Source organism: Perca flavescens, chromosome 3, assembly GCF_004354835.1.
Source record: "Perca flavescens isolate YP-PL-M2 chromosome 3, PFLA_1.0, whole genome shotgun sequence".
Lineage (NCBI taxonomy): Eukaryota > Metazoa > Chordata > Actinopteri > Perciformes > Percidae > Perca > Perca flavescens.
In genome coordinates this window covers 14,219,066-14,291,154 of record NC_041333.1, presented here as the reverse complement: position 1 = coordinate 14,291,154, position 72,089 = coordinate 14,219,066, and the positions used below count along the sequence as shown (strand labels likewise).

The 72,089-nt window shown below is 40.5% G+C and overlaps 2 protein-coding genes across 6 annotated transcripts; one reads left to right on the top strand and one right to left on the bottom strand.

Moving 5' to 3' along the window:
* Nucleotides 1-13,131: 13,131 nt before the first annotated feature.
* Nucleotides 13,132-28,906, bottom strand: igsf10 (immunoglobulin superfamily, member 10). The gene is made up of 9 exons (XM_028572014.1): nucleotides 28,654-28,906; nucleotides 26,729-26,858; nucleotides 24,467-24,857; nucleotides 21,940-22,707; nucleotides 19,910-21,799; nucleotides 18,178-19,797; nucleotides 16,856-17,759; nucleotides 15,645-16,011; nucleotides 13,132-15,564 (listed from the first exon to the last, which is right to left on the bottom strand). Exons 1-9 carry the CDS (start codon nucleotides 28,854-28,856, stop codon nucleotides 14,032-14,034), a joined length of 7,806 nt encoding a protein of 2,601 aa, XP_028427815.1. The 5' UTR covers nucleotides 28,857-28,906; the 3' UTR covers nucleotides 13,132-14,031.
* On the top strand, nucleotides 27,617-60,849 carry aadac (arylacetamide deacetylase). 5 transcript variants are annotated; one of them, XM_028572046.1, is made up of 8 exons: nucleotides 27,617-27,694; nucleotides 28,676-28,826; nucleotides 42,709-42,814; nucleotides 51,032-51,199; nucleotides 54,035-54,263; nucleotides 54,804-54,873; nucleotides 56,483-56,654; nucleotides 59,608-60,849. In XM_028572046.1, exons 4-8 carry the CDS (start codon nucleotides 51,059-51,061, stop codon nucleotides 60,232-60,234), a joined length of 1,239 nt encoding a protein of 412 aa, XP_028427847.1. In that variant the 5' UTR covers nucleotides 27,617-27,694; nucleotides 28,676-28,826; nucleotides 42,709-42,814; nucleotides 51,032-51,058; the 3' UTR covers nucleotides 60,235-60,849. The 5 variants fall into 5 exon arrangements, with proteins under 5 accessions (XP_028427847.1, XP_028427838.1, XP_028427856.1 ...); XM_028572037.1 differs by lacking the exon at nucleotides 27,617-27,694 and adding an exon at nucleotides 27,704-27,932; XM_028572055.1 differs by lacking the exon at nucleotides 27,617-27,694 and adding an exon at nucleotides 28,259-28,347.
* Nucleotides 60,850-72,089: the final 11,240 nt, after the last annotated feature.

Sequence of the window (72,089 nt, the reverse complement as noted above, 5' to 3'; positions counted from 1 at the left end):
TTTCTAGATCTATTTTAACACACTAAGACTTCAGTTCATTAAAGGGGTATTAATTGGCCCCAGAGGGCAATTACTTTGCCGCAGATAAACACTAAATTAAACACACACAGGAGACATCCTATAAACAATATTTTTTATGGTGGACTCTCTAATATTAAGAAGTTGTTTGGAATAAAGTGTTAAGATGCTATGAATATGTGACCCCTCACCGAGTGTGATTCAAGCTTATGTGCTTCCTCTTATTCACTTTTTCAACTTTTGGTAACAATTGTGTAATCTCCACAGCTTCTGCATTATTTTATAGTTTTCTTAAATGACTGATGATGTAGTCCTGTACTCAAAATCACTCTATACATGTTTAAAGAATCATGCTCACATACAATAAATAAAATAATTTGGTTGTCCGTACATTTTTCTTATTATTGGATAATTGCAATCACTGGATGAAGGTATACTGTAAGTCATAGTAACCTTTAATTTGATCAATTTAAACCTGCTTAATTGTAATGTGATGTGCTGTTTTTAGATATCCAAAAACAGGGAACCAACCAAGTCAGGGTTATGCAAGACAAAAAGGATTTGTCACATCATAAGTCATTAAAAACATCCTTTTCTTTTTCTTTTCTATGCCAGCTTCTTCCTCTGCAGTGCAAGTGATCTGCAACCCATCCCAGCATGCACTGGGCACAAAGCAAGAAAACACTTGTTGACAGCCTCATTTGACCAACCCATAGCATAGATAACACTTTATCATATCAAATATCAATATCATGCAATTTCTTTAAAAACAAACAGCTTGGAAGTACATGGTTGTAAAACCTTCTGTTCCAAGGTGGAAAAAATATGAAACTGTTTGGCAGATGCTTTACTGATATCAAACTTTCCCATAGCTCACGATCCCCGTTCAGATTCTTAACCCTCTGCCTTTCCAGGTCATGTTGGGATCTCTAAGGCATGGTCCATGTTGTGAAACAGACATGTGTTCCTATTTTAGCAAGTTTCACCCTCCAACCTTCTGCTCTGGAGACAGAGCATGAAGAATCTTCCCCAAATTGTTGTCTGTTATCACATATGGCAGACACAGTCCTCAAGTCTTCCAGAGAAAGTAATAACACATGTCATGTTGACATCAAAACAAAGCCAAGCTGATTTCATGCAGTAGGTTTCATGCATAGCCTAATCTTGTTTGTAAAGACACACTGGCGCATTGCTGTAGCTAACAAAATGGTTTTGTAAGTCACATCAACCATCCCCTGTGGGTGAATTATTGCTGCAAAATAGTGTCGGGAATTTTTTGGGGCCTCTGTATAACCTGTTCCAGCCTGTTTAAATATATCAAATGCGCAATGGTGTTTTAAGCCTCCCAACGTCTCCTTCCAGGCAGCGCTGCAACCGTTGACTTCAAGGCACCTAACCCTAACCCTAAAAAGTCTGGCACTTTTTACCTTTTAAAGCACATTTAAGCACTTATTACTAATTTTAATGGTATTTGTTTTAACCTCAAGTAATTCAGACAGTATTTTAAACGTTTTCATTCTAATTTTTGAATTTAAATAATATGATTTTAATACTGGGATAGAATTTCTTTTGTATTTGTATTTATTTACATAACTATATATATATATATATATATATATATATATATATATATATATATATATTTTTTATTTTATTTTATTTTTTTAATTTAATTTTAAATTATTTATTTTGTAATGTCTCTAGGAGAGGGACCGGGGCAGTTGGGGAGGTGACCTTTTATTTAAAGGTTTAATCTTCCACTGTCCATCCTGTTCAGTGGTTCTTTTAACCTGCTTTTAATATCTGGTCTTCTTTTAAACAGCTTTTATACAACCAAACCCGGCTTTTTAAGGAGATGTTTAAGTGTTTTATTTACACCAGTGGTCCCCTTGTGCCCGTGCCCCTCGCATCACCCATCCTGGGTGCTGCGTTTTAACCCAAACCTAACCCTAACGCTAACGCTAACGCTAACCCTAACCATTGCCTAATCCTTGTGCCTTCCAGGCAGGAAGAGAGATGTTGGGGGCTTAAAACATCGATAAACATATCAAATATTTCTAAATTTGAAGTATTGTGGGCCACACTGATGTGGGAATCAAGTAGAAGTAAAGCAATGCATGCTTAATTATTCTCTCAAAAATATTAAGCTGCAGGCAACATAAAGCTGATAAATTATTAAAATCAATAATTAACTATGTTGACGCTACGTGTGTATTATTTTTACAGTACATTTACCAGCTCATATGCATGTGGCTTCACAACAGTATCGGAAAAATTAGATGACCTGGAGTTAATACCATTTAAATGAATATGCAAAATAAATATTAACACAGGCACTGATAGTCTAGTCAAATCAACTCACAAAAAAGTATGGAGTATGGGTGTGTCACAGGAATAATAATACACATTGTTATATTGCACTGTGAGCTCGAAATGTTAAAGCAGAAGACAAACTGTGGGATAGAATATGATAGGAAGAAACATTAGTTAATGGAATATCAAAATCAAATTTGAAAGCATTTTGTCATATAATGTATTTAGTCAGAATGTAAATGTAGAATAATAGAGAGATAGAATCATTAGTTTGCACATTTATTGATGGTTTTATGACATTAAACGGCACTGTTAAACACTACTGTGCTGTCAGTGGTGGTTAGTGCTTTGTTGTGCTGTGTTTTTTCAGAATATTATACTACATGGTCAGGTGTGTGGTGTGTTTCCTTATGAAGATATTACCCAGGTTGTGTTTTAGTTCACTTTTTGTAGTGGAGGTTTCACAACCGCGGTTTGTTTTCTAAAGTGTTATTTTAGGAATTGAGGACCAATTTTCTGCACACGTTGGTATCTATTTCTCTCCTCATCACACGACCATGATGGCCTTGTGCCCTTCAGTCTATGGAGTGCCAGCAGTTAACATGGCAATGCTGCAACTTCCCGTGTCTGGGGCAAGATTGGCAAAGTCGGCAGCATTCACTTCCTTCACAGATGCTTATCCAAATGTCTTTGTACATTTGCATCCTGTTGTATTTTTTTTTTTGTCACACGTATAGCTCAGCCTAAATTCAGTCAAATTCACTGTGCCTATGGCCAATTTCCCAATCCTTTAAATTCACATGCAGTCATGTTTCCCGCAGCTGTGATCTCAGCACATCTGGCTCTAATCAAGACTGCGTCAAGCAGACGCTCCTGGAAAGAACTCGACAGCTACACTTGCTGCTTTTCACACTAGTCTATCTGCGTGTTTTTCTGCTCCCCTTTCTACTTTACTCTCTTTCTTTTGCTTCTATTCCTTGTCGAATGTCTGTTCACCTCAGGTCTGACATGAGTCGGTTTTCTTTTGTGTCCTGTGTTTCCTTTGGTAATTAGGCTCTTAAATCACAGAGTTCTCCAGGACAAGGGCCATTGTGTAATCCTACCTCTTGTATTGATGTTTTAAATTTACATGAATCATTTACACAAAGGCATAATCAAATAGTGTGTGAATGCACAGTTGCAGACACAGGCAAAGCTGCACTACGTGCACACACGCAGTAATCCCTCTCAGACAGACAGGAAGAAGGGAATGAGGGGAGGAAATAAAAAGAATGTAACACAAGACTTGACTGAATTTCCATTTGAACTCCTCTGAGCCTCCTCAACACCCCCTGCTACACACACACACATACACACACACACACACACACACACACATGCTTTTCCCTCTCTGTAAGTGCAGTACTTTCCTCACCTCCCATGTCACCCCTTGACCTTTAAGTCACCACTTTTATTTTCTGCTAACCCCAGAAACACAAGCCTGCTTCAAGACAGCTACCGTCTGGCACTTTTCTTTCACCCTGTGGCAAAGATGAAGCTGGAGAGTGAAGGGGGGAACACTTCATTTCCTCTCTGCATGTGGGGTATTGCCTTTATTAGCCCTGCTTTGAGCAAAAATACCCCGTCTTTACATGGCCTTCGGAGGGTCTTTTATCACAACTGAGAGTATGAGGTTAGGAAAAAAGATGATGGAAAGAAAACCCTGGTGTACGAGGGCAAACATCAAGCTAATAACAGACAAAGAGCTGTAACAGCTGTGCTCTGAAAAGCCTGGTTGATGTGGCTGAACTGTGACCCCTGACCCTCACAAACGGTGGATGGTGGATCATGTTGTCATTGTGACAAGTAAGACGTAAGACAGGAACTTCTTACCACATAGAGAGAAAGAGAAAAAATATATATATCCAGGGTGGTCCTTGCTTGTGGTTTGTTTGTGACTGTCTTTGTCTTTATGTATGAATGTTAACGTGTATACATTTCCATTGGCAGGCTTTCAAATTAGCTTCCACTTGCATCATTGAAATGTGCGGGCCACACTTCGTTTTGATAAGTGTAGGGTGTCTTTGGCTACTGCTGCTGGTGTGCTGTTCAGTGTCGGTTCCAGCGGGTCTGCCTCCCATATGGTTATACAAATCTAAAGTGGCTCATATGGAGGGGGAGAGATGGGTATAACTAAAAATAGTGTGAGCTACAGTATTTCTAGCTTTTATTGAGGATGAAACCACATTTGCTGTCATGCACCATAGGCTGTAAAGCATAATTCCACACTGATGATACAATTGTATTGAAATGGTCTATTTGTCCTGCTATAGCTGCTAGTTTTATTTCTTCAGGAGCTTTGTGAGGACTCTACATTGGTAACTGCTGCTTATGTACATTCCCTCATTTCTCATGAGCCCCATGTGTCCAGTATGGGTGTGTTGACCGTCTGCTTCAAAACTGTGTGCACACACACACGCGCACACACACACACACACACACACACACACACACACACACACACACACACACACACACACACACACACACACACACACACACACGGACATCAGTGGGTCCAACTGGCTCCTGGGCTTTAGTTTCTACCGGCGAATGATGTCGTTGGTTCCATCCTGAGCTCCAGTTTGTTGCTCACACTTTTTCCTAGCAACTGCTTTTGTTTGACTATTGCTGCAAATCATTGCTCATCTCTTGGATATGTATAATTCATAGGTGAATGACCTACTACCTGGCTTCCACAAGTGATTTTTTTTTTTTTTTACAAATGTATCCCTTTAGACTTAGACAAGATTTAATGGTCATTTTGTTTACCTTATGCATATAAGTTTAATACAAACTTTTGTCATTTCACAAAAATGTAAAGTTGCACTTTATATTTTTACATTAAAGGGATACGCCACCGTTTGTTGAAATAGGGCTTATCACGGTCTCCCCTAGCTGTAGATAGGTGGGCCAACGCAGTTTTTGTGCATGCATTGTTTTAGTCCGGTGCAACACCGGCAGCGCCGTCGCTAGTTAGCTTAGCGTAGTGAATGGAATCCTATGTTGCCGGTTAGCATGTTGTGAGTAAGACAAAAAAACAACCTAATTACTTGCACTGAGACAAAAAATCCGTTGGCCCACCTATCTACAGACAGGGTAGATCGTGATAAGCCCTATTTCGACAAACGGTGGCGTATTCCTTTAACATTGGATCAAATCACTATATGTAATAAGAAAATTGTTGCACATAGTGACAAACCCACAACTATCACCCAATGTTACAGTTTATTTTGTGTTTTTCCGCATCTTTCTGTTTATTCATTTGGTTTTACAGCCCATAACTTTCCTGTTTTGGTGTACTCTCACTGCTCTCATCAGTGTTAGTTTGGATTGCTGTTTTAAACCCACTGTACGCTACCTAACAGCTATCACAGCTAATGTCAGACAGACAGTTAGCGACATATAGTCGAGCATTTAGCAGCTAAAGCCAAATATTTCTCTCAGGAGTCTGTGGAGACCAAACAGAGCTAAAAGAGTGAATATTGGACTGAATTTAGTCAGATGGATAGAAACCCGACTCCATATGAAAGCCTACGTGTATGTTTCTCTGTGTCTGCTGGGTGTGTAAATAGGCACTTGTTTCCTAACAAATGCACCATAATAACTTTATAACATGAGCATATGTTGTGTTTAAAGCTTTTTGCGCTTCCAAGCGGCGAATAAATCAGTTAACTCATGTTTAAATACATCTGTAACAGTGTGACAATCGTCATAGTAGTTTGTGTGAATACACACTACAATTTTACAGTGGCAAATCAACTCAAAGCACTACTCCATTACACAGTGGTGAGGCAGTAAGACAGTAAGACAAACTCCATCTGCAATTGCAATGAAACCAAAGTGGGAAGACTTTTTAAGTGCCTCTGGCACCTTTCAGCAGTGGCATTCCTGTTTTAAATTCATATCCAAGGTGTTGATGTTTGTCTGATAATAGTAAGCTTTGCTGACTGAGAAAGCAGGATGCAGAGCTGTGGCATGAAAATCAGAAAAAAAGAGGGACAACAGCTCCCTTTGAGAGGCTGGCCAGTCTGAGATACCAGGCATATTTGACAGGGTGTCTCTGTGTGCTCAGCAGAGACCTGTGTGCACACAGAGGGCAGCAGATAGGCCAAGGGACAGGGCAGAAAGTGTCAGCTTCAGCTGTTAACCACAATTGTGGGAAATGTGCAAAAGGGTCAGTGTCATGTCCAGTACAAACTAGGAAAGAAGGCACTACTGTAAAAGAACTAAACCCACTTTCTTCATGTGCAAACTAAGGTTGATTCCCTACTTGAGACATTGCAATGTCTAGCCACATACTGGACACACATGTATGTCTTACTTGAAACAAAGCCATCCCAACCATTTCCTTGACACTGGATATATATATATATATATATATATATATATATATATATATATATATATATATATATATATATATATATATATATAATTGCATTAAAGATCAGCCTCTTCTGAGTCGAGAAGTCGAGAAGCCTTTTGCAATTATGTAAACACATAATGTAATCTGAAAACTGCTGCCCTGATTAAAAAAACAATGCAACTGATCTTAGCTGGTATTCTGTCTGTAATGGAGTGGAATTGGAATTTCTAAGTGACCCCAAACTTTTGACCGGTAGTGTATGTATATATATATATATATATATGTCAGGAAATGCAGAATTAAAACTGCGCGAGGGAATATCTCAAGCAACCTTTATGATCCAAGTAAACAACTCAGAGCTATAATGAGGTTCTGTTTTTCCTGTGATGTCATCGTGGTATCTGAGGTTGCTATGTGTCATAAAGACATTTCTGTTGAGCAGACAAGCTGCAGCAGGTGGTCTAAATGATGTCATGTAAATTGATTTCCCTGCAGCACTAAACCTGTGAGTCTGTTTACAAGTTGACACAATCATCTCTGTTTTACGTACTTGGACACTGTCACATGTCTTTCTCTCAAATATTTACATATTTAAATCCGAAATGTTTTTTTATCATTGGAGGAATTACAGAACATATACCGTATGAATATTAGAGCTGTTGATGCCATCTATTGGTTGCCTGTCAGGATAATACAATCAGGGTACATTGCATGTTTTGGCTTAGTAATATTATTTGGAGTGAAGATGAAGTCTCTGATCTTTGCTTTTTTTCTAGATATATAAAAGCCCAACGTGTGAATGGGTGAATATATGGCTAATATATTGTACTTACAGCACAACAGATAATTCAAATGACAATCACAAGTTACATATGATATCAATCACGGAAAATACATTTGTACAGAAATGTCTGTCTAGAGAACATGCATAGGCATATACACGTATATCTTACATAAACCAGAGAAGGATGTTTTTTTATATAGAAGAGCTTGTCCAAAGCTAAGACTCCTGCAGTAAAAACATAAAAAAAATATGCAGTCAGGAGTCCTGCTCCTGTCTCATTTTTTATTTATAGGTGTTTAGTGTTTTCTCAGCCATGTTACAGCTCCTCCAGATTGCATCTAAATTACACATTGGCTTTACTACAGCGTGGTAAATTAAACTTTATTCCCAGAAGCACAGAGGAAATGCTGACATGCTTCTGAGTGAAGCAATGTAATTTGCAGAATCATGAGTCTCTTTCACAACAGCCCTCCAACTTGTTATCTTGTACTGGAAACAATGAGATTTGAAACAAATTATGGGAAACCAGTCATACAGGAGACATACAGACAAGAGTATACAGAGTCTGAAATTCTTCCCTCATCTAATTAAAAATGGGCAGGCCTCGATGAAATGAAAAGCCTGACCAAAGCTAATGTCGGGGATGTTACAGCTAAATTTCATCTGTGCCAAATACCAAAGAAGTTGTGCCCCCTAAAAGTTTCTTTACCCGTACGATCCTACTGACACCCCGCCCCACTTCTCTTTTCTAATTCATCACTGAAGTTTCCTGGAAAAGCTAAACCTGTCAGACAGAAACATCAGCCTCTGCTGTAAAGTAGCAGTGCCACATTGTTGATGCAGCCTAATTGGGTGAGCTGGCTTGTTTAAAAGCTCCCCCCCTTTGGGACTCAATAATTTAGAAGAGCTTTGATGTTTTTAATTTGCTGTTTGTGTGACTGAAGTGAGGAAGGTTAGGTATACAGCAGTGGGCTCCCCTAGTCCACCTGGTTACTCTCTGGGGACCAAAGGACCACATCTGCACCCGATCAGATCGGAGAACCCCCACTGACGTACTTCCACTGCCCCCAGGACAGAGACTGAGGGATGTGGTCCTTATGATATACATACACAAATCTGTGTGTTGGATCCTTTTTGTTATTATATTTATTAGGCCCCTCTTACATTTAATGGTTGCAGTATCCACTTACTGAAAGCTTTGGCCAATTTATGGCTAATGTCAGTGGATTTATTATTGCACCTTTGCCCCTGTACCTGGCTTTTATGCTGTACCTGGCTTATATGACTTAAAGGCTCACTTTTAACACTCCCAAACGATATCTGAGGAAGAGAAAGGCCTCGCGAGCTTTCAGAGTCCCACTGTAAATCACCTATCGTTTTACATGCAATCGTGGGAGCAAGATAACAGCTACCTGCATACTTTCCTTTCTCTTGCTAATGGCCGACTTATTAGGGCCAGGCAAAACTGAGTCCTTTCCTGAGAAGCAACGGTCCCAGAAACCTGGAACCACCATCACACCATGACAGATCCTACGAGGGAAAGAGGTGCAAAGATGAATCTGTCCAACTTGTGGCTAAGGTGGATGTGTGCATTCTGCAATGCTGGTGTGAAATTCCAGCATTGACATTTACAGAAAAAGACGCCGATCTACCGTACGAGCATCTACTGTGAGTGCATCCACAAGGCTGTGTGTTTTAACGGAGAGACCCACTTTGGTTATTCGAAAAGACTTTCCCACCTATAGGCTTGGATTGCAGCAAAAAAAATGAAGCAAGTGGTCCTCTTAATTCTGCTGAGAGAAGACTTTACTCGTTGCCAAGTTTGCAGCATCAAAGAAAGAAGACAGACTCTCTGAGCTAACAGAGAAGTACTGTCTCAGACTGCTGTTGGTCGGCTCCCAGAGATCTCACTTTCCATGTTCAGGCTGCGAGCGTTCTAGTTTAAGTATGGAATTCATACCACAGACCAAAAATATGTCTCACCCTTCCCTGGTTTACCATGTCTACCGACTTGGTGGACTTTATTCTTCCTTTCCACTTTTTCTCACTCAACTCTAAGTTTCCTCTTTTTTAAGTGTTTGTCATTACTCATTCTGGTATTGCCCACACAGATATATATGACACACATCAGCATACATTGCACATTCACTTTTATGAGTAGGTATGCAATTCTTAAATGAATGGTATACAATGTTCCTATAATGACTGGCTGTATGTTTAAATATTGCAGGTTAAGTGTTTGTTTTGAATACCTTTTCAAATAAAATACTTTTTGACATCATAGCAGGAAAAGCACAGCTGTGATTAATAATTTTAACGTCCCATATCAGTGCATAATGGCTCACTGACAGGACTTCCTGTGGCACTGAGCCATCGTTAGCTTTATTAGTCCCATCTGTGCTTTTCCTGCTATGAGATGTAAAAAAGGTCTTTGAACTAAACATTTACCTAGGGTAATTAGAAGGTGTATTGAATGTTGAAAAAGTTAATTTTGTTACAAATACATTATTAGCAACAGAGTTGGAGTGTTTGTAACTAAGGTAGCGGGAGTGACTATGTACACTTTCTTTAAATTAGCAATAAGTGATTTCCTGGGGACTTGGGGGCAACACTGACATACAGTTTTATCACTGCTTCATATCGATATAGCAACGTGTTAGCAAACAGTTGCTGATTTTCATATGCAGCAGTTATGGAACACTCATTTGGAGACACGTTTCGAGCCACTGGGTGAATCTGAGTCCAAAAGTCACTCTCCTTTCAGATTTATTTTTGTCTAGGCAGATATATCGGCAAATATTAGCTTATTACAGATATATCAGTATCGGTGTATATGTTGGCCAATAAGCAACAAGAACATGCTGTACAGAAATGCTTATTTTACAAAGAGTGTCTAAGGTATCGGTTACAGAATTGTTTGTGCTTTGCGTGTATATTAAACAAAATGACTATGTCCTGATAAATCGGTAGTGAAACTCCTAAATATCGAGATCAGTATCGACATAAAAATCCAGTTTCATTTTGAGAACTAACTCAGTACTCAATGAAAAATAGGGAGCTTTGTTGTATAAAGTCCATATCTAAGATAAAAACCCTACACTAAACACATAAATGCTAGACAGCAAAATATACATTACATAGACTCGTGTCGCTGAGAAGCACGTCTTTAAGTAGAATCACTGACTTATTGATTGAGTGAACAGATCCGTCCTCCCATTGGTTCCTGGAGCGGAGATGGACTGACTTGCTGCTGGATGGAAACATGGAGAAAACCAACGTAGGAATTGCTGGTTAGACAAAGCATCAATTGTTAAATGTTCCCCGCAGTTGGGGGAGTTGGCAGCTGAATCTAGATTAAAAAAAAAGTAGGGGTAATGTAAATAAATGTGAAAAATCAACGATCTGCTTCCAGAAAACATAAAATAACTAGTGTGTAATGGGAGTCCCTTGGAGAAGGTAGACTGTGGGGTAATGAGGACAATCTCCCCATCAAGAAGTCATTTGATTCTGTGCAGATTTGTTCGGTTTTTCCACAATCTTCGAGGTGGCCAAGGACTGGCCATACTTTTACCTACCTCATCTAGTGTAAAAACACGTTTTGTTAATTAATCTTGTGAAATGTTAGTGTTAGTGCAGCTCTTGATGTTGACATGTCTCACTTTAACAGCTGTAACCAGAAATTGGGTTCAGAGGTACGCTATATTTGACCTGGTAAAGACACATGAAAAAAATAAAATCCCACACTACCTTCAGTAGCTTCTTATGAAACCATATTTTAAATGGTATGTGTTAGACTTCAAAGTTTTTCCTTTAAATACCCAAGAGGAAAGGAGCAAATGGGAAAATCACATAAATCTCATAAACATCCAAGTCGGTGGACGGCAAACTCCATGGTTCTCCAAACATGAATCGCAAAACCAGAACTGAACAAATAAACTCTTTACCATCCAGAGAGGGCACATGGTGCGAATGATGAACTCTGACCTTTTCACATTGAAGAGCTATAATTAAAAACAATAAAAATACATGGTGTTTTCACTCTATTAGTTTAATTTGTGCGTGGTTGTCGCCCAGCTCACATATGAAAGCAGTTTTCTCTCATATCATGGAGCAAGTAGCCTACATTCCAAAGTTTATGGAAGACAATTCCCTCATTCCCCATATCTATCTGGGTCGTATCATACTGCTGTAGACTGGCTCTAAACTACAATTTGTGTTTTCTTCTGACATTTAAAAAAAGTGATTTATTGGAACGTACACACTTGAGAAATAACCACTGACCTCTTTTTTTGAGTCTCCGTTAAAATGTAGCTGTCAGGTATTGGAAGCCACTTTAAATTAGTTATGTCCTTTTTACTGATTGTGTTTACAGCTGTCCTTCACACTCCAACATCAGGAGGAGACTGTAGAAAAGACTCTGATATCTCTTCATTAGAAACATTTTGTTATATGGCATATAGCCATATAACAAAAAAAAAGAAATAATATTTCGAGAATTAATTTCTACCCCAACCCCATACAACGTAAAGGATTTAAAAGTGTTACTCTATATTAACCTACAGTTTCATCTCATACGACACAGAATTGATTCCTTTAATTAGAAATAGATTCTGTTATCTCTCTTGTTCTCCTAATTAGTGTAAAGAGTACAACCTCATTGAAAGTCCCAGCATTATTTATGAGGCCTTGCAAAAAGGAAGTTTTAGCGGATTTTAAATGTGCATCATTATAGAGGATTCAAAGTTGGTGCAATTTACTGAGAAATTGGTTCCAGTTGTTGACCTTAAGGCATAGGGGGTATTTGTTTTGATGAATGCCCTTAAAAACAACTTAACCCTTGTGTTGACTTTGGGTCAAATTGACCAGTTTTAATTTTTTTTTATATCAGAAAATATGGGACGAAAAAGCAAAAACAAACTGAAAAAAAGGCGTCAAAAACGTTTTTTTCAAGGTTGACGGGAAGACAACACAAGAGTTAAGTGGTTAGAGAGCAAACATTGTTCTATAGTAGACCACCATAGTCACTCATACCGTATCTCAAGGACATTATTCACCATTATTATTTTAAGTTTTTGTGTTGCATGTAATGTATTTCTTTCTTTTCTTACAGTAAACTATAACTTTGGAAACAGGAATATTTCATCAAATTAATTACATACTGATTGATATTTTAAAAATATATGTCTCTGTTCCCCCTTTCTGTCTCAACATTCTCCCTAATCTCTCGGTTTAATTTGCAGGAGTGCAGTGAAATCAGCACTCAATCCCAAACAAAAATCAAAGGCTCCCCTGTGGGTCCTGCACATTGAAGAGCTGGATAAAGAACTATTTTTACAGCTGGAGAGGTAGAACTATGCATGTCTGGAAGGTTTCTACTGCAGCCAGAGCCATAACCTCCTCCTGCAGGGTGAGGTACAACTAGATAATGCTAATGACTTTCATTACAACAGTATCATAAAAGCCTACTAGTACTAGTTCTGTGTACATTCAACAATGAGGTTTCATTTATTTGGCAAAGGATTTTGTTGTATCTTATAGTACAATAAAAACATTAAAAAGACATGAACCATGTTATATTTTTAATTTCATTTTGTCTCCTATACTTTGATAAAGTAGATACTACAAATAGATATACTGTATTATTACAGATAAGCATAATGTATAACATTACTGTAAATTCTTGTGTACAACACAATAGATTGATAGTGTGTTTTGTATTGTTTTGAATACGAATAGACAAAGTAATCTGCTTTAAACTGTCATCAAAATATAAAAATTATAATAAAGAAATCAGATCTGATAAAAGCTGTACTGTCTATGCAGATATGCATCCAGTGTAAAACAAGCCGTACATATTTTTTTGAACAAATCTATTTTCTTCCACTGTGTGATTCGATAAATTGCTCTTGAAAAGATATTTGACTATATACACTTTTCCTGTTGTCTTTTTCATTTGCTGTTAAACAACAAGGCACGGTTTCATGACAGTAGCAACTTCTTGCCAATGTCTGAAGGGAATCAAAAGCCTCTTGGGAGCCTTTTTTTTTTTTATTTCTTTCAATCTGTTACACCATTTTTTTCTTCCTCTCTGTATGTGCTGTAATAATATACCTACGCCTGGTCAGAGAAATCCCTTTAAGTTTGACTCTATGCACTGGCCCTTTTTCTCCCATGAGAACCACCTCAAATGAAAACCTATGAATTTCCAGACCCCCAGTTCCAAAGTTACAATAACAACTTTCTAGCCCCAAGCTGTTTTCTAGTTAAAGAAAACATGTTTTTCTCCTATAAAATGTCTGTTTCCTTTATCTTCTTGTACTCTGTTTATTTTTTTAATTCACATTTGTCACTTGTTTTTTTTTCCACTAATAATTATTCCACAAGCTGTAACCCTAACAAATCCACATGTGAGAAAACATGCACTGTACCTCCTAGACACTAGTGACTGAGTGTCTGGTAATATTTACATTCGCATATGCCACCGTCCTCCCCCAGTCTTGTCTCTTTCTCACAATATATGTACATATGCGAGCTTTGAGTCTGTACCCAGGTGGTTCTTGGCCAGGCACTTGTATGTGCCAGAGTCAGAGGCTTTGGGCCGCTGAATGATGAGTGTGCCCTGAGGGTGGAGCAGTTCGCTACCCATAGGTCGGCCCTGTTCCGCCGCTGACAGAACTGAACGATCGGGCAACTCCCAGGTGATCTCTGGCTTGGGGATCCCAATGGCAGCGCAGTTGAGCTGGATAGGTGTCCCGGTCACTGCCCTCACACTGGGGGGTGGCCCTGTTGTGATCCGTGGAGGGTAGGCGATGATAATAACAGGGACAGCTAGCACAGCCTCCCCGGCATCGCTCCGAGCCCTGCAGATGTAGTTCCCTCGGTCGTGGAGAGTTGTATCCTGAACAACCAAAGTACCATTCTCTAGCAACTGGTAGCGCCCGAGGACTTGAGGCCGAGTAAGAGTGTGGCCACCAGGAATGGTCCAGTAGATTCTGGGGGTGGGACTTCCATCAGATAGACAATGAAGGAAGAGAGGTTCTCCAGACACACTGCGTATGATGCCCCTAGGCCTTGTCAGGATGTAAGGCTTCTGCCCGACATCAAAAATGATTAGCTTCTCTATGTAGCCCATTAAATTCTTGGCACCACAGCGGTACTTCCCAGCATCTTCATTGCGAGGGTTGTAGATGACTAAAGTCCCATTCTTAACTAGGTGGTGGTCACCAGTAAACCGTGTTCCGTTAGGCAAAGTCCAAGTGATCTCTGGCATTGGGTATCCATCAGCAGAGCAGTTCAGAACTGTGGTTTTCCCCATCCGAGACACAATACGTTCGTTATAGGGGTTCTTGAAGATTGGCCTTCGTAGTATACTGCTCACCTCGAGCTGCACCACCATTACTGCTTCTCCTCCATCATTCCTTGCCATGCAGATGAACTCGGCTGTATCAGTTGGCCGCACGTTACGAATCTCTAATGTCCCATTGTGGTAGACATTAATCCTGCTGCCAAAGTATGGTGCTGTCAGAAAGATGTTATCCGGCATAATCCAAGTGATGCTAGGCTTGGGATTGCCCTCAGCTTTACAGTCTATTAATTTCCTGGAGTATTTAGCAGCTACATCTTTGATTACAGTCCTGTTCTGCCGGTAACCATTGATCACTGGTGGATTCCCTTCTATATCAAGCTTGTAGACTTTTCTATTTTCTCCAGCAGGGTTTCGAGCCATGCAAACATACTCCCCAGCATTGATAAGCTTCACATCCCTGATATCCAGGGAGCCATTGACATGCATTAGGTAGCGTTCATTAGATGCTGCAATGACATCGTTGGTGGGCAGCAACCACAGGATCTTGGGTTTGGGCTCCCCAAGTGCTTCACAGTCAAAGCGGACGTTCCCTCCAGGCTTCACCCTGGCATATGTCTGGCTGGTTGGACGTATCCTGGGGGCAGCGGTCACCACGGTGATATGTAAATGCATCTCATCCTTGCCCACCTGGTTCTCAGCAAAGCAGGTGTAGTCCCCTTCCTCGGACATTCCAACCTGGAGAAGCACAACACAGTGATGTAAATTCTTTTGAAAATATTATGTGCCATTGTGGAGAATGACATGCCATTGCATACCTGGTTTAAGTAGAGAGTTCCATTGTCAAAAAGTGTATAGCGTCGTGCTCGTCCTCCTCCACTGCTGGCATCAGACTGAAAAGCGCTGTTGACAACTCTACCGTCTGGTAGACCCCAGGAGATCTCTGGCTTTGGTGCTCCTGACGCTTTACAGTCAACCTTAAAGTCATTACCGTAGGGTACCTGCTTCTTCCCATAGAGCTTCGGCTCTATCTTGGCTGGCTTCATTGACACACTGACCTTCATGAGTTGGAGATCATCACCAATTTTGTTTCGTGCCACACAGAGATAGTCTCCTGCATCTTTATCACTCACAGTGCTAACAATAAGAGTACCGTTATCCAGAACCTGAATTCTGCTGCCCATCCTGAAAGAAATACATGACAGAAATAAGATAGACTTAGTAATTGGAGAGGAAAGAATAAAGCCTGATCAAATATAAGTGAGCTGAGTTCATACAGTGGGATCTTTCCGTTTCATTGCGTACAATTAAATTCTTCACAGTTCTACAAAACGTCTTATTTTTTACACATCACAGTCATGTCCATAATAACAAATCATTTTTATATTACTACATTAAAATAGAATCCACTGGGAAACCACATAAAAAAAAAACTCAAATGAGAACAGTGTGGTTGCAAAGAAAGTCTTCAAATAGTTGAATAAAAATGAACACGAACAGCGGAAAACTTAATTACTGAATACTTAAACCAAAACATGTACATAAACTCACTAGGGAGGTTAAAGAGACTAAAGATGTTATGAACTGACCAGTAAACTGAGCCAAGGCTTTGGCAATGGATCAAAAAACACTACATTGTAGTAGGCATTGTTGTCATTTTGTAAATATTTCCAGTGTCAGCTGAGAATGTGCAGTATTTATGGAGATGGTTCTGAAGCTGATGTAGCAAGTTGGCAAAGCTTCCACTGAGTAACCATCACATCAAAACACTGACTTGATGGTCAATGCAGGAAACTAAAAATGACCAAACATACTTATTACTAAATCCTGAAGTGCAGAAGTATGACCCCCTGAAAACAACAAAGCTTATTTTTGGAAGTTCTGCATGGCCTTAAAACTGTTAAGAAATGTTGAGTCTGTTTTGTCCAAAATGTTAGTAATGTTCGTTTTAGCTTTTACTCACAAGTTTGCTGTAAATGCTTCTATCTATTCTTCTGTGCATTACTACCACTGATCAAGGGATTTTTACCTGTGCCACTGGTCCACCACAGCTTTAGAGGGCAGCCGCCAGATGATCCTGGGTTTAGGGTCTCCTGTAGCTGAACAGTTTAGTCTCAGCTGGTCCCCAAAGAACAACACTGTCATGCGGTGGGATGTCTCCACTATTTGAGGTGCAGACTCTTGCCTCTCTACTGTTAGAGTCACCACCCTTCTCTCTGAGCCAGTAGAACTGGTAGCAATACATTCATATTTGCCGCTGTCTGCTGGAGTTATATCCTTAATGTGAAGGGTTCCATTCCAATACACCAATATCCTTGAGTCTCTGGCAGGTCTGTAAGGTTGTACCATTGACCCATCATGGAGGACCCAGTGAATACTAGGCTGAGGGCTGCCCTGGCCAGTGCAGGGTAGCCACATGTCTCGGCTTACACCCGCTTTCACCTGTTGCCGTTTCTCCTCCACGATACCTGGGGGAGCTGCCACCACCTGCAGTCGGACTGTAGCAGTATCAGCTCCAGCGGGATTGCTGGCGATGCATTTGTAATGACCTCTGTCATAAACAGAAACCTGCTCAATTACCAGAGTCCCCTCAGCAGATACTGATACCCTTCCCTTCTCTGTGTTTTGACCCCTGACCTGGGTTCGGTTGGCCAGGATCCAGGATATCATGGGTGTGGGCCGACCCTCTGCTTTACATTTCATCTCCACAGTGTTTCCTGCATGAGACTTTATCTCCCGCATTTTTGCCTCCATGATGCGTGAGGGGTAGGCCACCACAGAGAGGGTGACAAGAAGTTTATCTGATCCGTGATCATTCTCAGCTAGACAGATGTACTGGCCACGGTCCTTAATGTTGGCATTCTGGATCGACAGCGTTCCATTGCTCAACACCTCAAACTTGCCCATCCTCCCCTTAACAGTAACGGTGCTTCCTGAAGGAGAGAAAGAAACATTCAACTTAAAAACATCCTAAAACAACATTTATGACATTACTAAGACAAGTACAGATTCAAAATTCTGATTCATACACATCATGAGTTAATAATAAAACAGACATGGATGATACAAAATTGCCCTAATACAATGTCACAACATACAGTATTTCCAAACCCTTTTGTCAAATAAAAAGAACCAACATTATGCTCCCTGCTCTTTGAAATATGAAAAACATTACAGTTGCCTCACTGAATTTAATTTACACTTAGCATTACCATTCCTACATATTGCTTATAGCTGCACCTGAATATAAAGAAGCAGTTTTCACATGGCTTTTAAAAGATGTTTACTCGACACCTGAACCCTTTCTGTTGTTATTCTAAATGATAACAATTGATAAAATATTTTCTTTACCTGTAGTTGAGGAGAATCGTTTCCAGGTTATAGCTGGCTGAGGGTTTCCAACAGCCTCACATGGCAGGAAAGCATCGGAGTTAGATAACACGGTGAAGCTGGCTGCATTGCCCCCAACTATCTTTGGTTTGTTCGTCATGACTTTTGTAGTGGGCTCAAAGCCAGCAATACTGGCACGTGTAGCATCGTTGCCAGAGAGATGATTATAAACACTTGAGATGGCATTGTGTTTGCCTATGTTGTTGTATGGGGCAGGGGTGTTAGTGTATCCCTGCTTAGCTGTAAGAACGGTCTCCGTATCAAGGCCTTTATCTGCACTGTCTCTGGCACCACTGCTCTGCACAGTAGGTCTGCGTCTCCTCATTGGTGGCCTACGAGTGGCGTGACCGGTGTTCCTCTGTGTTGGTGGTCTGATGTTGCTGTGGACTTTGGGTTGCGCTGTTGTGTCAGGCACTTTTGTGGTAATTGGCATAAATGTGGTGGTGGGGGTAAATGTGGTTGAAGGGATCAAAGGTGCCTTGGTTGTAGTATAGGCTTTTAAACTGCTGGATGTGCTCCAGCCAAATTCCTCATATAAGTCAGTCTCCTCTTTTGATGTTTGGGCAGTGGCAACAACTACTGGAGTTCTGTCCTCTTTCCTAGATGGTGTGTAAAGGGGCTTATAAAGTGAAACAGTCCGTTGTGGTAGTGTGGTTGCCTCCATTGTAGTTCCCATAGTTGTAGTTAAAGCCTCAGTTGTAGGGTGAAACTTAGTGATTGCAGGTTTCTTGAAGGGTCTCCTGCCCCTTAACGGCCTTCTTCTCCGCCCTTGCGGTCCTCTTTTCCCACCAGGCCTCTGTCTGATTATTAACCAGTTATCAGCTAGTCCCCCAGACCCAGATAATAAGGCTTCATCAGGATTTTCAATTGAAGGAGGTTTGACAGTAGGTGGGGAAGGCAGAGTATGTGATTCTGGTGGTGTTTCAGCAGTGGTGGCAGACTTGGAGTAATATGATGGACTGGTAGAAGTTAGATAGTGAAAGCTGGGTCGCACTGTTGTGAACTCAAAATCTGCAGAGGACAAGTCTCCATAGTCATCATCTAATGAGCCCTCTTTGCTTCCTGTGTGTCTGGACGGGGACAGGGTCTCAGGTTCAGGAAGGGACTTTGCGGTGGTGGACAGAGCAGCAGGGGTTGTGGTTGGGGTCACTGTTGTAGTTTCAGCTGTAGTTGAGGTTTTTGGGGTGATGGATGGCTTCCTTAGCCTGCTCAGAATATTTCCCCTCTCCTTGCTTCCAAACAGCTTATTCCATGGAATTCTTCCACGGATAATCTTAGAGACGGTTGTAGTAGTGATAGTGGTGGAGATTGACAATTCTTTATTTGTGGTCAAAAATGGATCCATTGTAGGGTCAAACTCAGGGGCATCAGCAGAGGTCATGTAACCACTGGAAACATCTGGCCTAGACTCTGTATGGGTGAAAGGGGCATTTGAAGTAATGTAATAGTCTGTGGTAGAAGCTGCAGTTTTTTGTGTAGAGGCAGGTCGCTCTGTTCTGTGTAAAGATGAACTGGAGGAAGCTGTTGGTGTGACCACCTGCAGATCAGTGGTTGCGGTCTTCTTTTTGTCTTCATCACAGTCTGAGGAAAAAAAAAGGAAAAGGAAACATATACAAAATATCAGGTAAAGAGGCCCACAGTAAACAATGAAGAAAAACTTGGCTCTATTTGCTTACAAAACAAGGCTGCTTACCTGTGGTCAGTTCAATTCTATAAGGTGCTGTGACATTCCCTTCCTTCTTTGATGAAGGCTGTTTAAGTTTATTGATCAAGGACTGTATGTTGGTGATCTTGTTGGGTTTAATTATCCTCCTGCGGCCTTGGAAGGTCCTCCTGCGGCCCTCTCCTCTGCTGTTCTTGTGTGGGATGATTTCGATCTGCTGCCGGGAGATGATAGTGGATCCTGCAGGCAGGTGTGGGGATTTGATTGTCTGGGTCGTGTGGAAGGTTATCTCATCTTGCTGTCTCTCTGTGGCGGCGACGGCTGTGAATGTCGTCTGGCTTTCTGGGTCTGTGGATGTGTGAATGACTAGCTCCACTGGGCCTGGGCCATCCCTCATTGGAGTGACATGAGGGTCTGTGGTAAACGATAGAGCCGCCCCAGTGGACGTCTCGAACTCTGCAGGTTGTTCTCCTGAGAACTGGAGCTGAGTTTCTTCTGAAGTGTCTGTCACAGTAAGTTGGAGAGTGACTGGGAGCTTGCTTAAGCCTGGCTTGGAAACTCTTTCCAGAGCATAAAGTTCAGTGGTCTCATCAAAACTAAAGAGGCCTGCGTTGTGTGATACTGTGTTATATGGTGTAACTGCATCACTTTGACTTTTACTCCTTCCTGTTGGATGGTGTGTGAATGTGAACTCCATCGGTGTAGAATCTGACTGCATATATGACTCTGTTGTTGGTGTGTTTTTATTTTCAGACACTTGACTTACATCAATGTGATTGCTTACTGTGGATTCCATGCCAACTGTTTGATGTGCCCCCATTGTTGCTAAATTACTATCCTGACTGGTCTGTGTGGTTGTAAACGTTTCAGGCTGCCTGTTCTCTTGTCCAAATACTCTACCTTTCTGTGGATTATCTGTAGTTGGTTTAACTATCTTTAGCACAGTGATGATATGATCTTCTTTATGATCCTCACCAGAGCCAATTTCCCCATCACCAGAAAGACCAGGGTTTGAGTCTTCATATTTTACCCCCTCTTTCTCTGTGCCAGTCTTCATTCTTGATCCATCTTGAGCCTTTTTCATTAGTTCAGCAAATTTCTGTGGGTCCACTTTCCTGGAAGCTTTATCAAACACCCTATTACTCCAGATGCGTCTGTTGCCGACTGTCCCCCTCCTTCTCTGTCCCAGTCTACCTCCTCCAGCCTGTGACCTGAGTCTGGGGTAAGGTCGATCTGAGGTGATGGTCCTGGATTCCTGACTAGTTCTGTCAGAGGGACTGGAAGAGGGGATCTCATTGAGTGCGACTGTGTTTTCAGTCAAGCTCAGGTCAACCTTGTCCTCCGTTTTGACCCCTGATCCCTCACTGTCCAAAACTGTCACCTTTTCAGACCTTTCTCCAGTCACTGTCACCTGAGACACAAGCAGATCAACTCCCAGGTGATTAGAAACCAAACACCTATAAAATCCTCTGTTCCTCGCTGTGAGACCCTGAATCAGCAAGGTTCCATTCTCATACACTTTCCTGTTCCCATGAGACTTGTCCAGTACTGAGTGGTCAGGGAGTACCCACTGTGCCAAGGCCTCAGGACTCCCTGAGGAACTACAGTCAAGAACCAGTTTTTCACCCAGTGGCATTGAGAGTTGGACGCCATTGACCTCTGCTTCTTCCACATCGGGGGACAGAACGGTCACTCGAAAGACAAGGATATCTGCATCCAGGTAGTTTGTGGTGATGCACCGGTAGAGGCCAGTGTCTGAAGCATCTGCGCCCCGCAGAGTGAGCTTCCCATCAGCAGAAATGATGATCCTCCTGTCCTCACTGGAGTAAGGAGCTCTGACCTTACTTCCATCTGGTAAAATCCACTCCAACAAGGGCTTTGGCTCACCCCGGATTTGACAGCTCAACTGCACCACACCACCTATGTTACAAATAAAATACATAGTTTATTACAGTTATTATTATCAGTGGATTCTTATGCATCAGTTAAGAGATTATTTATTTCATGTAGACTGAAGTAAAGGTAAAATCAGCAATTAAGCATCGATCCGTAACTCCCACCTGTAAGTACAGTGTGCTCAGTCTTGGTTTGATTATCTCGCTTGATCATGGTCCAGGAATAATGGTCCTTTTTAGGGGATGTGTTTTCCACACGTAGGTTGACCACAGACTGGTACTTAATGTGCAGAGTAGAGAAAGTGGTAGTAGTGCGGTCAAGCTGGAAGCTCACCTCTCCCTGCAGCAACCATGCAGGGGAGGCTTTAATCTCAGCCTCAATGTTTGTGTGAATTCCTTCCTCTGCCTCTTTTGTTTTCATCTGACTATACCTGTATACCATTTCTGGGCTTCTGGCCAGCATTACGCCCCTCTCCATTGTCAAGGGAGAGTCACTGTAGGTAGCCAGGATTTGCCAAAGCTGCTGTATGTGTTCATAGTCAATGTTACACACCAAATATGCAGTGATGCCAGCTGTAAGCAGAGTGACGTTCTTTCCCTCCTCCTCCTCCAAGGTTTGCGTCAAGTTCTCAAAAGCAGAGGGCCTCTGGACAGTGCAGGACAGACTGGCATCATTGTGAAACTGGTCTGTCAGCTTCATTTGTATGGAGCCTAATGGGGCAACGAAGTCCTTGGGGGAAACTGGAGTAAAGTCCCCCTCATTCAGGCTGATGTTTTTCTGCTTTAGATGGGGTTGGATCCAGGGTTTGGTACAAGTGAAGGCAACACCGGGGAGAAAGGATAGAGGTCTGTTGTGGTAAGGGGCAGGATTTTCACAAACAGGACACAGCTGGCCTCTTGGATATGTCCTGTCTCGCTTGCATTTCAGCACACCTGGAAACATTTAAATCAAGTGTGTAATACTGTTCAGTTGGTTGCGTGTCAAAAAAAAAAAAAAAAAAAAAACATTTACAATTTCCACATTATGGGCCAGCCAAACCAAAACTGATCAGTAAAATTTATGACCCAGAAAAGATCATCATCATACAGCATTGTAATTTATGAGTTGACTTTTACATTAGCCAAGTCATGAATGAATGGTATAACTTTTGTTCCTCCGTGTCTTTAGTGTTTTCTGTAGCCCTAGAAGAAGAAATGATCTCTGCCTCCAGTGATGTCTCTGCAAAGATTTATACGTTTCCTTTGGATAAGCCTTTCTCGCTTTGGTTACGATTCCATGCAGTATTAATAAAAAAATAAAAAAAACATTTTAAAAGTAGAGATGCACCGGCCGGTGACCGGAATTGGCCAGTTTTCATGTGCTCGGCCATGACCGGCGACCGGCAGGCCAGTCTGACATATGCCGATTTCATGCCGGTCAATGCTACAATTAACTGACAACATAAGTTATACGAGTTACAGTTCTCAAGGACACACGCACACACGGACGCGACAGCACAGTCTCTTTTTACTTTCTCTTAACTTTTCCGGCGTGTCCGCGCTATTCTCGCACATGTAGGGAACCTCGTGAATTAACCTGCAACATGTCAGCTGTTTGGAAATTCTTCAGCGTGTGTGCAGAAGATAACAAGTTTGCAATATGCAACACCTGCAAGGAAAAAGTAGGGCGTGGAGGGACGACACCAAAAACCACAATCACATTTTTTTTTTAGGATATTGGATGTGAAAATGTTCTAACATTGCACTTTGGATGTGTGTGAATTTCCCACACCAAGAGTAATTTATATAGTTCTATTTTATAGTGATCCATTATCTGTTAAAAAAAATTTCTATGTTCTGTGCAAAATGTTCTATTAAAGAAAAGATAGATGTGTGCTGTAAAGTGTCTAATATTGGTATTGGCTGGCCTAACTCAATGAAAATCTGAATCGGCCTAGAAAGTTGTAATGGGTGCATCTCTATTTAAAAGTCTAAAGTAGAATAACCTAGTAGTTAGCAACATTTTGCATTTTGTGAATTTGCAGGAACCACCCAGCCAAATTTGAATTAAGAAATCTAGAATGCTAGAGTAAAGGTATCAGTATCATATTAAACTAGATGACCTAAGGATCCCATTGGCACCAACCGTGTTAATGCTAGCTTTTTGGAAAGGGGGCTAAATAAATAGGCAAACTGTTATCCAGTTTGTCACAGACAGACACTCAGCGGCAATGTTTAGATGGTGAGTTTCAGTTAGAGTGATTGATTATCGCGTTTTATTGATAGCATCAGCTTACACAGCATCACCCTCCAATTGTGCATTATGCACTATATTTAATAGTGGTCGTAACATAATAGTTTGGGAAATGTATCCAGACATATACAGTATAGTGGTTGCGATTGCAGACGTGTATATCATATATAACTGGACTATTGGCTTTTGGCAGAGGTCTGCCAAACTAGCCATGATTTCTGGCCGCCTAAAAGATCCTGGACACAGACATGGCAAAAAACTGTTTAACGGTCTAACTCCACAATTCAGTACTACACAGTTTACAGACTTTTCACGTTTTCAAGAAGTATTTTCTAACATGTATACTGTGTTTAGAAAGAAATCAATGCCTTAAGAAAGAATCCCTCATTACTTGTAGACAAGCATGTAAATCTGTCTGATTGCTTTCAGACTATTCCAAAGCAAACACACACTCCTCACCTGTGTTCCTCTGTGCCCACACTGAGAACCACGTCATACGACAATCACATGTCCATGGGTTGCCATGAAGGAAGAGGTTCTCTAGCTGGCTGCAGCCTGAGAAGATATTTTCAGGCAGCGTGGTGAGGAGGTTGTCTGACAGGTGGATGTTTCTTACTGAGGACAGCTTGAACACCTGGCTGTGTCTCAGTGTGATGAATGTGTCTGGGTGGAGCTGCTGGAGGTGGTTACCCTCCAGTTGGACCAACTGTAGTTTGGTTAGGCCATAGAAAGCCTCTGGGCTGATGAACTCAATGTGGTTGTGGTCCATGTGGAGTCTCAGCAGACTGTCCATGCCCTTGAACGTCTCTTTTTTGATTTCCTTTACTTTATTAAAGGACATCTTCAAGACCTGTGACAAGATGATCGAGAAGTTGGAGATGTTTGTCAAAAGAATGTTGATTAAAGAGTATTAACACACAACAGCACATTATTGAGGGATACCATGAAATGAAGTCAAGACAGCAGAATAATTATTTAGTCTGGAAAAGTGCAAGCAATCAGTTATTGGAGAGTATCCTTTATACAAAATAAATTAAAGTGGAATATAATGCAATCCACTATGAAAGCCCCATAATAATGCTCTCCTTGTGAAGTGGTTCAATTTTTGTTAGGAATGAGCTCTTAAACGTACAATATGTAACTTTCTGCCGCTAGGTGTCTCTGAACCAAAACAATGGATTGTAAACACAGACGTTTGATGACGTTGGGAAGTTGCGTGATATTATAGGAGTTTTTATTGCTAAACACTATCATCGATTAGAATGCATCTATTCACGGACGAGTTTACCCATTGAAGTTTATTCAAGTTACGTTTAGTAATGTTTATTCATGTCATGATAATAAAATAGCTGCAGTTTCCCCAACATAATTAAGTTTTTCTTGATTAAATCTGTATTGGTAGCTAGCTGACCAGTTAGCTAGTGAGCCAGCAAGCTAACATTAGCAGCTAACGTTAGCAGGTTTTAGCTGCTGACTAATGATTAGCCAGCAGCTAAAACCACACTATTACAGTATATTTCACATGCCAATGTCACCTTTTGGATTTTACTGGGCGGACGGGGTTTGTTGTAACGCTAGCTAGCTACTCAACGAGGCTAAGAGACGGGTGTGGGTGGGGATTGCAGGGGGAATCTCCAGGTCGGCTAGGATGTTCGATTGCCGTTGTCAGCAGCAGGAGAACATCTCCCAACTGCCCGATCTCCCCCTTCACTTTTATGTAATCTTAAAGGAATACGCCACCGTTTGTTGAAATAGCGCTTATCGTTTATCAGTGCAAGTAATTAGGTTGTTTTTTTGTTGGCTCACTTTTACTCACAACATGCTAACCGGCAACATAGGATTCCATTCACTATGCTAAGCTAACTAGCGGCGGCGCTGGCGGTGTTGCACCGGACTAAAACAACGCATGCACAAAAAATGCGTTGGCCCACCTATCTACAGCTAGGGGATACCGTGATACGCCCTATTTCAACAAACGGTGGTGTATTCCTTTAAATATTCGTTTTGGTGCTTAACCCACCTTTTGTCGGGTTAATTTAGCTAGCTAACTGTAAAGACAGCTAAACGCGAAGGGGGGAGAAATTTGGCAGGGAAGAGATTTTCGGTACAAACACCGGTAGCGTTTACAGAGAAGTAGCTAGCTAACATTATGGCTGGCCGATGTTGTGACTATGATGCCTGGGTCTGATATTCTCCGTTTCCTGACGCTTCATTAAACTGCCCTTAGCGTCGTAAGCACCCGGCACCGACTGGGGCTATTGCTACATGTCCCGGCTGTGTTGTCAGCTATCATCCCGAATGAAGTCTCTTTGTGCCGGGGGAGTGAGGCAGGCAGACTGCAGTGTGCTAGCTGGCTAAATTAGCATTAGATTAATCGTCTATCTATACAGCTAACGTTAATGTTACTAGTGAACTTATTTGTGGGTTAGTGCAGTGCTGCTTTTATCCATGGTCAAAACAATCATACTACTAATAACTTTATGAGCGTGTTGAACGATGTTGTAACCCTATAATGTTATCCACCAAGCACTAGCTAGCATTAACGTTAGCTACTTGTCAACCAGCACATACAAGCTGGATTAATATTGATATGTAGCAATAAATAAGGTTTCTGCTGTATTACTGTGTTGAAAAGTGCACAGTGAACTTGTTTTCCAATATTAGAGTTTAAGAGATGACCTGTAATCTGTTCACAAGAGACTGACAAAATTATGATTTTACCTGTAAAGACCTGAGGTCTTGGAAGGCTCGGGCGTCAATACTGTGGATAGTGTTGCTATGCAGCATCAACAACTCTAAGTTCTCAAGTCCTGAAAGATCATTTTCTCTCAAGACAGTTATACTGTTGTACCTAAAAGCAGAGAAACAAAAAACAGACTTCAGCTTATTGGCTCAAATGTACCACATACTATTTTATGGAACTTAAGGAACAGTGTCATTTACAAGCACTGCACAAGTGTTTTCAATTACTCTTCCAGATTAGATCTCTGCTCAGGTTGAAGAACAGAGAGCTATGCTGGTACATTGATGATGTTACCTTTAATATTGACATATTGGGTATCAGTGCTGGGCTTTATACTTATATAATACTATATTTATATTTACTGTTCTAGCTAAGAAATGTGTTACTTTAATCATTGCTTCCTTTCACACTCAGAAAAAAAACCCAGAAGATATTAACTTATTTAGTTATTTTTGTGCCAAAGGATTAGTATATATATATATATATATATATATATATATATATATATATATATATATATATATATATATATATATATATACACACACACACACACACACACACACACACACACACACACACACTAAACATTTAGTATTTTCCAAAAGGATTTGTTTTGAAGTATGGAGGTTCAGTTAAAGGTCCTGCACTCCCACACAGATGTTTTGAGTTGAACTGGCTTATTAGACCTCTCCTCAAGTTTAACTTGGGCAGGGTTACATTGGGAATTATGCGAGGTCACCACAGTAGAAATAGTGTAGATATAAAAATGGTAAAGGTCTAAGTTTTAAGAGGTCAAAACCTCAGCAACACTTATACAACTTTATTGTAAGACCAACGCATTTCGGCTTGTGGCCTGAGGGTGGCACTGATGAAGGCCACAAGCCAAAAGGTGTCATACTACAAGTGTTGCTGAGTTGTGACCTTCTCCATGCACATTGGAAGTAGGTAAACTTGTGACAGAAACCCCAACTCTACTTCTTATGGTCTAGGTTTTCCCTCCCTGACAGGTAACAATAGACGGGAATCGGGCACAAACATGCCCACACAGCGATGAAGGTTGGAATTTCTTGCCGTGACAAGTCAATCTGTGTGAAAAGGATCTAAGGGATCTAATCAGGGGAATCAAGTGAAAACACCTGTGGGAGGTGTAACAAACCTGTGTACAATATCTTGGAAAAGGTGAAGACAAAAGCTTTTAGAATCTGTTACAAACTTAATGGCACTATCCGTTATCACCATCAGGTAGGCTACAGCAATTTAATAACCTGTTTACCTGGAGTACCATGTTTCATATTTCTGGGAGGCTAGTAATAGCACAGAAACTAGCTAGTGTCTACAGGACAGGTCGGGACTTTGGCTCTTCATTGGCGAGGGGAAACCGACCAGAAAGGCTAGCTAGCTGTGGCAGTTTCGCGGAGCTGAGAATCCAGTCGCGAGGAGCTAGCTGGTAGCTATTGTTGTTGTAAAATTTGCAATATAGCTAAAAATTGAATAGGTTAGCTAACGTTAGTTAACTAACTTGCTAAAGCTGACCTTAGCTAACCTTCACAGATTTTGAGTTAATGTTGGCTTGTTAACCTCTCTTAAATTTGAGGTAGGTTAAAGTTATGCTAACGTTAGTTGGTCAATAGACGAAACATTACACTTCTGTATTTTTTGACAGTTACTTCCTTTTATTAGCTACCAGTGATGGTAAATGGCTTTGTTAGTTTAGCTAAACTCTGAAAAGCCAGTAGCTAACATTAGTTTTTTGTAATGTTATTCCTGCTTATAAACATTTTGCAGTTGACAGTCTGTGGTTTAGCTAGCTAAGTCAATCAATAATAAAAAAAAGTCTTCCCCAAGAGTATCTGCAAGTTCTCCAATCATCTGAGCTGGAAAAAAAAAAGGGAAGGCTCACCCGAGGTTAATTCTTTCCACAGCTGGCTGGATGTGGTCAGGTATTGCGGTCAAGTATCTGAAGGTACAGTGCAGTTCAGTGGGGACGTTGCAGGCGCATGATTTGGGGCAGTCACCGCTCGACGGCAGCACAGCAGCCAAGAACAACAGAGCCTTCAGCAGCCATCTCCACAGGTATGAGGCGCTGCAGCCACACACACTCATTGTGCACGGGCAAGGAGGGCTAGACGTTGTAGGCTACTGGACCATTAATGAAACCCACCTGGAGAGGGAAGCACGGCGTGTAGAAGCGTTACTCCAATCATGTGATATATAGCTAAATATATGATGGATTGGCAGATAGATGGGTATGTGAAACATCAAACTACATAGAGCGCTAATTCATCTGCAAATTCCATTAACCGACGCGGGTAAAGGCTAGATTAGTACAACGTTTTCCCCTGTAAATTTGCATCACGTCACTCAACTTTTATAGGCATTAAGGACATATTTTGATAGGGCAAACGCGAGGATGGTAATCAATTCAAACTGAGAAAACGTCACATGCAAAATCTTATGCAAAGATACTACATGTTATGTCTATATACAATTGTTATACTATGCATATAATGTATTATATTGATAAGGCAGGGAACAAATATTTAAAAACAATCTAAATTACCTGCGGTTTTCTTCAACGCACTTGAACAGCTGTAGAAAACTGAATGTAAAAACCCCAATGAAAAGTAGTAGAAGGTCCACATACAGTTTCAGTAGTTCTCCAGTTTGATTCCTCAGACGAGTCCACTGTGTCTGAGACGCAGAGGGACGGGAGTCATTTCTGTATGAGCGCCTGCAGTGAGCGCACACTTTGGTCTCCTCCGCCCCCCTGTAATCTGCTGTAATGTAATCCTAGAGTTACTGCAACCATGAAATACTCAGGAAAGTGGTCTGCTGCAGATACCACGCTCCATAACACTCCATCTAAAACTTGTCTGCCAAGACAATAATATTTGATTTATGTTAAGTTTTTCACAGAAGCACCTATACCTCCTAGACGAATAATCTAAATGCTTAATGTGATTTATTAGCAATAGATTGTGAATTAATTTAAGCTTAATCTTGACTCTCTCATAAGTAGTACGATTTTTAAATTTGGACATGGTAAGTGGCCCAATCTTGTCTGCATCACAAACTCTTTGTTAAACTCTTTGTCAGATGAAAGCACCATGGGGAAGGACAAACGTCTTAGAGATTAGCCCAATAAGCATTTTATTTTATTCTTTCTCTCCAGATTTTTTTTTGTGGTCTGCTTATTTTTAATAAAAAGAATTATTCCCGGCATGTAGGGGTCAGTTTCTCTTTTTTTTTTTTTTTTTTTTTTTTTTTTTTCCTCTTATTCCAAAATCCAATTCTTTTGACTACTTTGTTGAATTCCAGGAGTCCCTCTGTGCTCACAAATCAGCATATTTGGAGGCAAAGACTTTCCCTCCACATTCTGTTAGTGGATATGTTAGATGACTGACTCTTACATCAAAGTAGAAATAATGGTGAATTTGCAGTAGGTGTACAAGGGTATTGGTACTCTTTTGATATAGCGTAACACCCCCCAAATGCCTACATTTTTAGATCTTCGTCTTAAAATCAGCATGTTGTTTATTTGTGGCCGATTCACTGTGGCTGTCATCAACATTTCTTCCTCTCACGAAGCTGCTCGTTCACCACATCTTTCATCCATGCCATTTACCCTCAACACACACACACACACGCGTGCACGCACACAGGCACATTTGCAGAGGGGAGAATTTTGGAATGTGCACTATCTTTAGTAACACAGAAGACTGTTAATGACTACAGTATAACCTTTCAGTCTTATTCAAACCACAGAGGAACAAGCAAAAGGATCTGAACTTCATTTTAAATGTGTTGGTGGACTAATAATTTGCATGGAATGAGGGTTTATGGGGATCCCATAAGTTACTTCAGGTCACAGGCTTGTTTACTTGAACATCTGGACAACACACAAACACTTGTGGACATGGACAACAGCAACACCTCTTATCTTCTCTTCCTCACTGAAGCCTAAATCAGATGTCTTGCTTCTATAGAGTGTCATGCTTCTCACCCAGCAACCAAGAAGTATAATTGGTTTGCTCTAGCTGTTATTCTCGTAAAGGTGTTACCATTGATTTACCAGAGGACTATTACTGTAATCCTATATTATTAGAGGCTTGTTGACAGCCATTTGATTCACTTACCAACTTCCATAACAGTTGGTGGTTTTTTTATTTTTTTTATTTTTTTAATACTCTATTCTCCTCTCCCCAACATAATCTTGTATAATTATGTAGGATTTCATGCCTATTTCTAAATCCCATCTAAGTGGATTTGTTCTGCTAAATGGAGTAGAATTATTTTATTTTATTTTTTTATTTTTTTTTCTAGTAAGGCACATAGTAGAATTAATTATGTCTTGATCCAAGTCGTCATAACTGAAGAGTTGAACCTCTTCTTAGAGATGGCAAATCGACAGTGACAACAGGGTCGAGGAGAAGGGATGATGGGATGAGGATAGCGTGCGTGTGTGTGTGTGTGTGTGCCCAGTAAAAATGATTTGTTTGTTTGTGATTCTGCTGATCACAAAGTTGAATGTGGTCCATCTTTTTTCTTGCCAAGGAAACGGTTTCACATTGTCTTTAATTTACTCCAGATGATGGAGTACTACAAGGGCAGCTGTATTATTCTCCAAGCTGTAATACTTAGGCTAAAAGCTTCTGGAGGTGAAATTGGGATTCCTTGTGGTTTTTAAAGAACTTTTTGATTCTGCAGCATGTTGTTTGATTTAAATTATGTTTGCATACACAGTTCATCCCCTCGCTGACTGGCTGACAGTAGGAAATGATAAACTGATATCACTTTCTTCTCTCTACTCTCAGTGTGGGCTAAAGGGCGTGTGGAGGAATGGGCCGGCTGTTAAAAGTCACAGCTAGCTGGTAGGCTCTGAGGAATCTGTAGACACATACAGCATTGGCCTCAGCTCCTCACACTCACTGTTGGGTTATGACTGGGGGCCCACCTCCGTGGGAGGTGAATGACAGGAATAGTATGGTTTGGAAAAAATATCATCTTACATGAGACTCTCTTTCAACATCCTTGACATGTTTTTCCTCATGTGTGGAATTCTCTCTTTATAATTCAGCACATTTAATGTTCCATTTCTTTCCTTCACGTGTAGTACTATTATTATTATTTCTGATTAGACACATACTGTAGGCATTTATCCATAGTAGAAACTAATTTCCCTATATGTAAGCTAGCACGTGGTTAAAGTTTCATTTTATGAGCTTCTGTGGATCTTGTGATTTAAAGTCTACAGTATATAAACTGTAAAAAGTCTATCATTCAACATAAATATCTATCGATCTATCGATCGTGCTCGCAAGTCTTATTCATCTTGCCCATTCTGCTTAAACAAAACAATGTATTGCTATGTGCAGCATCATCCAGTCCAGAAAAACTATTCCAATTTGGAACTGGGTTTTGGTTCCCAACCCTACCTATAATGCAGTAGGACCAATTTGCTACATAAATTAGCAAGGTCAACTGTTTTTGATGGATGTCACTAGCTAGGTTTCATTCACACGTTTTTATCCAAATTAAGTGATATTGAATGAAAAATGCCTTATGGAAACCGTAAAGTTCATGAATATCGACTCAAAGGAAATGCGTTCGGTCTCATCGGAGTTTATCTTGATCGATATACGGCTCATGCGAAAAACGCTGATGGAAACGTTATTTGCCGAATAAATAATAAATTGCGATTAAGTTTTAGGTTATTTTATGGTTGCAACACCCAACAAAATGAAGAAGTTTTAGTTCATTTCCACTCTGTTTGCACACATGGCAGGTATCAACAAAGATGGATGTAAGCGGACAAACGAGGAGACAAGAGACTTTTTGAATTTAATTTACAAGCAAAATCTAACATTTTAGATGGCAAAAATCTAAAATTCCATAATTTATCAAGAACTCGTAAAGGAAATGGCGAAAATGCTTCAACCAAAGGGTTTCCGTGAAGTGTCTCTGAACCACGATCTCCCAGAACAGTTTGGAGCGCTGTCGTTCCCACACCACAGGCCGCATCTGCATCATCATAGCAATGTGTTGATAGCGTCGTTGTTTTCTTATTATAGCTTGGTATGTCCAATTCGTATGCCATTTTGGCATGTTATCAAGATGCAAAATTGCTTTTTAGCATGTTTATTAATGCAATTTGCCCGCCATTGACCTACATTATGAGTGAATTTTCGCTGTAGTGAGTAGTATAAAGGGACGTAGGTCCACAGAAGGGGGTTGGCTGGGATGGTGGATGGGTAAAACACAGGAGTTTCACCCAGGAGAGCTGGCGATTTTCAGCTTTTTTTTCTTTTTTTTTTTAAGCCTTCCCCAATGTTTCTTTTCTAAACCGAGCAGTTTATTGTTTTCCTAAACTTGTTTTTGTCGCTTTTTTGTGTTACTAAAACCTTTCTGTGTTCTTTTCCTAAACCCAACCTTTGTTTTATTTTTTACACGCGTGTGACGTTGTTCTTGCGATAGTACGTCACGTTCTCGCAATAACACTCAACGTGGCAACGCCACGTGGTGGGTATGTTTACATCTGCTGTATACAGCGTAGACCTACACGTGGATAGCTCAAAATGCGTACAGATAACACGCCATTTGGCTTTAGGAAAGTGGAGTGTATGTTTACGCAAAGTCATGATGCCATGTTGGTTGGTAGATGCACGATCCATTTTGTCTAGCAAAACTTTGCTCGCAAATGTGCGATTCAGTGCAAAAATTAATGGAAAATGTCTCAAATCAATTCGCTATATCAATTTGGCCGCAAAACAGCATGTGACGTGAAGTGGATGGGAATGTAGCTAATATCTGTTTTGGTGGAGTAGTCAGTGCAGGGCATGAAGTTAACTTTTTTGACCACCAGTCACTTTGGCAGGTGGATTTTTAAATCCACCTGCCAAATTGACTTTTTACCAGCCATTTTTTTTCTTGTTTTGCCTCCATAAAAGGTGAAAAACAGGACTTGCTGTGTCTCTATGATCCTATCCTGTCGTATTCATCAGCCTACTCATGGACATTGCGCTGTCATCACGTGCTGTAGTAGGGGGGCCAGCATTGATAATACTGCATAGGGTTCTAGTGTTGGTTTGTTATGCCACTGCATATAAGCGATGAGAGGACTGGCAAAATCAGGAGTAGCCTACACGCACCACAACAACAAAAGAACACTGGTGAATGTGGACCATAACACATGAGTTGTTGCAAAAAAGTTTTAACTTTTTTTTTTTTTTTTTATAGTTCTTAATAAATAAAAAGGAAACTTTTTTTTGGGGAGAATAATAATTAGTATTATTAATTACTCTGGGCTGAGATTTTCTAGGAACCTTACCAAAAAGGCTCAAGATGATGATGTTGGTATAATATGAAAACGGCTGGTGGATTTAAGACACAAAATAATAATTTATTGAATGAATCAAATATGAACATATGTCAGTGGCTTGTTGATATTTACATTGTTAATTTCCTAACCTGGGCTTGGACTCTCATTCCTACGGTTTCATATTGGACTTTAACTTATCATTGCACTTACTAATAAAGTAGCTGTCCTCAATTTAGGTCATCCTGTAGGTCTCCTCTGCGTTTTTTTTCCTGCATCCACCGTGTGCGATTGTGTTTGTTTGTGTGCGTGCGTCAGTTGCGGGGGAAACGGAGCAACAGGCCCGCCCGCTGCAGACAGCTGACAAGATGAAACCGCAACAACTTTCAGAGACTTAGGAGTGAAAAATCGTTACAGCGTACATTGATGTCAATGTCTATAGGTTGGCAAGACGGTCTGAAAAGTGTTGCACGGTCTTTCTCTGTACGTTTTGTTGGTCAATGTGAGATGTTCCACTCACACACACGTCTTGTCTTCATAACCTAAACAAGGAAATTCATTTGAACCGTTCTCCCTCCCGTTTGGTCAGTGGCTGCGCGATAGGAAGCCCCGGCTGTCAATCAATGGCTTCCAGGGATGCGGGTCCCTGATTGGACCAGGCCCATGAGCAACTGTGTACCCTGCTTACCGATAGTTATGCATCTGAATCACTCAATTCTCATTGGCTACCTGCCAAAGTGGCAGGTAAATTGACAGTGTTACTAAAGAATTTCTAATATAGGAAGAATTTCCCTCCCTCGTTACTTCCGGCTTCTGAACTGGTTGCAGTTCCACCAGAAATCCATATAGGGGGCGCTCACAGGCCAGTGCAGAATGAATGGGGCTCTATGGAGCTATACCCCTCAAAATCCACTTTTCTCAGGATATAATTATTTTTTTTTGTCTAGTAATTTGAATGTTTCATTCGAAAGGGGAGGCTAAGAACATACACACTGCTTGCTTCAGATGCCGTCAAGTGGGATCTCCGATCGTAATCGGTCCTTCACTGACCAGTCAGCATTCATTAGCAGAATGCTAGCGTGTTATGGGAAACAACGACTCACCCTGTAAGAAATCAAAAGGACATAAGTAGTCGTTCATTCAACTTTCGACCTATAATCCATGTTGATTTTGCCAAAACTACACTCAAATCTGAGGTTTCTCAACGACAATCAGGCGAAAGAGGTCCCATTCATTTTGCACTGGACCGCGATCACCCCCAGTGGAACTCTAGTGGAACTGCAACCAAATTCGGTAAAATGGGGATGAATAGGGAGTGGAACGGCTTTCGGTAGACCGGCTTTGGTGTTACCCACATTTGGCGGGTGTTAATTTCATGCCCTGGTCATACATGTTAACAGTCTGTCTGGAGTCTGAATTGGCCTTTTAGGGTCATGACATGGCATTGCGACTACTGTGAGACAGGGAGGCTACACAACTCAGAATATATCCGGCTTGGTCAAATAAATGTATACTTTTTTATTTATTTTTTATTTTTGCCTTATCTTGCCTTATTTTGATTTGGTAAAACTTATTTTCATATTACAATAACACTATTAATGCAGTTTATGCTGCTATGTGCCAAGATTTAGGATAATATGTTCAGTTCTGCCACATTAAACAAGGTTGCTGGAATTTGGTTTCTGGAGCCATTTAAGTTCAGTGGTAAAGGTACCACAACAGTAGCATTGGGTGTGTTATGAAGAAAGGATACTCATTATTACCCATTACTCATTTTGAAAACCTATGCCCCATATTTCTTGATCAGATTTATTTTCCATTACATATCCCAACTTTGATTGCATCCTTGTATTAGATAATTATTAACAATTTATTTCACAGCAAACGACTGTGTTCTGTGTAAATATTCACAGTACAGTAGTTGAAATACTTCCAAACAGAGAAAGTGAACTTAAGTTGGGTATAAAAATGCTTTGATATGTAAGTGCAATATCTCTATACTGTACAAATTTGCCTAGCACTACTTGCATCCCCAGTTGCCGGTGAGCTGGTTAGGTGGGAATCAAAGTAACAACTGTCTGGTTATTTTAGAGCATCTCTAAGTCCTGGGGCCTGTTTCACAAAAGCAGAATATATAAATCCAGGATAACTGATAAAGCGTGGCTTGACCTAGTCTAATCTGTGCATCCTGGCTTGGTGCGTTTCACGAAGGCCAAGCCAGGCTGAGGAGGAGAGACTAGGTTGAACTAGGCTGAACTAATTCAGATAGATGCGCATCCACGGATTTCCTCAAAAGACCGCGAGGTCGAGCACAGATTTACTGATGCCAAAATGGAGAATACGCATTGTACATAGGCTACTTTATACAGAGTGAGCAGCAGCTTCTTGTGGAAGTATGATGACGTGAAACACATTATTTGAATAAAAAGAAAATAACACGGCCGCTGTACTGAAACAGCGAGAGAAAGCTTAGCAGACGATCACGGACCGACTGAATGCGTAAGCAGCCTAAACCTATACATTAACTGACCACTGCTCTGAATGGAAACCGTCATAATCCTACCATTCAATGATTAGGCTACTAATCATTTGCACAAATTAACAATTGTACACTTTGCCTTAAAAGTAAGCAGAAGATAATGTTACTCAGGAAATTTACCATGAAGATCCATTTTCTAGAACGCTAGAATATGAAGCGTAAATATCTCTTTCACTCTGTTCCTCCCTCTCTTTCACTGGCTAAAATATTAATTTCCTAAGTCATATTAACTTCCACTACTCTCTTTTAATGCAAAGTGTACAGGTGTTCGTTTTTGCAAATGACAAGTGACACATTGAATGGTTTCATTTAAGAGCAGTAGTTCATAAATGTATATTTTTAGACTATCATTTAGTCTGTCCGCTATTATCTGTCACGCTTTTTCTCGGGTTTTATTTTTTCTAGAGGACGAGTTTCCTTCTCTACATATTATATGCCTTGCTTCCTGGTATATATGGACATAGAAAATAAAGACACTGAAGAAATTGGACTGTAAAATCTAAAAACTATAAAGATAATAAAGTGATAAATTCCATGCACACTATAAACACGAATGGAACGGAGTATATTCATCAGTTATTTCCCCCCAGGAAAAATATAAGGTCAAAAACCATTAAGGTGTCCTCTCCCTGTTGTTACATGAACGTACAGTAGCCTACATCACTAGATAGTTACTGATCCAGTGAACTAAGACTATCATTTGGGAGGATTGTACAGTTAGGATATGTTCTTAAAATTGTACAATCCTCCCAAATTATAGTCCCAGTTTACTGGACAACACAAATTGTGTGCTAAGAATGCCAAATACAATGCACATGGAAGCAGAACAAACATGATCCTTATTGTTAAAGAAAAAAAAAAGAAATTATAAACTAAAATAATTTAAGGTGCATTGGGGAACTATAGAAATGTACAGCATTGTATGTATTGCCCTTAGTAACAGTCTTCATTTAAAACTCATTTGAAATTTTATCAGCCTTTTCTAATTATCTCAACAACTGCCGTAATATATTCATCAAACTTCTTACAACAATATGAACAGCAGTCTTCATACAGCAATATAACAGTAACAATGACAAATTTATAATTATAAAAAAAATAATGGTCACAACTTTAAATAATAACAGTACTTAAATGAACAGCAATATGCACCTGTTGTATTTTAATCCAGGCTGATAACAAAAGGGTAAAACCACTGCTGAGTGAACAGAAAAGGTTCCAGGATTAAATAAATCCTGGCTGTTAGCCTGGTCAGGATCAGGCTAGCTGCACAGAATAAATCTTCATGGTGATTTATGTGCCTCTGCTTTCGTGAAACCGAGTCAAGGCTAAATTCATCCAGGATAACCAGGAAATCCCGGCTTAATCCCTTATCTTGGTTTTGTGAAACAGGCCCCTGGACAGTCTGCCTCGCGGACCTATATCTGTAGGACGCAGACCTTTTGTGAGAGAGCTTAAACCTTTGCTCTGTTGGCTTCAGATGCCTGTGTGATGATTTTTGTGGACAAGGACTTTTGCTAGTGTGTGTGAGTGGGTCTATTTAATGCCTTACTTGTTTTTGCTTGAGTAAGTTCCACTACTACATCAAATTGAGATATGCACAGTAGTATTATGTGTTTATTGATACGCGATTACAGGTATAGCAGCATAACGTGCATTGCACTGCAATATGTCATGCAGTTTATGGTTACAGCTTATGTCGAACTCAGGACTTTCTACTGAGCCATAGTTGGAGTTTGGAATTTGTTGATATTTTTACTCAGAAATGTTATTGGAGCCCTCAAAATCCACATGGCTATTTGGCATTGACCTAGTCATTGATGATTTACAAACATGTCACTGACTGTCATCTGTGTCAGTGAGCATGTAAATCACAGAGATGGTGAAAAGAGTTTTGGCTCCACAGAGGATGCTCATGAGATTCTGTGCAGGCTGCTCGATAAATTTATGCTGGATCTTTGTTTTCCAGTTCTGAGATTAGCAGGACATTCTCATTGTAATGACTTTGATGTTTGAGGGCCAGTGAGTATTTTAGTCTTCAAGTTTTAAGATAAAACAAAACCAGATGGTTTCAGACTTTCAGAGAGTAAAAGAAAACCAGTGGAGAGAGAGGTTAAGTATTTGCGAAGCCAAATAATTGAGGCACGTTTTTTTGACTCCTTAAATAACCCATGAACCTGTCAATGACGAGAAGATTAAAGATCTGTTGCACATTATTAGTGATGGGAGTGTGTGTGATTTGTTATTTATTTATTTTTCCTGTGTAATGAGGAAACAATACATCTTTTCTCAGATGAATCTTTGTGGTGTGTCCTGTATGTGGAAATAGCCTGTAAGTCTTGATAAACATGGGAGTTTATAATTTATGCTTACAATATGGTTTAACATATGCAGTCACTTGAGCATTCAGCTGTAATGAACACACTGCTCTGTCTGTGTTTTTGGTGCATTCATGCTGATCTGTGCACATCGTCTTTAGATCTAGCTCATAAATAATGCTCCAGCTTAACATGGTCAACCTACTCTCTTTACGGGACACATTCAGCAAAACAGTGGCACAAAATGAAGGAGTTCAAGGTCTCTCACGTAGTAACTATTTGTTCTTTTCCCCCACTTTTCTTTTTTTTCATGCATCCCTCCTTTACTGCTGCCTGGAACTTGTGAGTCAGTTTCTGATCAACAGTCGTTTTTACTGCAGTGCAGGGAGAACAAAACGGATCTTTCTTATCATTGTTTTAGCCCTTGGTGAAAATGTCGGTCAGCTTATCATTTTGATGTTGTAGTGTGAGACTTCTGAAACAGGCATGCTATATTTGTGTCTGTGTGGCGTGTGTATGAGGCCGTGGGTTAATGTGCAGTTGTATGCACAAGCGTGTCCGTGCATGTGAATCTGACTTCATTCTTGGTATGTATAAACATGCCAGGAAAACGTAATGTCATTCCAGAGAGTTGTAAACTCATGTGTTAACTGCCTTGTTTATCCCTCTGATTGCAATAATCGCGTTACCATGGTAACTGTTGATTGGTCTCAACCGCTCTGCTAGTATTATCTCGAAGCAAGACAGAATATTCAGTAAATTGCCCCAATGTTCCCCTGCATTCAAAAACATAGGTTTAATACACAGTAGTAATTTCTGTCACTTGTTTAGATGAAAATACTTTCAGTGCAACTATCTTCATTCTGATACTTTTCTAACTTTCTGCAGCCAGGGTGCTCTTAAAAAGGTCATGTATTTGGAAAGTAGAGCAAGTAATACACAGGACGGAGGGACTGAGGATGTCACAAGCTTGTGAGCTGGCTAGTGTAGCGGGACTCAGCGGTGCACATCACCTACCTCTTTTTGTTAGGGCTGAGTGATTCTGACATACAGAAGCACTGGGCCCACCGCTGTGCTCTGAGCTTCCTGTCATGTTTAGCTGCTGTAACTCCCAGAGGTTACAGCCATAGGCCTCGTTGACTGAACACAAAGAAAACATGACAACGTATGTTTCTGATCTGGGTGACCCTGGACCGTGAAAATGAGAGTCCTGCTACCTTTTTTATGCCATTTTATTTCTGTGCCTAGTGGTCCTTTGGGCCCTAATGGCCCCAATAAAAACTGTGCATTCCATCAGAGCCATTAGAGGATATCAAGGTCCTGCTGGTAATCCTGTATGTCCAGCTCTCGGTTTATCATCATTCTTTCATCTGCACATGCATAAAATCACCACATTGAACACACATGGAGAATGCCATTAATGAAGAACAGCTCTCACTTTCTCAGTTGCATAAAATATAAGACCATGATTGTGTGAGAATTTTACAAACATGGATAATTTAAGAGCCTCATTACAAGTTGATCATCCCAAGAATGCAACAGGATGCATATTAAGTTGGAAAAAATATTTGGGAACAATTATATTGCTGTAATTTTATTGCTAATGAAAGAACCACAAAGATGTGCACTTCCTGACCAGCATAAATTGTAGGCTTTACTGACAGAAGTTATGCGACTGATCTCTCTCATTGCACTAAACACAGAATGGATTCCAGGAATAAAATCAAATCCATTGAAAGGTGAAATTAGGTAAAAAGTAACACGGTATTTTGATGAGTGGTATTTTGAAGATTTGATGGCCGGGCTTAATAAAATGTGGGATGGATGGATGGATGGATGCAGGCAGTAAACGTACAAGACATTGATGTAGTTTACGTAACCGCATGCTTGCAAAGCATGTCATTAAACATCAACAAGTTGTGATGTACTGTACATGTCCTTCCTCCAGTGTCACAATTTAGATTTGAGTACCTTGAGAAAACCCTTATATCAGCAATTCCATGATTGCATGACAAAACACCATAACAATGAATACATAAGCTAACCGGAAATTGTAATCGAAACATTGGGCAAGTATTTCTATCAAGCAGCGGAAATATTTGTTATTTTATTTAACATTTTATAAGGTCTTTTCAGTGGCTGGCCTCTTGAATGAACTCATTAGACCTCCCATTTGCTGAAATACCAGTTCTATATGGCTGTAAAAAGAAACTAAATCATTTAAACTACAATGGAAAAGGCAAAAAAGATTTCAAGGACATTTACAGTGTATCTCACAATATTGGGAGGTATAAATGACTGACCAAAGTTCCCACAAGCATGATTATAGCTTTTTTTTTTTTTTTTTTTTTTTGTATACAATTCATTGCTACTACAAAATTAAACTGTAATGTTGATTTAGTGCTGATTCTTTGGAAAATTCTCAACTTTTACTGCTAAAATATTGTCTGTGTATTAGGGACCAAGTAATTAAATCATCCTTCCACAGTCAAAGGACCGTCAAAATCTAACATGTGGCTCACTGATCTCAGTCAGAGCCAGAAACTCTTCCAGTTTCTCGGTGTCCTCAGTGCTGGCCAAGTTTTCTGTCACAGGAACACATCTGAGTGCTTTACAAGTCTTACTATCACCCGTCCAGAAACCTCCTGAATTTAAAAGGCACAGAAGTCTAAAGCAGCAAGAGATGAATCAGCCGGTTATCCTCTATGACCTTATTTCTTACTGGACAAAAACAGTATCTGTCTCTTCACATTGTTCAACTGTGTGAATACTGTGTGCTACAAAAGACAGAAAGACCTCCACTTTGACTTATTAGTTTGGGGGCAATTTAGATTATGGAAACTGACAATATTATACAGCTTTTGACCTACCTCAAGACTTGCGTAGTAGATTAAAGTGAAAAATAACCGAAACAAGAAAAGAAAAACAACACTCAAGTTTGAGAGCAGCCAGGAACCAGTAGTCTCGTCAGAGCAGTCTCGGTGGTATCTGTTAAACCTGCATGGAGGTTGCATTATGTTTTGGCTTGAAATATTGGCGATCCTTAAACTTAAGGGATCCACTGCTGTGGAGATGAAAGATTACAAGCAACCACACAATATAAATACTGTTAATAATAATACTTTTATTTATGAAGTGCTTTTCAAATCAAGTTAGAAAGTTCTATACATAAAATGAAAAACCCAATAAGTAAACCGTTAATACAATATTATATAACAAAAGACAATAAAAAATGGCCAGAAATAACCTCCCAGAGGATCCCAGGTTGCATTCAGGCTCATAGGGAGTCAGGAGGGAGGTCAAGCTATATATTCTAGAGCTAACCCCCAAAATCCACTCAAAGGTGGACTGGGAGCCAATGAAGTGTTGTTGTTTTTTTTTTTAATACCGTTGTGATGTAGTTCCTCCTCTTGGACCCGTTATGAGTCTGGCTGTGTGTTTTGAATCAGATGAGGTTTATTGAGATTTGGTTGTGTGAGGCATGAGAAGAGTGCGTTGCAGTAATCTAACTGGGATTAAATTAATGCAAATTTCGAAGTTCTTGGCATATAAACATGACCTGAGTTTTGAAGTAGGAGAAAAAGTGCAAATCCTATTGGATTCACAAGAATTTAAGAAATTATCTATCATTCATGAAATGGAGAGCTACCATATAGCAAACAGTGAACTAAAGATTCTTCATTTTGTCTCGATGTGATTCGTTGTTGGAAAGGATGGAAAGCGTGTTATGGGGTTGAATATGTCAAGTTTTCCACTCACTGATCTGTGACCTCTTCTTTTAAGGCTTATATGAGCTAGCCAACTCAACAAGCCGTTGGAGAGTCTGGGGCGGTGCTAGGTGTACTATTCTGGCTGGAAAACCTGGACCTATATGTAGTGATTGAAACAGGTAAGTGTCCAGAACAAACCAGGATGAGAGGCCAATTACAAAATATGAATTGAGTTTATTCACAAAGTTGGCATAGATAAAAAACACTAATAGGAAAAGGCCAATAAGGCCAGCATAAAAGTACACAGTAACGACTTTAACGGGGAAAGTGCAATGGCATCGACACAATGACTTGTATAGCAAATAATGCACAGGAATAATAGAGGCTATTGATATGCTTCAGGGCCCAATATACACAATAAAAGAGCAAAAGAACAAATTAGCACTACACACTTTAAAACATTAATTCCATGCAAGGAATAATAGAAAACAACACCTCAAACCACACTAATAGGCAATAAGGGGCCTCCAAAGCTATATCTGAGCCTATAACCAGCTTTAGAATTGCACAGCGCCGGTCAGTGATATTGCACTTTACATAATAATAATAATAATAATAATAATAATAATAATAATAATAATAATAATAATAATAATAATAATAATAATAATAATAATAATAATAATAATATAATTAAAAAATAAAACGAACAAACCCAACTAAGAAAGAAAACAAATTGTACTAATAAATGCCCGTTACTATAAAGGGTGGGGGAAAAAACAATGACCGACAATATTGCATTTGAAAACAGACCTATAACAAATCAAGACTTAGTCCATTTTTCAGCATATTTTAAGACACAATATAAATTCCTAAAATCGTCGGACAGTCTGCCGTACCTTTAAGTCATTTACGTTTCATTCAGACCAGCAGTATGTTTTAATGTCGTTATGACCGGTACTGGAAAGGAAAAACAAAAACACACTGAACATCTCAGTTATATTCTACTATATTTAATAGATTTCACGGTTCATAACTTACAATCACTATCTCCGCTCCAAGTTTGAGCTCATCTGAACAGCTGACTGGATTTGTTTTACAGCGCACCTATAGCTTACGGCAACCTGTATTCTGTCACTGCAGTCTTCTGCACTCTATGAAAACAAATGCATTTCCTAATTAAACAACTTTTCTTACACTTCTTATGCTGTAGAGGTTTAAATGAAAACGGCACCTACCACAAGGCAAAATGTTTGGCCGTCGCACATGTACACCCCGTTGCACTTCCTGACTTTGCGGGTTGATAGACAGAGTGCAAATTACCGGTGTCCCTAAATAACCTCCGCCCTCACCAGGGCCATGACCTCACACCCATTACATATACAATTACACTAGGCTTGTTTTTGTATAGTGTATATACTGTAAACGGCACTCTGCTTATATTATGGTCAATTTTGTAAAATGTTTTATTGAAAGAAAATAAATGACCTGACAATGGGAGCAAAATTAATAAGCTTAGGAGTGACTGCGCCATCAATACCGTTGTTTTACACATGTAGGTGTGTCTGATTCCATTAGTCTCAGCTCCAGTATCATGACTCTGGTTTTTCCATCTGCTCATCTCAGACAGAGAACCCGACTGCGTCCACCTACTGAGTAGGAAGCACGATTTTTAAACTAAACATTTAAAGGTGAATCAGAAGTGTCAAGAGGGAAATGTATATGCTACATGGTACGGTATAGTCATTACCGGTGACCAGTCTGTGTGTCACTGCATCTTTCCTGCACATCTCCTCATCGCTCACGCCATGCTTCATGTGTTTTTTCAGGATTCATTTGGAACCAATTCATGTTGTACTTTTTAGCTTCTGTATTTTTTTTCAAATGTGTGGGATTTTTCATTTTAAATCTGTCAAAGAAGATTACTAACATGTTATCTAAATTTGGTCATCTCTGGGACAACAATGCAATGCATGTTATACATTGAACACCTGGGAGTTAAAAACAAGAGTTAAATTGCAAAAAGAGATGAAGACCATTCGAAAAATGAATAAACCAACACAAGTGCACAATATAAAAACATGATTCAATCAATTAAAAATGGAGATTAGCAACAGTTATATGGGAGATCTTCAGATTGTTTAATGCTTCAGTAAAGCTGAGCACATGAGCCGTGTGTGTCACACACAGTTGTACTGCTCAAAGTATATTTTGTTGGTGTGCGGATGTGTGTCGCATAGGCCACAGTATTTTACACACCTTTTGACCTTTCACCTCTAGGTGTCAGCAAAGCAAAACATCCTGCAACCTTAGGGACCTTTGTTAAGCTCCTTGTTACAGAGGGAAACTACAGACCAGGACGTCTGGATGACTTGGTGTGTGTATCAAATAGAAAACTATCCAAACTCACCCTCATGCTGTCTGACTCTGCTGAAAATTGCCATGATGGATATTACAGTGGCTACATTATTTTTCCCTGTTGGGGTATAAGTTTGTGAGTCTCATTGAGCCTAACATTTTATGTCGATTATATAATTCTGGGAATTAGATACTGGAGACACAGTAATCGGGTATAGAGAGATTATATGATATGACTGGTCCGGCCACTGGGTGGCCTTGTTTGCCCAGCATGCATCTCTATTGGGGGCTCTCTAGCAGCGAAGGGAGGAAAGCAACGGTTTTAAATCTATTGAGTTATTTTAAACCAATGTGCAGCCTTGAGGCTAGATACTGTATGCAGTTTTTGGACAGATTTCATGCAAAAATGGTGGGTTAAAAATGTTAAATAATGCACTCTATAGGCAAAAACAGTGAACATGCCCCATTCAGTGTGCATGGCTTAAGTGCCAACTAGTTATTCCTCTTCTGACCCGTTGAGTAGTACGAAGACGCAGATAAAAGCATTACAAATGAGTCTGCATATATATCGTCACTCATTTGGTGGTTTGCATGCGTCATGTTTCTCTGTGTTGAGACATTTTTCATCATTTTAGGCTTATATTCCCCCTGTGGAGAATAAAAAAAAAATGAATTATCATTCATCTTAAGCATGGTTATTGTTGTCAGGTCCTAACATTTTGGAGAATCCGGCTTATGGCCTGACAACTGCAATATGTTGTAAAGTAGACTCATGGAAGTCTTGTAGCAGTTGATCTAGGTCATACCACCATCTGCTGGAAAGAAAAGCTCAACAACTATAGATGGACTGATTGAATCGACATGTACTTGAAGGGAACATACTTTATACTTAAACGTTGGTAGCAATGCTCCAACAGTTGGTATTTGTATTTTCCTATTAGGTAACAAATGGTGTTTCAGAAACCGAGCATATAGTTTTTTTAGTACGCCCTACTGTTCCTATAAAATGGTGTACTGTGTTGGATTTTATAAGATTTAATTCTCTTGAATCTATTTTGTATAAAAAACACACACAAAGAATATTGTGACATGCAATAGTCTTTATATTTATAAAATTAGTGTGTAGGTGTGGTAATAGTTTCTCCCAATTACAATCCCAGTTACATAATGCACTAATCTACCAAGTAGTATACATAGTATTTTAAACGGTCTCCACATAGATGAACTAAATTAGTTAAAACAGAATTATATAAAACTGTTTTAGAGCTGAGGTGCTAGTAAAACTATAAAATAAATGCAACCAAAAGGAAAACATTTAATGAATTTTGCACAATTGCAAGATAACCTTTTAGGCAGGTGGACAAGGCTTTACGGGGATCAAGACATGATGACATAGAATTATGTATAAATCTCTCACCGTTACCAAAAGACAAAATGAACGTGGATTTCAGCCACGCTAGTAGCTCAGATCTATGGATGACTATGTTGGTCGGCCCACCACTTCCAGACTGAAATAAGCCTACTGACGGACTTTGAGTTGAATGTCTCTGCAACTACTGGGTAAATGTTCATGTGCTTTGGTTCACATATCCACTGTCATTAGCATGCTGATGCTAGCCTTTACCATAAAAGCACTGCTGTGTTTAATTAAATTAATTGTGATTAAACATCCCAAATCATTTTCGGTTTCTCAATAAGCCATAATCAAATATAGCCCTATACCAGGTTTATTTTACCATTACTGTAAATGTGTTTTCAATGTTACCAAGTCCAAATGCCTTCTTTTTGTCTGGTGATTACATAAGAAATTCACGATTATTACATAAGACATTCACGTGGAATGGGGTGAGAGGCCAACATTCCTTATAACAAAAGTGTCACATAGGCGACTACTGATAAAGAGCTTATCCACTGCTGTGTCCTACACTCAGTCCCATGATCACGATGACGCACTGTGTGGAAATAATAAACCTCAAGATCCTTAATGCTGCTTTGGTTACTAGTCACGTAGGGAAGATCTGCTGAAGAAGTATGATGAAAACATTAAAAGTTAAACATTTCGACTGATTAGCATACTAAAATTCTACATGAAAATACAAAGCAGGTGTTTAATCTTCCAGACGACATGTTTTGATTAACATAAGGATTGTTTAGCAGAGAAGGATACTTCCAAGTCAAAGGGAAGTGAAAATTGCAAGTGATTGTGTCTACTCTAGTTGGGCCACAAGTTCAAAAGTTCTTTAATAATGCAAATCTTTATTTTTTCCTGCACTCTAACTGTTCAACTACTGATGCGAAAAAAAAACATTATTAGGCCTTTTTGTGCATTGTCTGTGAAGGTTTCCTCTAAGCGATTTAATGTGTTAGCTTAGACATTCAAGAATTGTTTGTTATGGCATGCAATAATTACCTTTTACGTTGAATCCATTACTTTAGATATTTTGTTTATATATTAATAATTTATATAAATCTGTTATGCCAAATGGCATTCGTGGTGATTTTTATCTGTTGGCAATTTAAAGGATAGTGCTGATTCTATATTTGTGTTGCTTATTATTAGCAAATCTCATGAAAAGGCCAACACCAAGAATGTTTGTCACATACTGGCACTTAGCCCCAAGTGAATTTATTCCCTCTGAGGATGTACATCCTTTGTGACCAATGGGTCACAAATCTATAGGTTCATTTTCCTAATACAACTGGGCCCTGTAGTTTTTAGCAGCATCTCAAACAACATTCATTAACTATTTTCAGCCATGAAAATAGACTTTTGGGAGCCCTAAGCAGGATTTCGTTTGGACCCACCCCCCTCATTGTAATGTGTTGCCACTTCAAATAGCACTGAACCAACTTGTGTATTGTACATAAATATTAGTTTAAGCACACCTAATGTACAAATAAGCATGTAAAGACTAAAGTGAGACTGATTAGCAGCAACGGTCTTTAAATACACTACAGTAAATACTGTATTTGACTTTTAACCCCTAACCCTATAAATGGTCCTTCTCAGGGCACTCTGCTTGATCTGGTTAAAGTTTGATGCATATTTTAGTGTTATGTTCTAATTGGAGAGGCCTAAGGTTCACCTGTCTTCATGTGTACGGTAAGATGTCCGAATGTAGAAAGGATATGACACAACCAAAAAGAGATGATGCACAGCCTGAACTGAGAATTGAGTGCCTTCAAATGCCTCTCATCACACAGCCAGTCTACTTTGCCTCAGCAAGGGCTCTACAAATTAAAAAGTAACAAGTTTGCTCTCATACTCATTATTGGCTGTGGAGGTCTGGTTTGAGTTCCTTAATTATAAGAATTTGATGTGCCTCTGTAGATGTGTTCAACCCAAGAATGTGCACACACAAAGGAATGAAACATGGCCAAGCACTCACAACTTAACGCATGAACACACATTCACACACATTCAAACACATTCACATGCAGTCACACACATTACACAGTACTAAAACTCCTTGTTTGAGTCTTCAGAAATTTTCACATCTGCTTGAGCTACCCCCACACACCACAGGGTGCTGGGCGGCCATGTGGCATAGCACTGCACAGCATGCCTCTACCCAGATAAAGACATCTTCACCCACGCACCCTCTGACACCCGTTCTCCCTAACTGACAAAAGGCAAAGCGTGAACAGGGCTCCATGAAACATTTACTACCCCACTGAGATGGTCTCCCTTAGAAGCTGAGTGGAGGCCCATCTTTGGAGGCGAGAAAGTAGGGAGGGAATTCCAGGGAGAACCCCAGAGTGTCTGAAGTGAATTTTGTATTCAGAGAAGATATTTAGTATGCTACCGTTCAGCAGTGATCAGTCTCACAAAGGCTTTCACCATGCCTACGTCACACACTGGATCCTGCAGATTGCATCTCAATAGTTTGATGGTTGATGAAAGGAGACACTTGCCTGCTCCTAAATACCAACCAATTACCAATTCCAACTTGACTGAGAGAAAGTTTGAAAGGATCGTGACACAAAGGTTCACACAAAGTCACGTGGAGGCATTTGGTTCAGGTTTCTGAGAAGTCTGAAGACAAATCAAACTAATGTCCAGCACAGCCTATTAATCGAACTGATTTTCAAACCAGGGAATGTCAAATGGCACTAAAAGAGACTTTATCTTGAGCTTAACCCATGCCTCATCACAAGGAGTCTCTTTTCCCTTTAGTCAATCAAATGTTAAGGGTAGGCCTATAATTCCTTAATTTCATTTAAAATAAGGCGATCAGGATTAAAGGAGGGATGTATGTTGCTGGTGCTACAATCCGCTTTTTGCAGTATAGTGCAATGACGAGAAGGCGCTGCTATAATAAGGCTTTCACAATGATCACTGAGGCAAATTAGTATGGAAATGGTCTATAAGGTTGTTATATAATGCACTGGTTGAACATCTGATCTGACAGTAAAGTTGTTTTTTTTGTTAGGTTACCACAGATTAGTGATAGGCAAATACTATACAAACAGTATATTTCATATAGGTTTTATTGTATTCTAGTGTCCAGGCCTGCTGCTTTCCCATCATGCTGATATTGGATTTGCTTGCATGTAGTTAGGTTACTATTGTATTGAGGTGTGAGAAAGGTGAATATACTGTTGCAGATATTTATAAAGTGTGGCATTTCTATTGCATAATTCCCTGCATGGAACAGTCAGCTACTTGCAATATTTATTTATGTACATCTATTTAGAAAAATACATTAAGAATGTACACTATGCTGACTTATCATAGACGGCTATCATATTTAATATGCCAAATGTGGCTTTACTTTAATGTATAATATATAGAAGAGTAATACACACCGAGGGCTGTCGTGAGGTGCTCACTGAAAGTAGACTTGAAAGTAAGAAAAAGTGTTGCACACTCTGGCTCCATATGCATTTCTCTATTTATTTTGACGACAAACCCTTTTAATGTAACATTAATCCTGTATCCTACTTCATGCTTCTAGATGGGTCTGTTCTTGCATCAGAGAAACCAGCTGGAATAGAGGCAGACTGCCAATGTAAAGGGCCTGACTCAAAGACACACCTGTGTGGACTGGTTTCCCACACAAATGTGATTTCTTTTATTTCATGCATGTTGTGGCCTACCTCTGCATGAAGACGTGGGCATAAAACTGACAAACAACATGAAAATATTGTGCTATATAACCTACTGTAATATTCTGTTCATTTCTTGAGGGTCCTTTTTAGAAACGGGAGCTCATGAGAGTCATATTGCTCTGGCAGTCAGTCCTGCCAGGAAACGCGACATCTTATCTGCCTCTGTCACCAATAATATAATTAGCTAAAGCTGCCTTGCGTTCCATTGCCGTTCAGCTGCACTGCAGTCACTTTTATACGCTGCGGCCCCAAGGTTGTGTGCCACACCGCTACTGTGACCGGATGTACTGAATTTATACGCTACCCAAGTACCCGCGATTTAGCCATTGGCTGTAATATTAACAGTGTATGGGTTTAGCACAAGCTTGGGTGTCTCGTGGAGCGCACAGCTGACACTTTGGTGCATCAACTGCATGGATCTGGAGTGACTTCCCGTTAAGAAAATCACGACAAACCTAATATTTATTTTTTTAAATGTATTTTACGTTTACACGTTGGTTCATACAAAGGGCCACCGCGGTTTCAGAATCTATGATTTTTATTTTTATTTTTTTTTTTGAGAATCCGTTGAACGTTGGCACGAAGTTCACTCGGGCGTTCTGTGTAAGCTGTGCACGCTGAGGAGGCACCTGAAGAATTTGCAGTGTGGGCCAAGGTGGGACGGTCCTACACAGGGTGCGCGCTCCTGTCTCCATATCACTGACACTAAAAGTAATTCTCCGGCTCCGCGAGACGAACATGCATTGCGTGCGCACGAGCAGGGAAGAAAAGCTCCGAACATGCACGCCGATAACCATCAAATGACACCCAACACGTGCTGTCATATTTAGCTGGTCTGGATCCAAAATTAATTCCGAGCGTAAGCTTTCTCGCCCACCGGAGTGACTTGCTACAGCTAACAGCCTGTTTGTTTTTGTGCCCTGCAGTCAGTTGCTGGGGACGCTCGTTGGAAAATGAGGTTTGGAAGCATCATTTTATTCGTCGCTCTCTGCTCTTTTACCGCTTATTATATTTATGAGCCAATTCCTGAGGAGATAGACGAGAGATGGAAACTCATGCTGACCAACTCTTTCTTCAGAAGTCTCAGCAACCTGGTAAGGACATTTTTTTTTTTTTTATTATTGTAGGCTACCTTGACATTAGGTCTGCTGGTACTGATGATTCCTTTAAAAATAAATCCCTTTTTAGAATAGGCTATCTAGCGCTTTGGGTGAATGAACACGTACTTATTTCAGTTTAATACATGATTGATTAATTAATGTAGCCATATATCAAATAACAAAACATGCTAAGTTGTTTTAGGGAAAGAGGCAGGTTAAACGTGTATTATATTTTGCTGATGTGGATATACATGCTTGTTATATCAGATTATGTCAGATGCTAATCCACTGTTGTATAGTCCTGCTCACCTGTTCTAATATTAGATCCTATTAAGGAAACTCCAATCTATTTATGACCATCAGGCATCTGCTAGCCCATTGTGGTGTGACTAATATGACCCTTAATTGGTTTGAACACCAGGGGTCTCATTTATAAAACTGCGCGTAGGATCCTTACTATAAGTGTACGTACGCCCAAAAACCCAAATTGGCGTACGGCGAAAAAAAGTCAGATTTATAAAACCGTGCGTACGCACACCTGTAAGCAATGTTCCCTTTATAAATCACAGATTGACTACAAGTGTGCGTACGTGGATCAGCCTCTTATCCCGCCCTGTACACGCCCATTTTTAACCATAAATAGTCAATGTAAAGCACCTCGTGGAAGCTGATCAGTATGTCAATGACCCTGGCAGTTGTTCTTCGTTACACCGAAACATGCCGAATTATGACGACTGGCGGAGAAAACAAACGAACCTCTAAAAATCCTCTCAGACGCTCGGGAATTGCTTCCAATTGAATTATAATTTTGGCCTGTTGTCGCACAGTTTATGGAAACCGGATCTATAGACAACCTTTTATTAATAAAATCTTCCAAATCAGCAGGCATTACGGCACTCGGGGACAGCTTTGATATACCAGACGTATATAATAAGATTTAACAGAACTATATATTATATCCAAACAAGCCTTAGTGATGAAGTTGAAGATTTATATATAATATTTATTTAAAAAAACACTTAGCTGTCAGCCATTTCCCTCTGAAAACAGCCGGTTTCACCCAGAGTGGCGAGGACCTGTATTTGGACCGGGATGGCACGGTTCCGGCACGTTGCCCTCTCTACTGGACCCAATTCAGTACATAGATCCAAGAGCGCAGCTATATTACTATTACAGCTACATGAGGGAATTTAAATCGGCATATGAGCCAGTCATCGTCATGGTCCCTGAAGTCTCTTTCTCTCCTGATTCTTCCATTCCGGTCCTCCTGCAGGGCCAGCAGTGCCATCATGCAGCATTACGCACGGGTTCACCGCAGTATTTATATGTTTAGTCTACAACAATTTGTGATTAACACCTTGCTAAAATCGCAGCAACAACTAGTGGTATCCCCCACCCCGAGATACAATTTGAAATCGAAATGTAATAGGCAAACACACTTTTCTTCATGCAGGGTTTGTTATAAACCGTATTAGATTTTAGACCGATAACAAGGACAGAGCGTAACGATTGCGCGAGAGCTTAATGGCTGTATTTCCAGACTTTGACATTTGAGGATATATGCACAGTATCAAAGATAGATATTTAGTCATTTACACTGTGTTCTGCAGTTATCTAATGGTAGGGTATTTGATGATATCCTGTATTCCATGTAGTCGGGCCATCTCCTACTCCTGCGCTCCGTAGCGGACAATGTGACAGCAAGACAGCGGCGATGAGTACTCGCCTGAGTACAGTCTCACTGAGTACAAGCGCAAATAACACTGCTGGATTGCATCTTCATGGTAACGTGGATGATATGGAGTGAAAAAATGTGCGAGGCATCAATATTTTTATTTTTTCTACTCTTATAGTTATTCCCATTTACTTTTTGCTGTCTGACTTCAGTTCACCACCTCACCATCTGCGTCGCCAATTCCTATTTTGTCTCCATAATGTGCGTACGCATGGGTCAGAGTTTGCGTGGAGGACCGCACATTCTCCCGTCAAGTTTGTTTTTTTATAAATCACAACCTTTGCGTGGGATGTGGCGTACGTACGTTTTCAGCCCCGTTTTGTGCGTACGCCACGTTTATAAATGAGACCCCAGGTAATGTATACATGGCTGTAACATTAGTATAAACATTAGTGGCTTTGTTTTGCCACTACACCTTGGGCACTATTACAAGATCAATATACTTAGTCAATTCAACACCTAGAAAGGTGTTGCAGTAGTATGAGTATAACGTATTTGTCACGAAATGCAAGTGCAGGCTACTGCCTTTAACACGACAGGACATATTTGTGATAGGAAGAATAGTGTTCGGACTCATTATTTCTGATGGATTCAATATCATTTCAGCATGAAACAAAGTATTGTATTAAGTAAGATATTTAAATTCTGTATTGTTGATTTGTATGCATGTAGAGCTTTGAGTGGATGACTCTGATTTTGTTGTGGCGACAGAAGAGCATCAGCTGATTAGCCTCATGCCAGCCACTGACTGCCTGCCTCATCATCAAACATAATAGAGTGCGAGTCATGCTTTTATAACTTATCATTTAATTATGACTTCCTAAAATAAATAACTAGGGGGCTGTTGACATTACCAGGCAACATTCAGTGTCCCTCTCTCCCTCTGTAATACTGCATAGCCACATAGTTTAGCATCTTAACCCTTTCTGTTTAGAATATTATAAGCTTTGGTCAAGGTGTTTGTTTACATAGGATAAGCAGCCTGCAATAGCTTAACTGAACAGTATGTACAGTATGAGACGTAATACTCATGGCTCAATTCTCTAGTGTGTGTCTCTCTCTCGCTCATTCTGTCGCTTTGCTTCCCTTTCCAGGCAGACCTCAGTGAATTACTGGGGCTGAAGGACTACATGGGGGTGATGTACTTCATCACTCTGGCTGAAAAGGTAGTGCCTGTTTCTGACGAGCATGTCAAGGTGACCGAAGAGAAATTTGATGGCGTGGAGGTGGTGCTGTACCAGCCTAAGCAGAGGGGCGGTGAAACTGAGCTCAGGAGAGCTGTCATATACCTGCACGGTGGAGGGTGGTGTCTGGGTAGTTCCCGTAAGTTGATAGGCTGGCCTGTGTTCTTCTTTACCGCACAGAATTATGACTTTTAAGAATGGATAGAAAGATGGATGGATGTATGGGTGTTCTTCACACAGTAATTCTATTTTTATTGAGAAAAGTACTCTGAAATGGATGTGACAAATTACAGCTTTGTATAGACTCCCTGTGTCAGTTATGACAGGATCATAAATTATTATATATAATTAAACTACCAAATACAAGCCACAAAGCTTTCACAGTTTCCTGAGTAAGGATCACACCGTCTGCTGGAGTGGGGGGAACCTCAGAGGGTGGTTACACTTGCTAATCCAAAATGTAAATTTACACACAACATGCTGTTTGACACATCTCATGCTGTTGTTGCAATCTGTTGAACGGCTATAACAATTACAGTAACCCAGATCAGGAAGTACCGCTATATTAGACGGCAGGTTCATCTGTTACTGCAGTGTTACCTTGGATGTCAATACTTATGGTGGTTTGTGTTGCTTTAGAATCTCTGTTCTGATCTGTCTGTCTTCTCCGTCTATGCAGGGATGAGTCCATATGATCTACTGGCCAGAACAATTGTCACTAAGCTAGATGCAGTTGTTCTTTCTGTAGAGTAAGTATTTCATATTCCATTGCCAGTTATATGCAGCTATTGTAATATACTGCACAAACTGCGGTTTCATTTGTATTATTCATAGTTAAGTCCTTCTATTCCCCCAACTCTTTCTCTCAGCCACTCACACAATTTTCTGTTGTCATACGTGCCTGTCCTCCCTCCATTAGTCACAGGCTAGATGGAAGTGAGGATGCAGTAGAGTGAAGCTAACAGGTTTTCATTTGGGTCTCACCAGGCTTTTCCCTGTCACAGCTACACTCACTGTTGTTCTTTGCCACTTCCGGCCCTAACTCTGTCTCTCAGTACTGTACCTTTCTTTTGCCAATACCCTCTCGCTATCATCAAATTCACAATACTCAGTTTTTCAGCTTTGTCAATCAATAGTTATGTGAAATACCAGTACTCCATCACCAAGTCATACTTTCATTTTAGTGTGTATTATGAGGTTGTGCTTGATGACATACTGTGCATGATTTGACAGTGGGAGGTAGAGTGGATCTATGTAATGGAGGCTGGTGTGTGGGGGTACTACCTTATCTGCCTCATCTGAATTCCTGTGTACAATTTTTAAGGGTTCAATGAGTAATTCCAATTCCACATTCTCAAAGTCAGTCATGTGCAACATTTGGTTCATAGATTAAAACAAAAACAGTTTAGACCATGCAATTTATTTCAATAATATCTATATTATATTATTCACCTATAGGTGCAGTTTGCAGTTGTTTTGAGGCATTTATTTGACATTTATAACCGTTAAGATGCCTGTGGTTTACTATAGCCCATTGTGGTGCGGTGAAAATTACTTCTTAAAACACAATTAGGTACAGTAATGCATACCTGGTTGTAATGTTAGTGTAAACATTAGTAGTGGCTCAAGACAGTCCATACATTAAAAAGGTTTTGCAATTTCATCATCAATTGTTTTGTTGATTGAATATTACAAAACATTGCTTACATGAAACTGAAACTTATTTTGTTAGCCATTTATCAGTGTAGTTTGATTACAAGTTTACATTTTCAGAGAATATTTTTTAGAGAAAGTTGTCTTTTTTTTTTTTTTTTTTTTTACCACCTTTTTGATTTTAAATATAGTATCTTTTATATCCTATAGAAGATACATACATACATACATACATACATACATACATACATACATACATACATACATTTGTATCAAAAGATTATTTTTAATACAACTGCAAATACATAATTAGTCATTTGGCTAGATCTGGTAGATTTACACAAATAACAGATTTATATCAATGAATCTGTATTATGATAAATTGTCAATTTGTACATTTTCTCTAATAAATTTAGTAATTTACCCTGTGCAGAGGTTGCTAAATAAGTAAATTGCAAATGTAGTGTGATAACACTGACCATTAATTTTATAATTTACAGCCTAGATGAGCATCTTTCTGTTGCTTAAACTTTTATACACCTATTTTCTTCTCCCAAACATGCAAATGCATTAAACTAATTTAAGAAAAAAAACATGGGCAATTTCCCTTAATCTGATGATCTGGTTATCCCCTTAAAAATGTTTTAATTTGTATTTACCGTGGCTCAAAATGTAGCTTTAATCTGCACCTTTCTGCTTCTTCAGGTACCGACTTGCCCCGGCTCACCACTTCCCTGTCCCATATGAGGATGTATACCATGTGGTCAAACACTTCCTCCAGAAGGGGGTGCTGGCCCGGTACTCTGTGGACCCAGGACGCATTGCTGTGTCTGGGGATAGTGCTGGGGGCAACCTGGCAGCTGCAGTCTCCCAGCAGGTAGTGAATCTGTTTTTTTCTTTCTAGTGTTGGCTTTATTATTTTTGGTTTACATGTGGAAAAAGAACAGTATGAAGAGCTGACATGAGGCAAGGTTAATCAGCCAGTTTATGATAAATAGTATTGTATTACCCTGAACCAAAAGAACATGTTCTCTGTGTTGGGTCTGAGGTGACCAATAGTGACCAACTATATCATAGCCTATCGTGGAGGACTTTGTTTTAACATTGAGGCCACTCTTCATAACATCAATGAACATGGGGAGCTGGGTATTTCAAATTACAGAAGGAGAAAAATAAAGAAACTCAATGAGGATGGGGGTCTTACAGGAGGGAGTTTTCAAGTTAAAAACAATAAATATTTGTATCACCAGGGTGACCTTGCTTCTTTGGGAGAGCAGTGCTTGGCAGCCAACTGGGGCGCCACCGTAATAAGTTGCTTCAGTTTAGTCTTGTGAAGGTTTTGTTATCCTAACCTAATTTTGGCCAAGAAAAAGCAAAGGCTGAGTTTACTTGATATCACAAATTTGTTATTTTTGCTTCTAAGTTTCATACTATGTGGAATATGTTTAGATAATGGACTCACCTGCTCGTCAAGTTTAAAGCCAGAAGGAATGGTTGTATAACCTATGCTAGCTGAAACACTGAAGATGTTTACGTGTATCTTTGCAGAAGCATAATTCAAGCTATATTCTACCTAGATTACCTCAATCTGATGGCTCATTCAAGGTCATGGGCCTTGTCGCACACAGTCCAGTTGACACAGCACCTACACTACACAGTAACACTGTAGGGGGGTTGAAACCAGATGCACTACCTCTTTGACCCTAAAGATCACTGTTTTAGGCCATGGGGAACATCTGGTGTTGCACCATTGAGCGTAGCTGACATTACTTGCTTCACTTTCCAGGCGTACACAATACTGGAGCAGACATGATGTCTCTGGGCACTCTTGGTAGACATTTGGTGACAACACTGACCTCATGAGTCAGATGTCAGGCTGGTAGATAGGATTTGTTTGCTTCAAAGCAAAAACCTAGTGCACTCACTGGCTCACACTGCCTTTAGGGTGACCCCATGATCCACTCTCATGGGACATGGCTATCGCCCAGAAAAGTTTGTGTACGCCTTTCCTCCTCTTTGTCATATTTCCCAAAAAGGGATTTTTTTTTTTTTTTTTTTTTTTTTTTTTTTGGCAGTACCTTCTTGCCTAAACACAGGTCATGTTCTTCCCTTTTACATTTTGTTTTATTTTTGACCAATCAGGAAAAATGCTTATATAAGCATTTTACCACTGGAATAATAAATAAAAAGCTGGTCTGTCAATGCAGTAGAATAGCGTAAATATTTTTTTTGAATTGGTGCTTCATGGCCAGAGAAAACACAGAAAATGGGCTGTGGTATTCCCTTTTGCTGAAAAGATAGAAAACCTACAACTACCCGAATGCACTACGCCACACCGGCCTTTAAAAACAGTAGGCTCATTCGAGATGAGCCAGATCTGCGCAGAATCGATCACCGGCGATCGCCGCCCAATGCATGCCGGTTAGATTTGTGTCTGACTTGATCCCAACTTTCTCTGACGTCATGCACACGTGGGCAACGATAATCTCACCAGAGCAAGGCGGCCGCAGTTTTTAGAGCCAGGCGCCGCAGTTGCTCTCCACTGACTGCAAGAGCCAGGCGGACCCAGGTCATGCTGGGAAACGCCGGCCTCTCAGCTGATCTAACAGCTGATTGGCTCAGAATTGACTGAACATGATGACGTTTTATATAAATTTTGTATTGATTTTGAATCCGTTCAGATTATGGATCATCTACAGTGTGTTTATTAAAATCAGTAACCGATCGCATCTAGAGCATTTGGACAGCTACTGTGTCATAATAAAAACAACTGGAGACTGTGTACAAGCTGATATATGGGTCTGATAACATGTTATTAAATCGGAATCGGACCACAGTGTTTGTCACTTCCTGTTCAGCCTGAAGGCTGTTGGACTCGGCTGGAAACTGTCCGACCTGAGAGCAGATTATTGTCACCGCCCACGACTGCTCCCACCTGCTCTCGTCCGCAGTTCATCTCAAACGAGCCTAATAAAGTTTATAAAAAAAGTCTTAATGTTGAGTCGATTCTGAACCAATCGGCTGAGAGGCAGGATTCTGCGCAGGCCTGGCTCATCTCAAACAAGCCTATTGCAAGCAGATCACAGAATCAATATGGCAGCTGGCTAGTAATAAACAATATTGTCTTACAGTTAAACGGTTAAAGGCTAGAAATAGGCAATACAGTAATATCATCTTGGAATATATTTGATCAGTGTTGCCTAGTTTTACATTTCATCAGTTTTTTCATCCTCTGTTTTCGCAATAAAGGAAACAGTATGGCGCCCTCTTCCGCCAAACGCTGCACTATAATACATTTCTGAAAACATTTTATAGTTTGAAGTAGGCAATACAATAACAGTCTTGGGTTATATTTGATCAGTACTGTCTAGTTAATCTGAGTTTGTTCTGAGATTGAGAAAGAAACGTTGGTGGCTGTCTCTTGATCGGCTTCTATACTCTGTGTCCGTATGCAAAAGTACAATCTGTAGTTCGAGCAACAGCCCTAGTGAGTAGGGAGATCTGGGTAAGATGTGGGGAAGTATCCATTAAAGATGTTTTTTGGCTTGGTTGAGCAAGTTATGTTTTAGAGGACAGGTGTACTGTTGCACCAATCTAGTTCTCTTACTACATCCATGAGTTATGTTTTCAACAGCTTAGTGAAGAGATAAACACAGAAGTGGGAGTGATGCAATTCTTCCTGTAACTAACCATGACTAATACATGTGATTAGATAATGTTGTTTTTATTTCTCAATATTTTCAGCGCATATTTCATCGGATTGAGAAATACTCAGTTGGAATTGAATTGTTTTTGAATACATGCCAATCTTTTTCTGTCTCTCTTCACAGTTGCAAAGAGAGCCTGGACAGCAGGCTCAGTTAAAGGCCCAAGCACTCATCTACCCTGTACTGCAGGCTTTGGATCTTAACACGCCTTCCTATCAGCAGAATCAGGACATGCCCATTCTGCCCCGCACCCTCATGGTGCGTTTCTGGAGTGAGTACTTCACCAGCGACAAGGCCCTCTTCAAAGCCATGATGGCCAACACCCACAACAACGCTGAGTCTTCCCGCCTGCTGAAGTTTGTCAACTGGAGCGCATTTCTGCCAGAAACCTATCATAGAAAATACAACTATAGTGCTCCTGCTGTTGTGCAGGGAGTCGGAGGGGAGGCAATTGGGATGGACGTACCATGTCGATCTATTGCTGACCCGAGGGCATCCCCACTGCTGGTTCCAGACTCTGCCTTGCACTCTCTGCCCAAGGCCTACGTTCTGACATGTGAGTATGATGTTCTCCGAGATGATGGGATCATGTATGTTACACGGCTCCGTGCTGCTGGTGTTGAGGTGACACATGAACACTATGACACAGGATTTCATGGAGGACTGATGTTCACTGTGTGGCCAACGGACTTCCTGATTGCACGTCGCATGACCGACAACTATATCAAATGGCTTGATGAAAACTTGTAAAAACCTCTTGACTATCAATATTCATTCCAGCTTTTCCACACAGTGCACCAGTGTTTGGTTAGGTGCAACTTGTTCCCATCTGGTGTTCAAGTTTTTGTTTATTTCTTTTTCTTTCATCATGCTATTTCTCTGTAAATATATTGAGTAATATCAACTTCTTCTGTTTTTTAGATACCAATAAGAAACAGGATTTTGAAAGAATAGTTAAATAAAAGTAGGTGGCTAGCTGACCTTTGGTGGTGCTGTTCATTGTATCCCATCACAGGACCTTCTACCTGATCTTATATCCATTGCATGAGAATCAATACTTTAAATTAGCAATGCATTCCACCAAAGAAATCCGAGCTATCCCATCTGGGATTTTAAGAAGTATTGGCAAAGGAGGAAAGGATTTTCACAACAGCAAAACTTTAAGAACTTCAAAACTTATGTTCAGTTTGGCCAAAGTTCCAAGAATGCAGCTAATACTGAAACCTAAGATTGTTTAGATGTGTTTGCAAAACTATAACTGCTGCATAATGGTTGCTGACATTGCATTAAAGATTTGTTGATGTAACGCTGTTTTCCCGAGAACTAGCCCTTAGTTGTGTAATCCATTAAAAATGTGGTACACAGGCAGAGGCTTCTTGGTATGGTAAATTATTTAAATTGCAGAGTGAATGGTATCTTCATCAGCACAACATCTAAGTTCAATTTCCACATACTTTACGGAGTATAACAAAAATATTATCTGGAGTCTTATTTGTGTTATAAAGGCTACAGACAATGGAATTTGATGAGTCACATTCCACACAGAATATTGGTATTTATCAGTAAAGTTCATGCTGTAACAATGTACATAAAGGATCTCACAAAAGTGAGTACACCCCTCACATTTTAGTAAATATTTCATTATATCTTTTAAAATGCAATATTTACTAAAATGTGAGGGGTGTACTCACTTTTTTGAGATACTGTACCTCCAAACATTCTTCACACCTTGCGTACACACATGATTGTGATTGAGCTGAGCAGGGTGTGTTGTAGCAATACGGCAAAAAGAGGGATAATGTCCAAGAGGGAATTTGGTCAAAGTTGTATTTGGAACCTTAATATTTACAACGCATCACAAGTCTTAAGTGATTTCTCTATAATAAAATGTATAAAGGTGCATGTGTGTACCGTTAGTACCTGGCTTAAACCTTGGTTAAAATGCTTAAAGCTAAACTGTCTAAAATGGGGCCGTATTTCACTCGAAAGGATTCCAACACACGGATGTTCAACTGTCTGCAGCTAAAAACAGTGTATTCCAGCTGCACTTTGAGACACCATGTCCACTTCCGCATTCGGAGATGTCGACACCAACGGGATTTAATGGTGCATTTATTGTCGCCGACTGTTGTTTTGTGCTCTTTATTTTTATTATTTTTTTAAAAGTATCGGTTTAGGCACTGGAACCATTTTAAAAGTGTGTGTGTGTGTGTGTGTGTGTGTGTGTGTGTGTGTGTGTGTGTGTGTGTGTGTGTGTGTGTGTGTGTGTGTGTGTGTGTGTGTGTGTGTGTGTGTGTGTGTGTGTGTGTGTGTGTGTGTGTGTGTGTGTGTGTGTGTGTGTGTGTGTGTGTGTGTGTGTGTGTGTGTGTGTGTGTGTGTGTGTGTGTGAGTGAGTGAGAGTGTGATTGTAGTTTGAGTAAACCGCTTTGCATGTGGTGATTTTGATATTCTACATGGTAACAACAAATAAGGTACTGTAGCTTCCAATTATAGACTTGCCTTTGTGTAATGATACATTAAAGGCTTTGTTGGAGGAAGTTGCCAGTGCAAGACCAAGTGCCAGTTTCATGATGTCATTTGTAACATTTAACCATGTGTAGACAAGATTATATGGCTGGCGCTATGACTGTATGCCTATTTCGTTTTTTTCTTTTCTTCCAGTATTTTCACAAAAGAAAATACAGTATCTCATAAAGTATGTATCTTTTTAATCAAGTGTTTGTCAGAGAAACCCAGTTCATTTGCATTAGCCCTGCTACATTCTCAATTGTAAATATGACTATTTTCGGTTTTGATTCCCTCTTGGAGAACCTATGAGTTGCATCATTTTTAATTTCAATGTTATCTGTCAATAAATTGACTGGACCTCTAACTGGTGTGTGTGTGTGTGTGTGTCATACTGTGTCTCTACACAGTATGAGAGAAAGACATACTGTACTAGAATAGAGGCAAATGAGGAACAGAAGTGTCTTGTCATGTAACAAGATGTTGACAAATACATTACACATAGTTAAAGTGAACAGGATGATATGCTGTAAGGATATTCTGTATAGACTGACCCAGCCACAAACCAATCCAATTGGAGCCAAGAAGCATTTCAGATTGGATCTATTGAGGCTTAATATCTGAAAGAGACAGTACAGTTGATCTGCTAACATACTGCAGAATATGTCCACTAATCTGTTCTATTCAACATTTTTTTTTTTTTTTTTTTTTTTGGATCCCAGGTAAAAAAGTAGTATACTTTAGTGTATTAGAAATATGAATGCAGTATGAAACAAGTATGGTTCTACTTGTTGTGCTTTATTTAAAGAGTATTTAATATGTACTTTTTAAAAGTATACTTCAAAATAGATGTAATTAAGTTCAACTTCAGAGTCCAAAAAGTAAGTATACTAATTTACCAGTAATCAAATTATTTTTTAAATGTACTTTTTGAAAGTGTACTTTGTTGTTAATGCATTTTAAATTTTATAGAAGTTTTCTTTTTTTTTGTGTATTAAATTTGACATACTTTTTTTGGAAATTGTTCGTAAGTGTACATAAGTGTACTATGATCTCACTTCATTAGAAGTGTGACTTCTGTACACTTTATACAGTACACTCTAAAATAAATGTATTTTTAGTGGCATATCAGAGTACTTTCATAAAATATGTTAAAATACAAAAATGTATAGTGGTAACTTAGTGTACTTATAGTAAGTACACTTATTTTTAATACAGAGTTAGTATAATTTTTACACTAATTTCACTTCATCAGTAGTGTAATCTTATTACACTGTAAACAAAGTGCACTAAATATAAGTGTACTTTTATTAGCATATCAAAGTACACTGAAAAAATGGGAAATAGCAGGTCTTTGAATTTACAAAAATGAATTTAGAATATGCTACGCAATTCATTTATATTCCTTTAAAAAACATGGTTCAAACATGTAGACTTCAGTTGTTTTTGTATAGATTCCTTTTGCGTTGATTGAAATTGATTGAATTGAACATTTTAAATCAGGGGTCGGCAACCTTAGGCACGCGTGCCACCATGGGCACGCGGGACCTTAACCAATGGCACGCTGGCAATATGTGTGCAAGAGAGTTATTGATGTGTTGAAATCTAATGAGAACCCACGTATGCCAGACTGCCAGTTCATTTTTACATTCATTTAATATTAAACATTGCAGCGGTGCTTAGTGGAGCGTCTGTCATAGTGTGATTGGTCATGACGGTGGCATTGATTTATAATTTCCCACGAAGCTGATTAAACTTCTCATCCCCAATCCTATCTGTATCTGTGAGAAGTGGCGCTGTCCTGAGTTGAAAGATAGCCTACTTTACGGCTTTAGTATGGTGTGTTTGTTCGTGTCGGCCGCTGTCCATTTCCTAAGGTTCTGAAATGCAAATTTTTTTTTTTTAAAGGGTTTGCACTTGTGAGCACCCACGGAGGAAAACAATAAACGTCTTTACTTATCAGTGCACTCACCTGTGTAGACCGACATAAACATGTAGGAGGCGATATTTCAATCTGCTCTGTCTGGTCAGTCCACTCTTGTCCACTGCACTGTTTTACGCAAACACAGCTCTACTCTGCAAATAGCACATTTTTACAAAACAAGCTAAAACGAAAGCTGTTGGTTTGTAGTCTGTTTATCTTAGTTTGCAGGGAATCTTGAAATTTGGACAAATTCTTATAAACTTAAGCTGGCTGAAGAAACCATCCTCTCCGCTGGAGCGGTAAATATGAACGCATTATAAGACCAAAACAAATACATGTGGCTACTTAATATGCACGTGAATGACGCAATCATTATGTTTGTGTTCTTCCTTCTTGATAATGATGCTGGTTGTGTTATTATTTTGCCACAGCATCGTTTCATTGAAAATGAGGCATATAGGACCTGCTTACCAGTCCATTCATCATTAAAGCTGGGCTTTTCCACGTCAGCTTTTCCTTCAGGCTCTTTGACAGTGATATTTTTGTCAGCCCATTTTCCACCAATCAGAACACACCGACTTATTACCCTTCTCATCTCCGTGCGTGCTGTAACGCTGTCTGACGGCTCCAGCGGCATCAGGCCAGCACAGAACATGCAGGTGAATGGTTCCAGTAATCCTACTGCTCCGAATAAGTGACAAAATAACGCCAACATGTTTCAACAAGTAAACAAACTGGGAACTATATTCTCAGACAGGCTTGCTACGAGCATATCACTCCGCCCAAGTACTATATTCTTCCGCCTGAGAATATAGTTCCCACTTTGTTTACTGTTAGAAGATGGCTGTGTCTCATGTTACGTTGTTTTTTTGTACACGCTGTGACTCTACAAATCACAACATGTAAATAGGAACATGTTGGTGTTATTTTGTCACTTTTGTCACAATTTGGAGCAGTAGGCTAGTTGGAACCAGTTACCTGCAGGATCTGAGCTGGGCTAAGCTAATGCTGGAGCCGTCAGACAGTGTTACAGCACGCACGGAGATGAGAAGGGTATGTATGGACTTGTCTAACTCTGGGGGTTACAGTGAATAAGCTAAATTCCCAATAAGTCGGCGTGTTCCTTTAAATGATCGAATTAAGTTTGGTCACTACCGGAAATGGTATATTTGAATCAAATGGCGCCAGGAAGTGTAGGTGGCACTTCCCGGGCACTGACACCAACCGTTTATATACTGTCTATGCTGCCAACACAGGCAAACTGTTACAACAAGGACATCGGCAAAACAAGAATGTGAAGAAGAATATTGATCATGTGTTGACTGCGTGCCGGATTAATTCTACAGCAGCGATGTGTTGTCTCCTTCACGAAAAAGTAAGTTAACATCAATCAAAATGATTTTGTTCATGTTCATAATGTTTTTGTACTGCATGTAACAGTTACAAAAGTCCGTTCACTTGTTTGTGCATTCTATAAATATATCGGTTTTCTTGTAACTAAGTTAGCTAATACCATCACTAACTAGTAACTACTTAGTTTAGCATTAATAATTGTGTTTCTCCCCCTGACGGTCCTGCTCCTAACAACGGTATTTCAATGTAGCTAACGTAATGTTAATGGCAGGCGGTGAAGAGGAGCCAGTCAGCCTCATAAGAATGAGTGTTAAGTGGTCGGGTTTAGTTCGCAACATTTAGATTACATTGAGGCTGTTGTAACGTTACTTTATGTAACAAAAAAAAAAAAAGGTCCGTCGAGTTGTTTGGGCATAACGTTATAAGTTGGTTTGCTAATAGCTAAGGTTAGTTAGCTAAGACCACAGGCTTACAAGTTCAATGTAACGTCGGGTAAGAACAAACGAGTGTTGTAGCTAAAGCTGTCGGTTATTTAGGTACAGAGTGTGTGTGTGTGTGTGTGTGTGTGTGTGTGTGTCTGTCGGTTATATGCGGGAGGGTGCTGCTTACATGAAAATGTATCGGGGCAACTAACGTTAGCACAGTGTATGGGAACTCTTTGTTTATCATGTCATTTTCCTAAATCTCTCTCACGCAGCGTTTTTAAGGTCGGACTCAAACTGGATTTTTAGCCCACCTTTGTGTCTTTGTTGTGTGTGGTAAGTGCTGTCATATTTCTTTTTTCTTTGTACATTTCCTAAAATAATTGAAAGTTACAGATGGAAACATTTATTTGTTTCTCAATTGTTTACAAATGAAAATGGACCTACTCTCACAGATATCGCCATTTTAAACTTTAACAATATCAGAAACATTAAAACACCAACTGGTTGTTTAGTGTTATTTCTTTTTTTGAAAAACTATAAGATTTTAGAATTGTGGAAAGGTTATGTAAAATATTTTACATACCACAATTTATTGGCAAGAACGGCATACAAATTGTAAGGCCCAACGTCTACTTATTTTTCATCTTTCTCCTACTATATTCATCTTTTTGTCTCAGTTTTAACATTTCCTCTATTTTTTTTACTTATCTTCATATTTGTATCTTTCTTTGTCTTTACTGTCAATCTCTTTCCTACATGATTTGGAGTTGACAGCAAGGCTAGTACCTTTGTAATAACCATGTTGTAATATTCTTAGAGAAATATGTACCCATATGACAGTGTACACCAGTAGTTGACTTCAAAGTGTAGTGTGTTTAAAAAACAATGCAATCCACATGTTTATATATGTTTATTACAGTTAATAATAATTAAATAATCTAAGTACTACTAAGTGTGGTAAAGCCACATATTTTTGCAATCTGCACTTTAGTTTGTGTGATTTGTTTCTGACTTTCATATGAACGTTTACTCCAAGCTTGGTCAGTGCTCAATATACTACTGTGATTGAAGTAGTTAAATAAAAGATATCATTCATATAAATTCATGAATCACCTAATTTTATCATCACATCCAGACCTGGCCTCCAGGAAATAACAGTTTGTTTAATCTATATAATCTTGTGTTGTTCATATTATACAAGGATGTATTACTTGTCTTTGTTGAATAATACAGAAGACAAAGAGCTTAAAAAATTATTGCATATTGCAATCACAATATTTGTGGAAAAAAAAATCGCAATTAGATTATTTTCTAAAATCTTTAGCCCTACTTACTACTCCCTTATGATTTAATACTTCCATCCATCCATCCATCCTCCTCCCTCCCTCCCTCCCTCCCTCCCTCCCTTATCCGGTGTCGGGTCGCGGGGGGAGCAGCTCCAGCAGGGGACCCCAAACTTCCCTTTCCCGAGCAACATTAACCAGCTCCGACTGGGGGATCCCGAGGCGTTCCCAGGACAGGTTGGATATATAATCCCTCCACCTAGTCCTGGGTCTTCCCCAAGGCCTCCTCCCAGCTGGACGTGCCTGGAACACCTCCCTAGGGAGGCGCCCAGGGGGCATCCTTACCAGATGCCCGAACCAACTCAACTGGCTCCTTTCGACGCGACGGAGCATTGGCTCTACTCCGAGCTCCTCATGGATGACTGAGCTTCTCACCTTATCTCTAAGGGAGACACCAGCCACCTTCCTGGGGAAACCCATTTTGGCCGCTTGTACCCTGGATCTCGTTCTTTCGGTCATGACCCAGCCTTCGTGACCATAGCTGAGGGTAGGAACGAAAACTGACCGGTAGATCGAGAGCTTTGCCTTCTGGCTCAGCTCTCTTTTTGTCACAACGGTGCGATAAATTGAATGTAATACCGCACCCGCTGCGCCGATTCTCCGACCAATCTCCCGCTCCATTGTCCCCTCACTCGCGAACAAAACCCCAAGGTACTTGAACTCCTTCACTTGGGGTAAGGACTCATTCCCTACCTGGAGTAGGCACTCCATCAGTTTCCTGCTGAGAACCATGGCCTCAGATTTAGAGGTGCTGATCCTCATCCTAACCGCTTCACACTTGGCTGCGAACCGATGCAGTGAGTCCTGAAGGTCGCAGGCCGATGATGCCATCAGGACCACATCATCTGCAAAGAGCAGCGATGAGATCCCCAGCCCACTGAACCGCAACCCCTCCCCACCCCGACTACGCCTCGATATCCTGTCCATAAATGCTACAAACAGGATTGGTGACAAAGCGCAGCACTGGCGGTGGCCAACCCTCACCTGAAACGAGTCCGACTTACTACCGAGAACCCGGACAGAGCTCTCACTTTGGTCGTACAGAGATTGGATGGCCCTGAGAAGAGACCCCCTCACCCCATACTCCCGCAGCACCTCCCACAGTATCTCCCGGGGGACCCGGTCATACGCCTTTTCCAGATCCACAAAACACATGTAGACCGGTTGGGCATACTCCCAGGCTCCCTCCAGGATCCTTGCGAGAGTGAAGAGCTGGTCCGTTGTTCCACGACCAGGACAGAATCCGCATTGTTCCTCTTCAATCTGAGGTTCGACTATCGGCCGAACCCTCCTTTCCAGCACCTTGGAGTAGACTTTACCAGGGAGGCTGAGAAGTGTGATACCCCTGTAATTGGCACACACCCTCTGGTCCCCCTTTTTAAAAAGGGGAACCACCACCCCGGTCTGCCACTCCTTTGGCACTGTCTCAGACTTCCACGCAATGTTGAAGAGGCGTGTCAACCAGGACAGCCCCTCCACACCCAGAGCCTTGAGCATTTCTGGACGGATCTCATCCGAGTTGTTTGACCACATCAGTGACTTCCATCTGGGAAATTGACAATGATCCCCAATCATCCTCCAACTCTGCCTCTAACATAGAGGGCGTATTAGTCGAATTCAGGAGTTCATCAAAGTGCTCCTTCGTCCGCCCTATTACCTCCTCAGTTGAGGTCAACAGTGTCCCATCCTTACTGTACACAGCTTGGATGGTTCCCCGCTTCCCCCTCCTGAGGTGGCGAACAGTTTTCCAGAAGCACCTTGGTGCCGACCGAAAGTCCTTCTCCATGTCTTCTCCAAACTTCTCCCACACCCGCTGCTTTGCCTCTTTCACGGCAGAGGCTGCAGCACTTTGGGCCCTTCGGTACCCTGCAACCGCCTCCGGAGTCCTCTGGGATAACATATCCCGGAAAGACTCCTTCAGTCGGACGGCTTCCCTGACCACCGGTGTCCACCACGGTGTTCGTGGGTTACCGCCCCTTGAGTTACCTAAGACCCTAAGACCACAGCTCCTCGCTGCAGCTTCAGCAATGGAAACTTTGAACATTGTCCACTCGGGTTCAATGCCCCCAGCCTCCACAGGGATGCACAAAAAGCTCCGCCGGAGGTGTGAGTTGAAAGTCTGTCGGACAGGGGCCTCCTTCAGACTTTCCCAATTTACCCGCACTACCCGTTTGGGCTTACCAGGTCTGTCCAGAGTCTTCCCCCACCCCCTGACCCAACTCAGCACCAGATGGTGATCAGTTGACAGCTCCGACCCTCTCTTCACCCGAGTGTCCAAAACATACGGCCTCAGATCAGATGAAACGATTATAAAATTGATCATTGACCTTTGGCCTAGGGTGCTCTGGTACCAAGTACACTTATGAGCATCCCTATGTTCGAACATGGTGTTTGTTATAGACAATCCATGACTAGCACAGAAGTCCAACAACAAACAACCACTCTGGTTTAGATCAGGGAGGCCGTTCCTCCCAATCACGCCTCTCCATGTGTCTCCATCATTGCCCACATGCATGTTGAAGTCCCCCAGCAGAACAATGGAGTCCCCCACTGGAGCCCCATGCAGGACTCCAGTCAAGGTCTCCAAGAAGGCCGAATACTCCGAACTCTTGTTTGGTGCATATGCACAAACAACAGTCAGAGTTTTCCCCCCCACAACCCGCAGGCGTAGGGAGGCGACCCTCTGGTCCACCGGGGTAAACTCCAACACAGCGGCGCTCAGCCGGGGGCTTGTGAGTATCCCCACACCCGCCCGGCGCCTCACACCCTGGGTAACTCTGGAGTATGGTTCCAGAACCGAGACTGTGCGTAGAGGTAAGCCCCACCAGATCTAACCGGTAGCGCTCCACCTCCCGCACCAGTTCCGGCTCCTTCCCCCACAGAGAGGTGACATTCCACGTCCCCAGAGCCAGCATCTGCTGCCCCGGTCTGGTCCGCCGAGGCCCCTGACCTTCACTGCCACCCGTGTAGCAGCGCACCCGACCCCAGTGGTTCCTCCCACAGGTGGTGGGCCCATGGGATGGAGAGGGAGTTGCCACGTTGCTTCTTCGGGCTGTGCCCGACCGGGCTCCTCGGCAAACCCGGCCACCAGGCGCTCGCTGACAAGCCCGCCATCTGGGCCTGGCTGCAGACGGGGGCCCCGGGCTTCCTCCGGGCAGGGTAACTTCACCTCTTCTACGTTGTTTCATAGGGTTTTTGAACCATTCTTTGTCTGGCCCCTCCCCTGAGACCACTTTGCCTTGAGAGACCCTACCAGGAGCACACAGCTCCAGACAACACAGCCCTCAGGTTCATAGGGACACACAAACCTCTCCACCACGATAAGGTGATGGTTCCCGGGGATTTAATACTTGTGTATTTGTTTCTCGATTGGTCTTATTGACTGCCTTTTTTTTTTTTTTTTTTTTAATAGGGCATGGATGAAGACGCCACCAACAAGGCCATTGAAGAAACCAGTGTTGGGATTTATGTTCTTAAAGAACATGCTTCAAGTGATGAACCAGGGGACATTGGTATTGTCCTTGAAGGCATCAAGATGTTGCAAGATCTTTATAATGTAGCATTACCTGTTGCTACGCTGTTTAGACTAATGTACAGTATGCCGTGAACTTCAGCTACCCTGCTCGCCTTTGATCCAAAAGATTTGCATGGAACTTGATGGAGGGAAACTTACCAACAAAGCACTTGCTCTAAAAAACAGGCTCTTCCAGTGAAAGGGCCAGAGAGACTGCGCCGTCAACCAAACATTGTAGTTGTCCCTAAAGGCATCGTTGGTATGACTGTTCTCTTTGGACTAGTTTTTTTTTTTTTTATTTGAATTAACTGGACAGGATTTGCATGGAGCTGCATGGAAATAACCTTTTGCAAACCAAGCAAAAGTTTTCTCTCTAGAAAACAGACTCCTTCATTAAAGACCAACAGGCATCTTTGGTACTGCTATACCAGATGGAATTTTTTTTTTACACAGGGTTAACATTTTTTGTCATTTGAAAAACTACTTTGAAGACAGAGTGCACAATTTAAAGGGTAACTTCGGGTTTGTCAACTTGGACCCTATGTTCCTCTGTTGTTACTGATGGGAACAACAATCTTCGACATTGATCCAGTATAAAGTGAGTAGGCCTGTCACGTTAACAAGTTTTGCTGGACAATAAATTGTCCCATAAATTGTGATAAACCATAATCTTGTCGTCCTGAGACCATTTTCATCTAATATAATGATAATGGCATAATAATGCAGGTACACTTTTTCAAAGATCAATAAACTTTTATTTCTAAGGAATTTTTAACACTAGAACTGGAAGATATTTTAAATATCCACAATATGTCTTTCATCTCCTTTAGTAGGCTATGTCATCTTTCACACTGTTGTACAGTTGTGGAATTGCCGTTTGTGGCACGTATGTTCCCCCAGGCAATTGGTACTGACCGTCAAATGTTTGCATTATTACTCGAGTGTTTGTGCGATAGACTACAGACTCTGTACTGCTGTTAACAATTATTTATTAAAAACTAAATATTACATTTAAATGATAACATAAATTATATCTATCTATATCTATGTGGCTATCTGCCACATGGCGAGTAAATATTTTTACCATAATAGTTCTGTTTTTCAGCCTTCATTTTGGTGAAGGTGCAGCTACTTTCTTCTGCTCCTCTGCAGGTCAGAGCTTCGCGGGGGTGGGCCGACACACACAAACAAACACTGGCGCCACTTACCTGAAACCGCTTGCAAGACATCGTCCACAGCGGCGTATGTCCGAGCACGGCAGATATCGCTCATATTCTTTTTTTTTTTTTTTTTCTCTTGACGCTGCCTTAACTGTTCAAGGTTCCTGCTTTTGCCAATATCTGCTTTTGTGTTTTACTTTTGTGTCAATAATAAAGATCCTTTTCTGAAATGCAATTTATAATCTGTTGATGTAATGCACTTGACCTGAATTGTAATATAATACACTTGTAGTGTAATAGCAACATTCATGTTTCAGTATAATAAAATGGGGATAAAAGTACAGATGAAATATACTTCAAACAATTTGTTTCTACCTAACA

Coding starts and splice junctions, on each gene's coding strand:
- aadac (XM_028572046.1), top strand. CDS start 51,059: ATGAGGTTTGGAAGCATCATTTTATTCGTCGCTCTCTGCTCTTTTACC. Junction 51,200..54,034: donor TCAGAAGTCTCAGCAACCTG/GTAAGGACATTT, acceptor TTCCCTTTCCAG/GCAGACCTCAGTGAATTACT. Junction 54,874..56,482: donor GCAGTTGTTCTTTCTGTAGA/GTAAGTATTTCA, acceptor CTGCTTCTTCAG/GTACCGACTTGCCCCGGCTC.
- igsf10 (XM_028572014.1), bottom strand. CDS start 28,856: ATGAGTGTGTGTGGCTGCAGCGCCTCATACCTGTGGAGATGGCTGCTG. Junction 22,708..24,466: donor GTGGGCACAGAGGAACACAG/GTGAGGAGTGTG, acceptor AAATGTTTCCAG/GTGTGCTGAAATGCAAGCGA. Junction 16,012..16,855: donor GTGGTGGACCAGTGGCACAG/GTAAAAATCCCT, acceptor TATTTCTTTCAG/GATGGGCAGCAGAATTCAGG.